The following is a 72,089-nucleotide window of genomic DNA, read 5'->3' as shown; positions in this document are numbered from 1 at the left end:
ATCCTCTGCTATAATAATACACGATAAGGGACTTCCTGATGCTTACACGGCATGACTGATTGTTGTGAGTAACATCACAGGATATCCCAGTAGCAGATGCGGTGGAGTATGAATGAACGTTAACTGACCTGTAAAATAACAGAAAACCAAACCAGGCGGTTCAGGTGGCATCACAGAACAATGTGAAGTGGCAAATATCTTTGATTAGAAGATAAATATGGTGCACAGGTTCACAAACGTTTCAGCTCAAGAGCCAAAAGATACATTTGGTGTCTCCCTGGGACCCATATGTACAAAATGCATTATGAATTACTACTTTTTTCACCAAAATAGCCAAACTAACAGACCCCAAATGGGTCAGTTTGGGAACCACATACTGTATTATGGTATGTACTGTATGGGGAAACTCACAAGATTTGGTGGAATACAGCTGTGACATTGTGAGGCATCTCCATGTTGTTTGGCATAAAGCGTCTGACAGCCGGCAGAACAACATACTGGAACCAGTCATCCATGCTGGAGATGTTGAAATTGCTGAAAGAGGGTGCTTGGCCCACAATGGTTTCATTTCCCAAGGAGAAGTTGTTGGAGAAATGACCAGCAAGTTCTATCAAGGTCAAGTTCACTATGGCCTCCGTGAGGTAATGTTTGACAGAGCTGTTGTTCTTATGAGAGACAAAAAATAAAATAATGTCAACCTTTTTTTCCCATTTCACTTGGATAGCCAATCATGTACAGATTGCTAAGTGTAAACACCTTTTTACTGCTTAAAGTACCTGATTGATGGTGGAAACAAAGGTCTTGATAAAGCTTCCCAGTGGCTTAAACAAAGACAGGAAGTCTTTGAAATCCTGCAACCATATAGATATGAAACCAACAGTCATGGTCACAGCAAATATTACAATTAATTATCAACATTGAAAAGACACAAACAGACACTCACACTCTCCTGTTGATGTGTTTGTGTAGCATTATTTCCCATCATGTTGGAGGCAGTTGCATTTGATGGTAAGGTAAGGTTGTTCAGAAGAGGTCTAAGCAGGCTGAGAACAATGTGGCTGATGGTGCCATTGTTCATGTCTCCCATACCAGGGTGAAAGATCAACTCAACCTTCTGTTCTGGACTGAGCAAAGGCAGGGCTGCCAACTGTGAGAGAACATTACCATCGAGTTATACTTAGTTGCACACGGGTGTCGCCTCACACCGAAAATAACAGATCTACAAGCTCCTAGATCAGCTATTTTCAATGTGTGACACAACCAGGTATACATAGTGCGTAAGCCTTCGAAATTATAGCAATCGATAAGATATTAATCATTGTGACCTTTCTTTCACACATTGTACTTTTGTAGTCCTTATAGTTTGCACACTTACACCACTGAAATTCTTGTTCAGTGAATAGAGTTCTCTTATCTGGGCAAAGATGGAGAAACCTCTGAAGTTCTGCATTAGCCAATCCTTACTGTCAGTTCCAGGACCGGCACAACCTTTTAAAAGATCAACATCACTAACATTACTCACAAATCAATTTCACCATCTGTTGTCGAACGATATCAAGTATTATATCCAATATCCAAGCAAATACAAAATAATATGTACCTGTGGTATCATTTCTTGCAAGAAAGCCACGGATGAAATGCATGTAGATCAGTCTTTGCTGAGAGGGTTTCATTTCCTTCATGTGAGCACTCAATTCATTAACCCTGCAAATGTTCCAAAATAAAATGAGTGGAATTCCAAATAAACATAGAGTTAGACTGCGTTCTGTGATATCATACAATGTTATGGTGCTGCTGTGTTTCACCCACATGATCTGGTAGGTCTCGCAGTTAAATTTGTCTGTGCTCAGACAGGAGAGGAACCGATGGGATACAGATGCCAGGTGTGGTCTAAGCATGACATGAAACCAAACTCTGGTGAAGTTGGCGTCATGGAACCTCTCCCCTGTTGTGTTGAAGTCGAGTCCTTGAATTAACCCCAAGACGAGCTGCAAATCCTTGTCAGCTCTCTGCACGGGCGAGGGGACAAATGTCTTCAAAGAGCAGCTCAAGGAGATACATTACCGCAGTTAATATATCAAATTGTTTAATACATTCAAAGTTGGCTGATTGGTCTGCTCTCTTTTTTTTTTGCACTTTTTAGATACACGTTTATCAAGAGAGTATGAAGTAGTACGGCTATACTGTACCATAAAGGAGTATAAATCAAAGGCAGGGTGCATGACCGCCATTAGCCTCTCCTTCTGTTCCATGTTGCTCTCAGACAACCCTGAGCAAGTCAGGAACTTGGCAAAGGTGGCATTTGTGAACTAGAAGTAAAACACACAATTACATATTTGATTAAAAATATTTATTCCAAACAGAAAATGACACGCAACTTATATATCTCTGCTGTCCGGCAGAAACCAGCTAACTCCAAAAATTTTCAGGAAATGAAAAAAAAATAAAATAAACAAAAAGTGGAGTTAGGAGGTTTTGTTCATCATTGATAAGAACAGCTGAGTGGACCTCCAAGCTCACAATGAGGTTGGATGTCAAAACTCCACCCCCCTTTGGTGGAGTTAGCTGCTTTAGCAGAAAGTTTGAGGATCCAATGGAATTAGCTGGTTTTGTCAGAAGCGCTTTTTAATACTTTTCCTTGGTTCAATATTTTTTTTAATCAACACACAGACGTAAAGGGTGTTCAATAGCACTGATTTATGTGGAAAAAAAGTAAAAGCGTCAAAATGGAGTTAGCTAGTTCCTGCCGGACAGCAACGACCTGATTTATACTTGTGCGATATGCCATGCACCGAAAATAGCAGATCTACAAGCTTGTAGCCTAGATCTGTGAGCTTATAGATCTGCTATTTTCGGTTGCGCAACAGTGGCACCCAACAAAGTACACATAACCCCCGATACCGATGACTTACGGGATCATACATTCCTCCATCAGGGTTTCCATTATCAGTGCTATGAAAGTGAAATACATCAATCCATTAATACAAGAAAATGTTAAAATGAAATAGAATAATAGTAGCAACATATGAGAAATATTTGACAGGCATGTGGCATGTCATTTGTGACATAATGTACCTGTTTCCTCCAATGTTTCCTCCAATACATTTTTCTGAGACCTTGGAAGGGAAAACGCTCATATAAGGTTATATGGTACATTGGCAGAAACCTTCTATCTCTATACTCATCATTTTTCTTGCATAAATTAATGCTCTACTTCGTCAAACTACAGTGTCACACAAAAGTAGCATCGCAACACATTTTGAGCCTGTAGATCAGCTGTTGTTGCTACTTTTGAATTTGAATCCTGAAAAGTAAAAATGTTGGATATATGAGGTTTCCAGCCGACAGCAATTTTTTTAACCCATTCTATCCGGGAACGCATCTCTGTCATTTTAGATGTCTTTGGCTATTCAAAAATAGCAGATGTACAAGCTCATAGCGCGGCACAGAGTGCCGCGCTATGAGCTTGCAGATTTGCTATTTTAGAAAATAATCGTGAAAATGTGTGCAAATCTTTGAATATATATTTTTTAAAGCGAACATTTGTAAAATATTTTGTTCCAGGGACCTCCAGAAGCTATCATTTGAGTTAAAAATGTTGTTTAAAAAAATATATGTATTCAAAGATTTGCACAAATGTTCAAGATTTTTCAAAAATAGCAGATCTACAAGCTCGTAGCGCTATGAGTTTGTAGATCTGCTGTTTTTGAATGGCCAAAGTATAAAATAATGGTTATAGCTTAAATCTAAAATGACACAGATGCGTTCCCGGATTGAATGGGTTAATGCAGGAGTGTAGTTTAGTGCAGTGGTTTCAAACCTTTTCAGGCCGTGACCCCCCAAAAGAATCATATTTGAACTTGGGACCCCCCACCCTGATAAGCACTTGGAATTGTAGGAGTTGAGGCATTACACTTTCGGTTCCACAGATAAATATTGTGAAAATAGCAGATCTACAAGCTCACAACGCCTTGCAAAGCGAGGCGTTGTGAGCTTGTAGATCTGCTATTTTCAAAATGTTTGCCTCTTTCTTTTATTATTTGACAATTTGGCCAATCTTTGACCAGTTTTTATAGTATAGTTTGTTGGTTACTTTTTCTTTTCTTTCTTTTTGAGGTATGAAAAAGGTCTTAAAGGACCTTAAATTGTCACTTCACTCTGATTTGGGGACTCCCTCACAATCATGTGGGAGTCACGACCCGCAGGTAACCACTGGTATGCTTCAGGGTGTGGCTCATGTCTAATCTTTCTGTTTTTTTTTTGTTTGTTTTTCAATGAATGGTGTCTGGGTGTGTACTGGTCTGGAAACTCATTGTCACATTCTTCTTTGTGTCTTGAGATGTTTTTCTTTGATTCTGAGGCTAGCCGTCTAGAACATCTAGAACATGTTTCTTAGACATTTATGTAACAGTTTTGTAACATGATTACATGATGGACTTCCAGGTTATTTTCAGTATCACCATAGAGCTCAAAAGAGACAATCATTAAGCACTGAACATTAAGAATTCAATTTGTTCAAGAGAATTTAATTTATTATGCATTATGCAACTATGTTAAGTAGGCTACTATATAGAGATTGAGATCAATAGCGATTGTTGAGACATATATAAGGCATCAGATGATGAAGTGCACAATAAAAGATCATACCTCTGCAGCCTTAAAGATGATTGAACCTAGAGAAGATACAACATGAAATAATCAGTAACTATACATTTACTTAAGTACTGTACTTACAGTGTAGTACAATTTTGAGGTATTTCTTTTGACTTGAGTATTTCCAATTTTCTGCACTTTTACTTCTCTATTACTACTCAAAGGGCCGGCGGGCGGGCCGGGCGGACCAGGGCATGACTCAGACATAACCATAAACAAACCCGATACTCCCATATACGTATAGGCAGGACCAGGGCAACGTCACTCTGACTCAGACATAACCATAAACAAACCCGACACACCCATATATAGGCATGTCACTATATGACTCAGACATAACCATAAACAAACCTGATATGCCCATACATAGGCATGTCACTATGACTGAGACATAACCATAAACAAACCCGATATGCCCATATATAGGCATATATGGAGATCCCGTTGTCCAGAGCCACATAATTATTCGATCGCTATGCCCATATATGGTTATATGCATATATGGGGCTGACCAACTTTAAACTCGAGTACTTTTATATTGTGGTATTACTAAGTAAAGAAATTAAGTACTTCTTCCTAACCTGACTCTGCCAGATGGGGGCGTTATTACTTCTTCCACCACTGCATGAAATAATCATTTCTAACAGTTGAAATAATTTCTAACAAATCTGAAACCTAATTCTCAAACAGTCCTTTGAAAAAAATCCTGGAGCAGATCTTTTTTGAAACAAAGCATATATCATTGCTGTGGGTAGAAACCACTAATCTCAATATTTAAATGTTAAAAATGTTTTCCCCTCACAAATGAATGCCGATCTACAAGCTCACGTTGTGAGCATGTAGATCTGCTATTTCCGCTCCAAAGTTAAAGTGAAAGCGGTTAAGTGAGTTTTATAAATATTGAGCCAATGAAAAGTATTAACGATAGCTTGTAACTAAATAATAACTACATTGGAACACAGGTTCTTTTTTCCATATCCTGAAAAAGTAACGGTTTTGGACATAAGGTTTCTGCCCGACAGCGACGATATGCAACAATGTACATATGCGCACATACTTCAAAAGACACAAAAAATATATATTACTAGATTTTCTGGCCGCTACGCTGCCTTCAAATCTAGTCCTATATTGCGCTGATAAGAACAATGGTCACTGAGTTATGGCCATTTGAAGTGTTAAACACTGTTGTAACACTGCTGTAGTGTCCCATATGTTTGCAATGTAGTTTTTTTTGGTGTGATTGTTCTCATGCTAGACCCCTAAACAGTGTTATGCCACGTGTGGTGCAGATTGGAGCATTGTTGCGCCTGTGGCCCCTGGTGTGACTATTCTCATGGCAGATGCCTGAACAGTGTTTGTGCCAAGTTTGGTGTGGAGCAACAGTGCACCTGTGGCCATAGGGTGCACCTGTGGCCATAGGGTGCCCCTGACGGTGCCACTGGTACTTTGGCGTGTGACTATTCTCATGCCAGACCCCTGAACAGTGTTTGTGCCAGGGTTGGTGCGGATCGAAGCAACAGCACAACTTGCACCGTATTGCTGTTGCTGCTTGAATTGACACTTGAATTGCCCCCTAAGCATCAATAAAGGTTGATCTTATGCTAGAATCAAAATTATTATATGAAATATATAATACCAAGATTTCTTGCATATTGAATTTGGTTAAATTATTCTAAATTAATATTGACCACTGCCTTTCTACACCACATACACTTTCAAGGCATCCTGGTCCTGTTAAGAACTTGACTATGAATTAATTTTCAATAGACTTGACTGCTGGTGTCCCTAAACATTCAGAATCATATCACTCGAGTTCTCAGATCTTTACACAGGCTTTCTGTCTATCAAATAATACATACATGAAGAAGCAGCACTCAATATTTATACACCACATAATATCTGGAACAAATTCCGCAAAAACTGCTACAGCTCTTTTAAATCAAATCTGAATAATTTTTGTATTAGTTTTTTTTAATTAATTCCTAGTGCTATTCTCTTATTTTTTCTGTTGCATTTTAATATATTCTTATTTTCTATTCTCTTAAAGCTGCAATCTGTAACTTTCATATCCTACCTGTTATTTGAACCCAAGTCTCCATGAGAGAGCAGAGATTTTCTACAGCTCTGCCAATAAGGCAGAGGCTCACTCAGTCAGGGGAGATATTGCACAATGAGCTTCAGGCAATACTCTTTGTCAACGACTAAGTGTCCAGGTTCTAAATTTCCCAAAGGAAGAGTAGGGAGACCACTTCACAGGATTATTATATTGAATTACATTATACTATATTGTATTAACATACTCTACAGATTGATTAACCTTTTAAGATACGTTCCGGATTGCAGCTTTAACTCTTTAATAACTATATTTAATTGTAATCAAGTGTCCTTTTATAATGTGTTTATTTTAGTGTCTTAATGCGCATTATGTTTTGTGACACACCCATAGTGTTGTTTGCCAATAATAGTGATGCCTTACATCCATCCAGCCATAAAACCTTTACTCACCTAATCTCAGGATAGCTGCAGCGAGAGTGAGAGCATTTACATGTCCCATTTTGTCCCCCGGAGCAGCTCAACTAGTAGTCTCTCTCTAAATGAAGACACAAGCATACACACATGCTTAGTGTTTGTGCACATTATCACATAAACCTGGGTTCAAGTAGGGCCCCTGACCCGTGTCATCAACATATTCTCACACTCAAGTAGTACTATAGTGACTTCATGGGACCTGGTACCCCCGAAAAGACCAATAGTGCAGTATGCTGAAATCCGTTGCAGTCACCCGGCCGTTTGACGGCTTGAGAGTGAGAATGCGTTGGTGTAGTGGGCCTCTACTGAATCATTCCCATCTTTCTCTTTTTAAATAAACAAATTAAAAGAAAGAACCCACTCAATTGCACTACTGTTGCTGGATATTATTCATATTTAATTTGTCATATTTCATATCGTCATATCATATTCAAGTGATATTACCAGTTGTCCTTCCAAATGTGCTTCTATATATAATGTACGATATGTCTTCTGTTGAAAATAAATAACTATCTTAATGTCACCCAAAAACGTATTAAAATGTACAGCATAACCCCACATAGTGGAGATTAAATTAATCATAGAGGCCATCATTTGCCAAAGGGCACAACAATTTGTTTTTGTAAACTGGATAAGCTTTAGAAAGATGGTCTTACCTGTCTCTATGCCACGCTGCGTTCTCACCGAAGTGAGCTGATGCTGTGAAGATAAATTAGATCGGGTGTGGCATACTGCCATTCATTCATGTCATGGCTGTATGAAACTGTCACTCAAAATGTTAATAAAATAGGAGGGATTACTACAATCACGCCTCGACTGCACTGACATTGATTTACACAACAGGAATAACATGCCATACAATTAGCAGTTCTGATGCCCAATCAATCAATCATTTAGGATGTGTAAATAGGCAGTCACAAAAATACTTTAAGAGTATTTTGTGTTATTGTATTCATTTTTTCATTCATTCATTCCTTTTCACATTGCCCTGTTATAGCGCCACCAGCAGGTCTAATTTAGCAAAACACATTTTTGCAACAAAATGCCTAAAATCATGAATGCACGCACATTCCCACAAGGCCGAGGAAGAAATGCCACCCTTTTCACATTGGCCTATTATAGCGCCACCAGGAGGCCACAATAAACTACCTGACCTGGCGCGAGACCTGTGCTCCGAGGAGCACTTTTTCTAGTTATTTTATCTTCTTATTGTAATTTTATTGTTGTGCCACTGTTGAGGAGGCACTAAGAACAAGAATGTCACTGCCAGCAGTGATGCCACAGCTGCATTGCATGCATGTGACAATAAACATCTTTTACATTGAACATGTTATTTTTTTTCTTTTATAGTCTATTATTAGTTTTTTCTTTCTTTTATCTTTCTATAAAGATAAATAATTTGTGCTCCAAAATAAATCTAAATAATAGGTTAAATGTACATAGGATATGAAAAGTTACAGATTGCACCTTTAAGAGAATAGAAAATAAGAATATGTTAAAATACAACAGAAAAATAAGAGAATACATGTACAGTTCAGCACAAGGAATAAATCAAAAACATAAGTAAAAAGCAGCGGCAAACACAAAAGTCTTCACATTTGATTTAAAAAGAGCTGAGAGTTGTAGCAGACAGTTTTCTGGGGAAAATGGAAAGTGCTAGCCTGGTTCCAGACCATAGACCCCGCCCACTCTCTGAGTGGCCTCTTGGTCTGGTGTTGTGAACCTAGGATTTATTCGGTACAAAATGTATTGTCCAATGAGAGTCGGAGGTGGGGGTGGGGATCACTTAGGATTGGTTTAGGGAAATTATAATCCACTCCCCCTTGTAATCGCCTACACTGGAGCCCATGTCAGACTGAAGCTCCATGCAGCTTCGGTCTGATAATCAGGCTTGGAAAGTGCATCAAACAGCACCACTGTATTAAAATGACATTATACAAGAAAGAACATTGTTTATCCCATATAATCTCTAACGACCAAATGAAAATATGACACAATCACAACTAAAAGAAAATCCAGTTCAGTTTTTGTTTGGAAGGACTAATACATTGGAAGACCTAACTTGAATGAAATAAACAGCACTTATTATTGTATGGTCTTAACTTACTCACTGTACTGCAGTGGTTCTCAAAGTGGGGTCCCAAGGGGTTCCAGTGATCCCCGGACCCCTGAGGGTCCCCAGGGGTTCCCCAGCTAAATTTGTTAATACAGCATCACCACCGTTTTAACCACTTTATCCATATTTTATATGTTGGCTATTAAAAAATAGCAGATATACAAGCTCAAGCTGCGAGCTTGTACATCTGCTATTTTTTTAAGTATTACGATTTTTTTTACACAAATCTTCTCTTCTGGGGGTCCCTGACACAAAATATGTTCAGATGGGGGTATGCGGCCAAATACATATCAATTTGGGGATCCTTGACATGAAAACCTTTGAGAACCACTGCTATAGAGGGTGTAGAACATGGGAACACAAAGAATGTGAAACATTCCGATTCAGAACATTCAGTTCCTTTTGTTTTACTAAAGCGTGCAATGAAAGGGAGCGGTGTGGAATGTTGTTTATGATGCTGTATTACGATATAAGTTAGGGTGGGGAGATACCTTGTCACCGGTATGAAACAATAACAGGTGTGTTACTGTATGTGCTTGCCTTGCACATATAGAGCACAGAAGTCCTGACGTCACTCGTTCATCCCCTGGGTCGTAGAAGTAATTTCTCTATGGGAAATAATAAAAATAAATTCTTGATATGATAGAATGACATATGGGAGTGTGGAATGTTTCTTTCTTCTTTTCTTTGTGATTATGAAATTCAAATTGTGTAATGTGGTGCAATGGCTAAAAAAGATAAACCATACAATTTCTATATGATACATTGATTTTCTTTACTTAGTTCTGGCTAGGAGAAACAGGATATTCTTTTCTACATCTCTAATGCTCATCAGCTCTGACATTTTCCACCAAGTTTAACGTGACATGACGTCGTAGAAATAAATGTGCATGGGTGCAATCAACGCTGCCAGTAACAGGTAAAGGATATGTTACTGATGATGACGATGTTGAAACAAGCACTTTATGTCGGCACTTTATATCCTAGCACTTTTTTCTGAATGTAGCCTTTTATTTTTATCTCTTGCACTAGATGCGCCCAGACTTCTGTTTTATGCTAGGGTGTTTCATGTCTGTTGTTGTCCTGTACTGTCTGTATGTTTTAAACCACTACTCTTGCTGTAAACCTAATTGCCCTTTTGGGACATTAATAAAGACCTTGAACCTTGAACATTGGGTCATCTTAGAATCATCTCATATTAGAATTGTGGTCCTAAAATAAACAAACTGTCTCTGCGATATTGTCAGGGAGGTGGCTCTGCATCGTTTATGATAGTCAGTCACTCATATTTGATATCTGTCTGTTTCTGGCAAAAAAAAATTACTAATTCGGCGGAAGTAACATTCACGTTTTCTCACCATCAGTTGATGCTTCGTATCCATATGAGTCAAACCATCATTTGTTTATTTTTGGAACACAGTTCTTATTTGACGCGATATTAAACACGTCTATGGAAATTCAGAATGGGGGGGAAAAAACGCGACCCAGGTAGGATGTGTAAATTACGTCAGACTTCGGTGCTCTATGCACATCTCAGCCTATAGAGCTTACTATTATTATTTGTCAATTAATGTTTATTTGTTGTCTACATTGCCTTGCTGCTGCTGGTCTATGGCTAGACACTCACCTGTCACTCATCTGAGATTGCTGGTTGCCCCTCCTTGTCTCAGTAAGTGTCACGCACATCTCTTTTTGTGATAGTACTGTCTCAAAAATGGATGCCCGAGTGACACCACAAAAGAATGGCATTTCAACATATAGGAAACAACGTAGATTCATTGCCAGACACCATGGAGAGGACTTAGAAACAGACAACACAAAGTCTAATAGGAGACTTTTAAAGACAAAGACTTAAACAAACCAGGAGCAGGCATAAACAAAAACAGTGGGCAGGCCGAGGTAAAAAAAGATCAAGCAGAGCTTCATGCAGGCACAGGTTTGGCAAGAACTTTGTTGTCAAGAAAACAGAGCAAAACACAGAACAAGGCTTGCCAGCTTGGCATGAACACAGACAATATGGCAAAGGCTTGAGTGACACTGATGATACAGTAAGGATACTGAATGCCTGGACTGTGCAGGTGATTGTTTGCAGGTGGGCACTTAGCAGCTCCAAAAAGACACACCTACACACAGCAGAACTGTTGTGCACAACAGGCTTGACTTGGGAAATATGAAAAACGGGGTGAATGCGCACACGCACGCGCCCACACACACACACACACACACACACACACACACACACACACACACACACACACACACACACACACACACACACACACACACACACACACACACACACACACACACACACACACACACACACACACACACACACACACGAGACTGCATGCACTACTTAATTATCTTCTTAATTAATTATTTGTTATTGTTGTTACTGATGCTACAATCTTGAGGAACAGAAACCAAATAATTTTACTCTTGTGAACTTGAAAAGCCACTAGAATTCTGCTGTAGTTTACAAAGGCAGTAGAAGGTCATTTTGTATGGATAGTTTGTGTACTAGGGACGTGCTGGCCACTGGGAAATGTGGGACAATTCCAGAAAGGCCTCTCCATTCCAGGCCAACTAGGCCGGCCGTTTAAAAAAAAACGGCTGAAATTAAGTGAAAAACAGCCGAAATTAAGTTAAAAAATTGGTGCGCGGCCATTGGCCGCGCAATTTACGGGCCTCTATCTGAGATGCCCAGGCTGAATTAGGGGCCCAGCACGTCCTGTGTGTGTGTGTGTGTGCGTGCGTGCCTGCATGCATTGTTATACTCTTTATTTGAATCCACAAATGATTGGACAATGAGGAAACATTCAAATAATACATGAACACTTGGGTGCACACATGGCAAGTTGTCCTCACAGCCTGGCTACCAGAATATTGTAGTAGTTTGGCCTTTGTCTTAGAAAGGACAATAATGTAAGGTTTATGCAGATGTCCAAGACTTAAAATACCAAAAGTAGAAAACACTCATGTATCAGAATGTCCCATTTCGCAAGTTTTCAAATGTATAAAAAAAAATATTGAAAATAGCAGATCTACAAGCTCACAATGCGTCGCATTGCGACGCATTGTGAGCTTGTGACCTTGTAGATCGCTATTTTCATGGCCTACATGTATGTAGGGCTGAAGTGGGTAATGTATGTTTTGTAATAGTAATCAAAATAACTAGTAACTAAAGTTTTCAAATAATTGTAGTGGAGTAAAAAGTGTAATATTTGCCACTGAGATGTAATGGAGTAGAAGTAAAAGGACTGAAACTTAAGTACAGTACTTGAGTAAATGTATTTAGTTACTTAACACCACTGACAGCCTGTGATATGTGCCTCTAAGCTGGGATTATCCTGAGGCAGGTGTTCCATATAGCTAAATGCCGATCAAACACCCTACAGTAGGCCTATCTCAAGGATCAGCATTTATCTTTGATCATGATTTACAAAAACAATATCAGTGGTGTTATTAAGGGGCCAAGGCCAAAGGGCCGTGGACCCTTATTGCATCTCTACACTTTCATTATTCTTCCGCCGTTTTTTCTGTCACGGCCTAACCGTGCATTCACTTTTCACGAAGCAATATGGTAGAGGGTCATGGAAAATGGTGAAGACACGAAACTCACAACCATTGGCCAAAGGGTGGCGCTATAGCAATCAATTGAAAAATGCCAACTTTGAACAGGTACAACTCATGCCCTGTTTGACCTACAGACATGAAACTTCGATACACACATGCGCCTCCTCATGCCTAACAACTTTCGTGGTCTGACTTTTGACTTTTGACCTCTGAACTTTAGATCTCCCACCATTTTGAATTATATGAAAAGCAGTTCAAATCAAACTCCTCCTGGGATTTTTGAGCAATCTGCACGAAACTTTCTACGCATGTACTTTGGATCTATGTCGACAAAAACATGGTGGGGATTCTTTTTTTAATGGTTTGTGAACGAGTGATCTTAGTGTTAGTGAAACAGGGGCTTGGTTCATGACAGAAGGCAAGAGTTTATGATCTTCAACAGACATCACAAGGCTGGACAAAGCTATAGCTCAATTGGTAGTGTGGCAACCTGTGAGTCCGAAGGTTAAAAGTTCGATTCCTGCCTATGGGTTGAGGTGTCCATGAGTGAGGTTCTTAACCCCTGCGTGCTATATATGACCACCTCAGCTGTGTCGAGCTGAGAAGTAGATTCCCCTGTTGGAGGTCTTTATTATTATTATAATTATCATAAACAGCATCCCGACCTCGAATATTGACCTCTGAAAACAACCTTACAACCTTGCAACCTTACAGTACGTACATGGTTGTGACCATGGTGACAACATGTATAAGCCTAATTAGAATATCCATCTGTGTTGTTTAGAAAGATAAATTGCAAACTTTTGTCATGATAACAGAATTTGTAGCACAAGTTTGGAATCTGCATTATAAGCAACACAATACAGAGATACATACAATATCCACAGTCCCTCAGCACTCTGCTCAGCTGTTCAGAATGCTCATTTGTTAATTACATGGGCTGCTTTGTCTCAAGTTCAATCTATTCTGTTTCTATGTCTTATTGTGCTATTATTGCCTATTGCTTTTTGCCTTTCATTCCTTGGCCCTGTTTATCACTACTTGCAGCTATATATTTTTTGTTTTTGTTTTTAGACACTAATACGTTCTAATTGTAGGCTGCATAATGTAAACGGTGCGGTTCTCTCATAAGCCCTCCTAGGGTTTTTACCTCACCGGCACAACAATATTCTGTTATCTTTCCTAGGAAAGAAGTAGTATATATATGTATATAATTCCTGTTGTGCATATCAATCAATCAAATCAAATCATCAAACACAGCCTTGCTTGGTTTTTATGAGATATTTTATTCAGAAGCATGGCCTTTTCATTTCAGTGCCGTTTACGCAAAACAATTATTTAAAATGGAACACACAATCATCATTCCACCTGCCATAGGCTGAGAAACTAAAACATCAGCTGACAATTCTATATCGTTTCTGTCGGACAGAAACCTCTTTAAATTTGTTATGTTTTTTTTTTGTTAATTAATGCCTGCAGACTTTGTCATACTACAGCATCACACAAAAATAGTGTGAAACTGGGTTTCATTTAACAAATATTTAACAAATGAAAAGTATTAACAAGAGCTTGTGACTAAATAATAACTACATTGGATCCATTGGAACACAGGTTATTTTCCCCCCATATCCTGAAAAGTAACGGATTTGGACATACAAGGTTTCCATCCGACAGTGATGATATGACAGCAGTGTTTCTCCATGTACCCCTAGAGGTACACAGAGGAACTACAGGTTACATGAAAGAAATTGGAAAAATTGAAGAATTTATTTTGCTGTTATCATTTATGATAAAACGTGCGTGAACCTACTGATCTGTGATGTGTAAAACCAAATTAAATCAACGTGACTAGCGCAACTGTTACTGAATAGAAAGCAATACTTATTTGCACATTATTTGAAGATATTTACATCAAGTGGACTTACATGGGTGGGAAAGAGTTAGTTGTTCAAACACATTCCAATATGTATATGAAATATAGAAAAAAAGTGGGGGGGGGGGAAAGGTCTAGAGTAAAACTCCAAAACAAGGTGCTCTTCTATAAAATTGGGTAATAATTAAATAAGATGTAAAAAAAAAAAGAGCCAGGGAGGGGCTAAAGAGCCACATGTGGCTCCAGAGCTGCTGACCCCCCAAAAAGTAAGGTGGGTTATCATTAGGGTTGTCACGATTACAAATTTAAGTTGACGATTAATTGTCACACTAATAATTGCGATTAACGATTTAATTCTATTTTTGGCATTGAAATATGGGAACATATGAATAAAAAATAAATTTCTGTTTGCCTTTTAGGCTTCGTAATCAAAAATTGCACAGGGAAGAAAATGTCAAATAACTGATATAGGCTATACAAAGAAATTACTAACATGTATTAATTTTTTACAAAAACACAAGGTAAAAATAGCGAAAAAAGATGATCTACAAGCTTACAACGCGTCACAAAGTGACACATTGTAAGCTTGTAGATCAGCTATTTCAGTTTTTTTATGTATGAACATTTTTCAACATGGAAATGATTATGACGATTATGCAAAATCATTGTAATTATCTCAAATAATTGCGATTAGACGATTATGTAATAATTGTGACAGGCCTACTTATCATTGATTCATGGCATCATTATGCTATTCCTTTTGCTGTTTTCTGAGCAAAAATATTATATTATATATATATATCATGTAAAGGGAGAACAAGAAATCAAGGAAAGGGGTACTGAAGGGAAAAAAACGAAAATGTCTGAGAACCACTGTTGTATGAAGTATGGCCAAACTTATATGGGTAACTGGCTGGCTCATAACATTTCTTCGTGCCAATTAATCCACGGAAGCAAATGGAGATAATAGAAATACTGTCTGCAATTGGTTTGGTTTATTGGATGAATAGATTTACATACATTCATAAAAAAAATGTAACAACTATTTTCTCCTCAATTTAGTCTGTTGGGTGGAAACCTCATATGTCCAAAACTGTTACTTTTCAGGATTCAAATTCAAAAATAGCAAAAGTAACAGATCGACAAGCTCAAAACGTGTCGCTTCGTGCCGCGTTTCCAGCTTGTCAATCTGCTGCATTTGATGCCTTTGTGTGACGCAGTAGTATGATCAACTATGGCGTTAATTTACACAGAAACTAAAAAAGTTTAAATATGGAGATAAGAGGTTTCTGCCCGACAGCAACGCTATACTCCTGTTGCTGCTAACTCCTACTGTTGGGGAGCCGGGAGCCAAACTTAAAATACATTGTGAATTAATGACTTAAGCCCTATTTCAAAATTTAGTAAAGTTCCAAAAATGTCTGGAAAAAAATTAGGTAATGTACTTTTTGAAGGAACAGTAAAAAAAAATAAAGAGAAGAAAAAATACTATATATACAACAATGTATATTTGGGAAACATTAGTGTAGACAATATCTCCTCCGATACACGTCAGTCACCAGCACTGCTTTTCACCAGACAGTGGGCTTTACTGACCATGGTGGTTCACGCTATGTTCCAAAGTTCCCCTCCCCACTGAACAGGCACCTCTAATGCAGTGATAAGGACACTCTCTCTTGCTGGCTTCCCAACCACCAAAAGGTTCGCTTCAACGAACAATTATGTTTGTTGGAGCGCCCGGTCCGGCTTGGCGTGAACCTTTACGGCAGTGGTGCCGTCAAATCACTTTCAAAAGTCAATTCACAATATTTACACAATCTGTTTCTTTAAATTTTATAAGTAGAATTAATATCCATATGTTGCTTGTATAACCACCTCCCTACCAACATACAGCTGGTTAATTCTCACAATGTTTACAGTGGAGATGTTTTTCCCTTGGTGTGCGTACGCTGGTGTTTCTTGAGATTACATGACACACTGAATCCCTTGTTACACTTATTACAGTGGAAAGGTTTTTCTCTGGTGTGTACATACACGCATGTGTCTCTTCAGGTGACTTGACACACTGAACCCCTTGTTACACTTATTACAGTGGAAAGGTTTTTCTCCGGTGTGTACACGCATGTGTTTCTTCAGATCACCTGACTGACTGAAACTCTTGTTACACTTATTACAGTGGAAAGGTTTTTCTCCGGTGTGGGTATGCAGGTGTTTCTTCAGATCACCTGACTGACTGAAACTCTTGTCACATTTATTACAGTGGAAAGGTTTTTCTCCGGTGTGGGTATACAGGTGTCTCTTCAGAGCACCTGACAGACTGAAAGTCTTGTCACATTTATTACAGTGGAAAGGTTTTTCTCCGGTGTGGGTATACAGGTGTCTCTTCAGATCACCTGACTGACTGAACACCTTGTTACACATATTACAGTGGAAAGGTTTTTCTCTGGTGTGTACACGCAGGTGTCTCTTCAGGTGACCTGACTGACTGAAACTCTTGTTACACTTATTACAGTGGAAAGGTTTTTCTCCAGTGTGGAGAAGCTGGTGTGTCTTCAGGTTACTTGACACACTGAACCCCTTATTACACTTATTACAGTGGAAAGGTTTTTCTCCGGTGTGTACACGCATGTGTGTCTTCAGGTAACTTGGCGCACTGAACCCCTTATTACACTTATTACAGTGGAAAGGTTTTTCTCCGGTGTGGGTATGCAGGTGTGTCTTCAGAGCACCTGACTGACTGAAACTCTTGTCACATTTATCACAGTGGAAAGGTTTTTCTCCGGTGTGGAGCCGCTGGTGTTTCTTCAGATCACCTGACTGACTGAAACTCTTGTTACACTTATTACAGTGGAAAGGTTTTTCTCCGGTGTGGGTATGCAGGTGTTTCTTCAGATCACCTGACTGACTGAAACTCTTGTCACATTTATTACAGTGGAAAGGTTTTTCTCCGGTGTGGGTATACAGGTGTCTCTTCAGATCACCTGACTGACTGAACACCTTGTTACACGTATTACAGTGGAAAGGTTTTTCTCTGGTGTGTACACGCAGGTGTCTCTTCAGGTGACCTGACTGACTGAAACTCTTGTTACACTTATTACAGTGGAAAGGTTTTTCTCCAGTGTGGAGAAGCTGGTGTGTCTTCAGGTGACCTGACTGATTGTCACAACTATTGTCACAGTGTTTACATTTTTGAGTTTTCTTTCTTGTGCAAGTTGGCTGATGTGTTTTTACTTGCCCGGCCCCTGGTTGAGTTAAGGTCTCGGTAAACTGTTGTCGACTGTAAGATGCTGGTTTGTCTTAGAGAGAGAGAGAGAGAGAGAGAGAGAGAGAGAGAGAGAGAGAGAGAGAGAGAGAGAGAGAGAGAGAGGGGGGGGGGGGGGGGTGGGGGGGGCAAGATTAAAGAGGTGGATACAATCAGTCATAACTCATGACATTGACATCAAGTCATGACATTGATCAACAGTTTCAGATAGGGATGCAGGCAGCACTGCATGTAACTCCTCATTCTCACTGTTTATTTTATGTTCTGGTCCACCTCAACCCTCGAAAGATCACACCCAGTTTTTGTTGCATGAAGATTAAGCAAATAACAGATTTCTGTGTTGTGTGAATCCACCTGTTTGGATTAATCAAGTGTTGCATTTTGACCAAAGCATTTGCCATAAACTACAAACAATGTGTTTAATTTCCCTGTACGAGTCCTCATCCATGGACTTTGTTCATGTGCATCTTCAGATGAGCCTTTTGAGTGAACCTTATTTTACAAACTGTAGGCTAGATGTAAATATTTCTAATTTGTTTTCTTTACCTGTATCAGTCTTCATGTGTCGTTTCAGATAACTCCCTCTGTGACCTTTTATGGATGGAGTTTGTTTTGATGATTTCAGCTTGTTGCTCAAAGACAATCGTCGTCCTTCCACATTTAGTGTCTTGCGTGACTTCAGTTTGTTTAAAGCTGACTGACCTTCCCTGGTCTCCTCCCAGTCACTGTCTTCAATGTCAGATTCAGAACAGGGTGAAGTCCTCTCATCGCTGTCTTCAGAGTTAGATTCAGAGCAGTGTGAAGAGAAGAGCTGGTCATCTCTAGTTGGCTGTGAAGTTCCACAGTCCTCGACATCAGCTTGTGATTTCATGTGTTCAGTTGAGGTGCTGGCTACAGGCTCTGTATCTTTGTTTTCATCAACATCCTCTTCACTTTGAACTGTCAACGTTGACCCATCAGCCTCCTCTGGTCTTTGCAGTAGCTCCTCCTCCCGTTCCACTTTAGTCTGTGGAGGCTCTGGTCCATCTTTGACCTCACTGAGGCTCTCCTGCTGTTCTTCTTTAATCTGCAGAGGTTCTAGTTTTACCTGGACCACACGGGACCAGCTCCACACTTCTTTAATCTGGAGAGGTTTCAAATGGACGAGACTGGAACTAATCTCCGGAGGTTCTAGTTTCACCTGTATCAGACTGGCACTCCTCTCGTCCTGTTCCTCTTTAATCTCCGGAGGTTCTAGTTTCACCTGTACCAGACTGGGGCTACTCTCCTGCTGTTTAGGGGAAACCTCGTCTTTAAACACAGGGAGATCTAGAAGGAGAAGAGACAATCATTGACTGATGGAACTCACCTGATTGTAACTGAAAGATTGAAAGCTGATCGTTTGCGGCTGGACATGATTGTTGGGGTTCAGGGGCACTACTTCAGATGGTTCTAAGTGACATTTGTGTCTGGAACACTGTCTGGTATATTGCTGTCTGCCTTATTCATTCTGTGATCTATAAGAATAAATAAAAGGTTATTATCTTGTGACAGATGATGCTCTGTGAGCTCTTTTTCTCATACCTTTGTATTTGATTTCATTTACTATCCGTTATGATAAAAAAAAAACATGCTTCTCACAGAAATGACAAGGATAAAAACACAACAGAGTTAGCGAATTTCATTGTGGTCTTTGGTTTTGGACAAATAAAACATTACAATAGAGCAGAGAAATAGGCCAAACATAACTTTGGTGCAAACTTGGTTGCTTTTCGTGGTTGTAAGTAGAAAGTTAGGCGCTATCAACATTTTCTTTTGTAACAATCCAAAGAATGTAGGCTAAACAGGAGTTTGTTTCCAGTGACGTTTCGGTCAATGCGATAAATAAAAGGAGAGAAGGTGGGGAGCCAGTAGCCTGGTAAACCCTCCCTCCGGAAATCTCATTTCTATTTGATTCCTGGAGTGAGTCTGGCCTGATCCGCCTTTCTGCAATATTGGCTGTGCTGGAGTTGGGCGGGAGTAATACCGTTGACTGACAACCCCTTCAGCCAATGATAATTTTTCCCCTTCAGCCAATCAGCAGTTCACCAGTCTTAATGTGACGCAACGGTACTTTTGAGACAGCCATACCCAAAATGGGTTGCCTTAATCGGATACAATGGTGTCACTGCCCGCCCCTACCGGTTCTCTAAATTTTTATTTTTAAATAGGCTTTGTCATGATTAATTGACCACATATATGAAGTTAAACAACTAAATTCTATCCAAACGATATCTTATAAGTAAATTCCGTGCCTCAAAATAGAAGTTAGAGAGCTTTTTGAAGTAAAAAAATAGCGGAGAATTGGCCGCACAAGAAAAAGATGGCTGCCGTTCGTGTTTTGGGCTCACTCGAACTCGCCACCTGATTGGCCAACGTAAGCTGTCAATCACAGAACAATGAGCGACGACGCTGATAGGCTCGGCCGTTTGGCATACACAGCCAATATTGCAGAAAGGCGGATCAGGCCAGACTCACTCCTGAAATCAAATGGAAATGAGATTTCCGGAGGGAGGGTTTACCAGACTAGGGAGCCAGCTGCGTGGCATGAGAAGAAAGATATTTAACAAAATAGTGATCTGAATAATCTGATCATGCTTTCTTAATGACCTTGACACTGTTAGCTACTATTATGTTGATGGCATTTTATCTGTCATCTCTGTTAGAGTTGTACGTCTTGTAGTCCATCCTTGTTTTGTGCTTCAGTTCCATATATGAGGAGGACGCTCAGGTTTACTGGTTTATTGTAGCTGTGAATGAAATTGCTGTCGGGCAGAAACCTCTTATCTCCATATTTTAACATGCTTTTTTCCGTAAATTAATGCCCTACTTGATGTGTGTGTGTGTGTGTGTGTGTGTGTGTGTGTGTGTGTGTGTGTGTGTGTGTGTGTGTGTGTGTGTGTGTGTGTGTGTGTGTGTGTGTGTGTGTGTGTGTTAAGCTGGCTCCAGACCAATCCAAATCGGCCCGACTTTGGGCCGATTTGGCTTCGGGAAGCGTCGGCCAGTCGGTTAGGGGTCCGTCGGCCAGTCGGTTAGGGGTCCGTCGGGACCTTTTCGGCCGACCCAGAGCCGACCGAACATGTTCAGCTTTTTAGCCGACTGGCAGAGCAGTGGCAGTGACAACAAAGGGCTGTCGGTGTTGCCAGATTATGTGAGAGAAACAAGCGACCATGTCTATGAAAACCTACATTCACTGTTTCTCGTTGTTGCTCCCAGAGAGAGAGAGAGAGATTGATTGATTTGACCTAGTTTTGCGCAGTTTTGGTGCGCAACACAACCCTCGTTTAAGTGAATTGCTTTCACCTGCTGCTGCTGTGTGGAGCGCAGTGGTGGAAAAAGTACTCAAATGTTTTACTTAAGTAAAAGTATCAATACTGCAATGTAGAAGTACTCCGTTACAAGTAAAAGTCCCGAATTAAAAATGTACTTGAGTGAAAGTACAAAAGTATTGGTATCAAAATGTACTTAAAGTACCAAAAGTAAAAGTACTCAAATGTTTGAAAATAGCAGATCTACAAGCTCACAACGCGTCGCTTGTAGATCGGCTATTTTCAAATAGCCTAGGTATAAAATAGAGCTAAAGTGGTTACTGTATGTTTTATAATGTAATAATTTATATCTGCAAAGTAACTAATAACTAAAGTTTTCAAATAATTGTAGTGGAGTAAAAGTAGAATATTTTCCTCAGAGATGTATGGAGTAGAAGTAAAAGTACTGAAAATTAGAAATACTCCAGTAAAGTAAAAAATCCTCAAAAGTGTACTTAAGTACAGTACTTGAGTAAATGTACTTAGTTACTTTACACCACTGGCGGAGTGTGCGCTACAGGGCATATCTCCAAGCCAGGGTGACCTACCCAGGCTCATGAAATTCATATGCAGGCATAGTAGCCAATTAGAATGAAATCCGCAAAAACGGACTCATATACTGATACAGAACCATATATTGGCTATTATATTATGGCTGTCGGGTGGAAATCTTGTATGTTCCTTTTTTATTATTATTTAAAAACAATTTAAAATCGTGAAAATAGCCAATCTACAAGCTGTAATTATTAATAATTAAGAAATACTATATTTTAAAGAGTGAAAAATCAACTAAAGTCATTATTAGTGCAAGTTCATTCACATTTCATTTGAATGAAAATAACTTGTGGGTAAAATACATTCTGTGAATCTAATGTGATTAATGTGACCCCTACTTCAGTCAGTGAAGTCCAGGGCTGAATGTGACATATTGAGACCTATATAACTAAATATTGGTCATTTGCCAACACATTATTTTGTGAAATAAATGGGTTATATTTCACAGATAGTTATACTATTCTTATAATATATTAAAATACAATGATCCTTAACCTTCAAGTTAAATGCATTATTTCCGTGGACTTAAAAATCATTTTTGGACTTAAAAATCATTATTATTTTTTTGGATGGCCTTCCTGCCCTGGCAGGAAGACCGGGCAGGGCCTTTGTGCCCTCCAAAAAATTACAACACCAAAGGCCAAGTGGCCTTGCCCCTAAAATGACGAAATTCCAGGCTTGAATGCAATAGATGTACTCTGAGTCTGTTACAAGTAAAAGTCCGGAATTCAACATTTACTTGAGTAAAAGTACTAAAGTATTGGTATAAAAATGTACTTAAAGTACCAAAAGTAAAAGTACAAAAATGTTTGAAAATAGCAGATCTACAAGCTCAGAACGCGTGCATCGCAACACGTTGTGAGCTTGTAGATCTGCTATTTTCAAATAGCTTATAGGTATAAAATAGGGCTAAAGTGGTTAATGTATGTTTCATAATGATTTATATCTGCAAAGTAACTAGTAACTAAACATTTCAAATAATTGTTGTGGAGTACAAGTATAGACAATTGGAAATACTCCAGTAAAGTAAAAGTACCTCAAAATTGTACTTAAGTACAGTACTTGAGTAAATGTACTAGTTACTTTACACCACTGCACGTCAGTGAAGAAAAAACGCTGGGAACATCCCTAAGTGGCTTTGCAGGGAAACAAGCCCAAAGTCGCTTATAATAAGCAGACCTGGCAACGCTGGCAGGCTAAAAGTCAAATTAGCACATGAATGGCCAGTCGGCTGACAGACTTAAATGGCAACTTTTGCCAACCGAATACCAGTCTGTTGCAGTCTGGAGTAGTCTGCAATAGTCTGGACGAGTCTGTTTGGTGCGGAGTTGCCTTTACTCACAGCCTGCCTCAGAGTAGCCAACAGTCCTCCAGGTAGCAGCAGATCTCAGGTCTTGAATCATGGATGCTGAGTTGTAGGAATGCATGTGGCACTGAGCCATGCTGTGACTGAACAGATGGCCTTCACTGGGCATCTGTACACACACACACACACACACACACACACACACACACACACACACACACACACACACACACACACACACACACACACACACACACACACACACACACACACACACACACACACACACACAATCTCAATCTCAATCTTAATCTTAATCTCAAAAGAAGTGAATGAGGTTTTGGCCCGACTTTACGCTTGACTTTATTACCTTAGTAAACATTTTCATAAACACTTTATGTTTTCAATCGCTAGTATAAAGTATTTTTTAAATCATCATGACATGTGTTTAGTAAATTATGGTTCCATTCATTTTAAAATGAATCGCTGCGGTTAGAGCCAATAGCAGTCGTTTCCGGTTTAATTTCAGGACCGTAAGTTCAAAGATGGCGGATTTGAATTTGCCGAAAAAGTGGCTTCAAAACAGTCTGTAGAAACCAATGGGGCTGGCTTTGTCCATTCTTTTTACGGTCTATGGAGTGCGCACAGTTTTGCTGCAATCGGGCCAACGGTGCCAGAGATTAGCTGTTCACAGACGGACAGAATCAGAATCATCTTTTATTGTCACTTCACAGTTTTACAGAGGTAACGAGTGGGTGAAATTAGTTTTCGTGCATAGTTACATTACATTACATTACAGTCATTTAGCAGACGCTTTTATCCAAAGCGACTTACAATAAGTGCATTCAACATAGGTAGGGAACGAAACTACTAATCACCAGAAGTCTTAAGTGCATTTCCTGCAAAAACAAGCAACCAAGAGCATACCTAGCGCTAGGGTAAAAGTGCAATATATCAGCTACCTACAGATGAGACAAAATAGCAAAATAAAATGAGCACGAGCTAAAACAAATAAGTGTATCGACTAAACAAGATCCAATAAAACAATACAACAACAATAAAAAGTTAACAACAAGTAGGCCAGGCAAAGAGGAAGGGTAGTGTTTCCTGAAGAGGTGGGTTTTCAGCCTGCGGCGAAAGATGGGCAGTGACTCTGCTGTCCTGACATCAGTGGGAAGTTCATTCCACCTCTGTGGGGCCAGAACAGAAAAAAGTCGTGACCGTGTCGATCGACCAGAAGGACCCTTGAGTGACGAGGCAATCAGTCGCCCCGAGGTGGCAGACCGAAGTGGTCGGGCAGGGGTGTAAGCATCGACCATAGCCCGGAGGTAAGAAGGAGCTGTTCCTTTCACTTCCCTATAGGCTAGCACCAGGGTTTTAAACTCGCATCGTTATTTCCATAGAAAAATAAAAGAAGGAAGAATAATAGAGGCCGGGGGGGGGGGGGGGGTCAAGGGGGAAAGGAGATCAAAGTTATCTACATATTTACACATGGTACCTGAGATAAGGTATAAAGGTGCGTGAGCATAGCAGCAGACGTGTACTGTGCATGATATACTTATGGACATTAATTAAGGTGCTAAAAAAAGAAAACATGTACATGTACACACACGGGCGGACGGACGGACGGACGGACGGACGGACGGAAGGACGGACGGACGGACGGACGGACGGACGGACGGACGGACGGACGGACGGACGGACGGACGGACGGACGGACGGACGGACGGACGGACGGACGGACGGACGGACGGACGGGAAGGACGGAACGGACGGACAGACGGACAGGGTGCAAAACATCAGATCCGCTTTAGCCTGATTATCAGACTGAAGCTGCGTGGAGCTTCATTCTGAAATTGGCTGCACTGTAGTCAATTACTTGGGGGAGGGGATTAGCATTTCCCTAAACCAATCACAAGAGATCCAAGGATCCGCCTACATGTGACCTCGCAGGCTAGTGTCACACAAAGACTGATTGGCTTGTCGTTAGACCCACCCCCACCTCCGACTCTGATTTGACAGGTATTTCTTCCACCGTGAAAAGCCATAGGCTGACATTATGACACCAGACCAAGAGGAGCCCCACTCAGAGAGTGGGCGGGGTCTATGGTCTGGAACCAGGCTAGATCCGCTTACCTCTGTTGCACAGGAATACTCCAGGCCAGTGGGGGGCAATGCAACATCATCTCCTTCTCCTCCTCCTCTGGTGCTAATGTGACCTTCTGTGAACCATATTTAAAAAGCAAACAAACAAACCTTGAAGAGCCTGTAAACAGGAACTGCCCTGTTTTGAGTGTGTCACGTATGTGTCACGTCACTTATGTGACTCGTGGTGAGCTTGTATATCTGCTACTTACTGCATGCAACACCAGCACGCAACCAAGTATGAATGAGGCTTTAGCAGTAGCACACCTAGTGACTGCACCTTTCAACAGACCAGACTAAGATAAACATCTACACGTATGTAAGCATTCAAAACAAAGTGTTATTATTTTAAATTAGTGTTTTAGAGATATTTGTCAGGGCCTCGGGACACCCAGCTTGAGACCAAGCTAAACCTGGCCAAATCGGGACGTCTGTTCACTGTCAGTGTTGCCATATTTATTTTGCGGGAGAAATAAGCAACCAAGCCCAAAAGAAGCGACTATAATAGGCCACATGTGTGAGCACTTTAAACCTAGATCTACAAGCTCACAACGTGTTTGATTGATTGAATACTTTATTAACAGTTTGCAAAAAAAGGCCCAGTGGCACAGATTTATACAAATGAATACTAAAAGGATAACCCAATAAGCCCAGGGGCCAGGGCTTGTTTCCATTGAGGTCCTGTGTATTCAATTCATCGAGACAATAGGAACACTGTTGTTCACTGTACCTGTGAACATGTCCTGGTCAGTCTCTCTGGTCTCCATCTTCACAGTCTGGAGTTTCCTCTCAACCTCGTCCTCTGCATCTGATGACTGATAAGAAGACACCCACATTATTTTTCGTCTCTGTCAGCGGTGCAGTAACAAAGTGCATTTACTTTAGTCCTGTACTGATTGAAGTACATTTTTGTGAGTAACGGTATCTGTACTTTACCTGAGTATCTGTATTTTTTGTATACGTACAATGACTTTCACTATATTTAAACATAGGTAGAAATGGTTATAATAGCCGTCACTTTACCTTACCTTTACCCTGAACCAATGCACTTTGTTTTTAAAAACAATAATGTACAGAGCCATTCCATACTGGAATGTGCTCCCCCCCACTTTTGAATTGAAATACATTTGGTTTAAATAAGATCCATAAGGGTCCATTTGGTTTCATTTTACACTCTCAATAGTTAAAGCTCTATAAGGGTCCATTTGGTTTCATTTTACACTTTCAAGAGTTAAATATCTATAAGGGTCCATTTGGTTTCATTTTACACTCTCAAGAGTTAAAGATCTATTAGGGTCCATTTGGTTACCAACTCTTCCATCATTTAGCTGGGGACCACCTGGAACCTCCTCAAGGACCACGGTTGGTCCCCGGACCATTGTTTGAGAACCACTGGTTTAGACTAATGGGAGATCCCATATAAACAAACACTATTTTAAAGACAAATAGTGTGCTTTTGTCAACATTTTAATACAGCAATGCATTGACTTAAAGAGACATGAATACTTAAGTACTTTTTTATAACAACTTTTAAGTACACATTTGACGCATCACTTTTTCAACTTGTAATATTTGAGGAGTATCTATACTTTGACTCTACAGGTTGAGTACTTTGTCCACCACTGTGCTGTCCATTGGTGTAAAGTAACTAAGTACATGTACTCAAGTACTGTACTTATATACAATTTTGAGATATTTGTAACTTTCTTCAGTGTTTACAATTTTCAATACTTTTACTTCTACCCCACTACATCTCAGGAGGAAAATATTGTTATTTTACTCCACTACAATGATATGAAAACTTTAGTTACTAGTTACTTTGTAGATTTTGATTATTGGTACAAAACACACTAACCACTTCAGCCCTATAAATACAGCCATTAGAAAATTGCAGATCTACAAGCTCACAATGCACATCGTGAGCTTGTAGATCGGCTATGTTCAAAAGAGTCTTCCATCACTGTGCTCTGTACAGTTTCGAGGGCCGAAAACAGCTGATTTAATAAGCCGGACCCCAGTTTGAGAACCACTGCTATATAAACAAAGAACCTCTGTCATACAACGAGCTGTTCAACCACTGTACTGTTCTTTATAATAAATAATTAGGATAATATGTGGGGGGAAAAGGGTATTACCTCTGCCATTATTTGTTGCTCTGAAATCATCGCAGTCACAGAAACGCTTGCGTCCCTTCAAAGTGGAATAGCAGAATGACACTAGGCCCTGGATGGGCAGACAACGGTGCATTATGACCTAATCTCGTGGGAATGCGTGGGAGGTTGGTTGTCCACCTTACATGGGCGTTGCTGATGCCAGTGTCCTTCCATTTTTCATTTCTTTCCTCCCCTGACCAAACCCACACAAGATACATTGTTACATTAATAGTTTCCATGGCAATTGATGTCACATGGGCAGACCACAGCTAAAACATGGACCTCATTTCTACGGAGGCCTCTATCTACGGGTCAGAGACAAGGTCAGAGGGAGAACGATGAGTCTGAAGTCTGTCACCAGGAACTGATGGCATTGTGACGAGCAAACCTTGGCTGTGTGAGCCAAGCCAAGGCGAAGCTGTAGGAGGGGAAATAGACACACCACCTACTGTACGTAGACGCACAGCGGAGCTAGCAACACTGCAGAGATCAACACCCCGATGCTGGAGAGGAGGGTGTGAGGGCAGAGATCCAGCTAGTCCACACTCAAACCATTAATGGGCCATTAGATTTGACTAGTCTGTAGGCTATGGTTGAAACACACACAAACAAACACACACGCACGCACGCACGTGCGCAAGCACACACACATACACACACAGACACAAATATTGGACCTACACAATCACAATCAGTCGCACTCACAAGCTCACAGGTTGTAAGCTTGTGTGTGTGTGTGTGTGTGTGTGTGTGTGTGTGTGTGTGTGTGTGTGTGTGTGTGTGTGTGTGTGTGTGTGCGTGCGTGCGTGCGTGCGTGCGTGCGTGCGTGCGTACGTGCGTGCGTGCGTGCGTGCGTGCGTGCGTGCGTGCGTGCGTGCGTGCGTGCGTGCGTGCGTGCGTGCGTGCGTGCATGCGCACGCTCATGCGCACACTCACCAGTGTGCAACTATGAAGTATAAACCAGGCATAACACCAACCCTATAATGACTCAAACTAACCTCTCAGTTTACCCACAATGACGATCTGCTATTTTCAAAAAATCTTGAAAGAATGAGAAAAGATTGGAATATTTTTGAAACATTGTAACAACACAATTGTATGGGGGGTTCCTCCTGGCTGGGCCGTGCAGAGACCACTGGAATGGCAGGTGCTCAAAGATCATAAATGGACAGAAGCGCACATCAGAAATGTAATACAGAATGGAAAATAACTTGGCCCATGTCATGCCTGCTATTACCCTGGGCTATCTCCTGCCTCCTGCATCTCTACCACAAACAGCCTAACATGAGGGCAAACTAAAGGCAGGAGCCAGTTTACTTAATTATCACATTGATTAGAAAAAGGGGAAAACAATTATCCTGACTCTGTACAAACCAAGCAAAACAAAAGCTCATGAAATGAACATATCTCAGTTTTGTAGCTAATCTGCACAAAGTGTAAGGTAACTCCGCACCAAACAGACTCGTCCAGACTATTGCAGACTACTCCAGACTGCAACAGACTGGTATTCGGTTGGCAAAAGTTGGCATTTAAGTCTGTCAGCCGACTGGCCATTCATGTGCTAATTTGACTTTTGGCCTGCCAGCGTTGCCAGGTCTGCTTATTATAAGCGACTTTGGGCTTGTTTCCCTGCAAAGCCACTTAGGGATGTTACCAGCGTTTTTTCTTCACTGACGTGCAGTGGTGTAAGTAACTAGTACATTTACTCAAGTACTGTACTTAAGTACAATTTTGAGGTACTTTTACTTTACTGGAGTATTTCCAATTGTCTATACTTGTACTCCACAACAATTATTTGAAATGTTTAGTTACTAGTTACTTTGCAGATATAAATCATTATGAAACATACATTAACCACTTTAGCCCTACCTATAAGCTATTTGAAAATAGCAGATCTACAAGCTCACAACGTGTTGCGATGCACGCGTTCTGAGCTTGTAGATCTGCTATTTTCAAACATTTTTGTAGTTTTACTTTTGGTACTTTAAGTACATTTTTATACCAATACTTTAGTACTTTTACTCAAGTAAATGTTGAATTCTGGACTTTTACTTGTAACAGACTCAGAGTACATCTATTGCATTCAAGCCTGGAATTTCGTCATTTTAGGGGCAAGGCCACTTGGCCTTTGGTGTTGTAATGTTTTGGAGGGCACAAAGGCCCTGCCCGGTCTTCCTGCCAGGGCAGGAAGGCCATCCAAAAAAATAATGATTTTTAAGTTCAAAAATGATTTTTAAGTCCACGGAAATAATGCATTTAACTTGAAGGTTAAGGATCATTGTATTTTAATATATTATAAGAATAGTATAACTATCTGTGAAATATAACCCATTTATTTCACAAAATAATGTGTTGGCAAATGACCAATATTTAGTTATATAGGTCTCAATATGTCACATTCAGCCCTGGACTTCACTGACTGAAGTAGGGGTCACATTAATCACATTAGATTCACAGAATGTATTTTACCCACAAGTTATTTTCATTCAAATGAAATGTGAATGAACTTGCACTAATAATGACTTTAGTTGATTTTTCACTCTTTAAAATATAGTATTTCTTAATTATTAATAATTACAGCTTGTAGATTGGCTATTTTCACGATTTTAAATTGTTTTTAAATAATAATAAAAAAGGAACATACAAGATTTCCACCCGACAGCCATAATATATAGCCAATATATGGTTCTGTATCAGTATATGAGTCCGTTTTTGCAGATTTCATTCTAATTGGCTACTATGCCTGCATATGAATTTCATGAGCCTGGGTAGGTCACCCTGGCTTGGCGGAGATATGCCCTGTAGCGCACACTCCGCCAGTGGTGTAAAGTAACTAAGTACATTTACTCAAGTACTGTACTTAAGTACACTTTTGAGGATTTTTTACTTTACTGGAGTATTTCTAATTTTCAGTACTTTTACTTCTACTCCATACATCTCTGAGGAAAATATTCTACTTTTACTCCACTACAATTATTTGAAAACTTTAGTTATTAGTTACTTTGCAGATATAAATTATTACATTATAAAACATACAGTAACCACTTTAGCTCTATTTTATACCTAGGCTATTTGAAAATAGCCGATCTACAAGCGACGCGTTGTGAGCTTGTAGATCTGCTATTTTCAAACATTTGAGTACTTTTACTTTTGGTACTTTAAGTACATTTTGATACCAATACTTTTGTACTTTTACTCAAGTACATTTTTAATTCGGGACTTTTACTTGTAACGGAGTACTTCTACATTGCAGTATTGATACTTTTACTTAAGTAAAACATTTGAGTACTTTTTCCACCACTGCGCTCCACACAGCAGCAGCAGGTGAAAGCAATTCACTTAAACGAGGGTTGTGTTGCGCACCAAAACTGCACAAAAGTAGGTCAAATCAATCAATCTCTCTCTCTCTCTGGGAGCAACAACGAGAAACAGTGAATGTAGGTTTTCATAGACATGGTCGCTTGTTTCTCTCACATAATCTGGCAACACCGACAGCCCTTTGTTGTCACTGCCACTGCTCTGCCAGTCGGCTAAAAAGCTGAACATGTTCGGTCGGCTCTGGGTCGGCCGAAAAGGTCCCGACGGACCCCCCGACGGACCCCTAACCGACTGGACGACGCTTCCCGACGCCAAGTCGGGCCAAAATCGGGCCGACTAGGATTGGTCTGGAGTTAGCTTAAAAGCAACAATGTATTCATGGGATAGTGAACATACCATGCTTGCTGTTGTTTGCAATGCAGCTGCAAGATTAAGGAGGTGGGAGGGCACTTGACATCACTGAATAGGTGAAAATTTAAACTGACTGATGGCAGCCAGCTCATTTTAACACATCGGGTGCCAAACACGGTAAAAAACGTTATCAGTCTTTTTGTTTTTTTTGTTTTTTTCCACAAGGGAGGGGGGGGGGGGGGCTAGCGCCGCTCTGGAATCACCCACGGTGACTCTGAGAAGGAAGGGATAGATGCATCACCGTGCCAAAAAACATGGCTCCCTGTCCGCTCCCGTTATCTCCTTGATGAAAACCTCTGCAGCTCCGAAACTTTTTACATTGGGGAAAACGAGTCATTTTCGATGGCCGATCACTCCGTAATGGCGACTCGCGTGAGAGATGTTATTGTTCCAGGTGTTAGCCAGGACCATCGATCGTCGTGCACGCATCTATTGTTTACGTGTGGGTGCTCGCCGTGGAGTCCACAGCTATAAACAGCACAGCGTTACAAACGGTGCGATCTCTGGCACTCAAAGTAATCTATTTTAACAAAATGCTGGCACCCGATGTGTTAATATCATTATAATATGTACATATTAATTTGGGGGTCCTGGACAAGAAAAAGTTTGAGAATCACTTATTCAGAGTACAGATCTGGATCAGTATGCTAATAGAAGTTATGTTGCTATAACATGTATGCCTATCATCTGTTATTGCACTTTCCCTGTGACTATCGACATCGTTGCTCTTTCATGTTAAGATGTAGCCTAATTAAGGGGCCAAGGGCAAGGCCAAGGCCGTACTCTACACTTTATTCTTCTTCTACTTTTGGCTCCGCCCTCTAGGCTGCTGCATTCACTAGAATGGGGAATCTCACTTCCAGATGAAACAGTGCGACTTGTAGTAGTTTATAATGGCATTATGGTTATATATCACATTTCACAAGACATAGTACTTGTAGATAATAGAGATCAATTGGCTGAAAATGCTCTAATAAGTCTTAACTTTATATTCACAACGAAAATGTAGTGCTTGAAATGATACGTGAGCTGGTAAATCTCTGACAACTATAATAACCAGCTCAGTCTAGCTAGCAGTATACAGGACAAGGCCTGTATACTGCAACACAGCCATTACCATCATGTGCAACAGATTGTCAATGGGTGATATAAAACATGGAGTATAAATGAAGTAGTCGTACCATAGAGCAGGGTTTCTCAAACTTGGCACCCTAGGGTGCCGTGATGCAAGTCCAGGGGTGCCGCAGGATACTTTGAGAACATTTGGAATTTATCAATATCACTTCAGTTTAACCACTGAGACCCTCTATACTTATTACAATGTACTTGGTGCATTAATTTTCAATCTACACCAAAAATCTCTTCGCCAAAAATAGCCGATCTACAAGCTCACAACGTGTCGCAACGCGACACGTTGTGAGCTTGTAGATCGGCTATTTTTGGCGAACGTTCCCCCCAGAATAGGGATACTGGGGTTCAAGTGGTTAAACGTCAAGTTATTTTCAATCTGTCCTAATGGAAACAGAATGATATTCTCTCAGGTTTTCCTCGTGACATGCTGTATTTTAGGGGAAAATGTTTGCATATTTACGTACCTTAATAAGACATAAATGTAAGGTGCTGCAAAGTAACAATGTAATTCATGGGTGCCGTGGTTGAAAACGTTATTTAGAGGGGTGCCCTGAGCCAAAAATGTTTGAGAACCACTGCCATAGAGCCAGGTTGTACTTGGTTGGTATTGATGTTGGTAACATCTGTTATCTGGCTTTGACAGTAAAGCCGACAGGAACCCGGGGAAGGTAATCTCCACTGCAGCTTCAGTCCAGTCCAGTCCAGTCCAGTTTTGTCCTGTCACAGTTTGTATTCCACCAATTCCACTAATATGGTGTTCATGTGTGTTGCAGTTTGTTATGGTAAAAAGAAGAACTCAATTGATTTACTAAAGTAAAAGTATCAATACTGCAATGTAAAAATATTCTGTTACAAGTAAAAGTCCGGAATTCAACATTTACTTGAGTGAAAGTACAAAAGTATTGGCATCAAAATGTACTTGAAGTATCAAAAGTAAAAGTACTCATTATGCAGAATGTCCCATTTCAAGTTTTCAAATGTATACAAATCTTTTGAAAATAGCAGATCTACAAGCTCACAATGCATTGTGAGCTTGTAGATCGGCTATTTTCAAATGGCATGGGTATACAGAGCTGAAGTGGTTAATGAAGGTTTTGTAATAATAATCAAAATCTACAAAGTAACTAGTAACTTAAGGTTTTCAAATAAATGTTGTGGAGTAAAAGTAAAAGTATTGGACATTGGAAATACTTTGTACTTCAGTACAAATACAAAATTGTACGTAAGTAAATGGACTTAGTTACTTTCCACCACTGAAAGAAACACACACAGCACACTGCTAAGTGGCAGTATGGATCCCCAGCCAGATGTACGACGTGCGAACAGTATGTTTGTATTACTTGCATTTTAGGCCTACGGTCAGGGGCGGACTGGCCATTTTGCATACCGGTGGGCCGCTGGGCCACCTCCCCCCCCCCCCCCCCCCAAAAAAAGATGTTTTTTTTTTTTTATATTTTTGCTCCTGTGTTATGATTATTCCGGTCATTTCAGGGTCGCGTGGCATTAGTTACGTTAATGTTTGGGCTGGGATGCTTTACAGCAGTGGCATAATTTACATAGGGTTAAAACAGTGAAACGCCCCCCCCCCCCCACCCCCCCGTTGACAAAACGGTGCGGGGGGCGGTGGGCTGTTCGGACCAAAATGCCAGGGCTGAATTGTGGTCCCAGTCCGGCCCTGTGTACTACATAGGAGAGACATAAACAAACTACTATTACAGAGGGAATGCCATTGGCTTTACAGTTTGAACTGACTTTCTTCTAGCGGCCTGAATGAGAATTTTGACATCAGGGCTTTTAATCCATGGATCATTTTACTATGATCTAAAAATCCACTATTTCTAAAATAATTTCAATTGAAAAACATCCGCAACTTATCATAATTATCGTCGCTGTCGGATGAAATCCTCATACATAGCCCAAACTGCCATGCAGTATGTCCAAAACTGTTACTTTTTAGGATTCAAATTCACAAATAGCAGATCTACAAGCTCAAAATGCATTACAAGCTTGTAGATCTGCGATCTTGTGACACTGTAGTATGACATTAATTTACGGAAACAAACATAAAAAGTGTGTGCCTGATAAACTGATTTTTAGCTAGTTGTGTTCATTTGTTGTATGTCTATTATTTGCATAATGACGCACCAATGTGTGACCACCTTTACCCAAGTGATTATGTTTCTCACGTTAATGTTTCGATGTAACATGTTATGCATTCTGTGCAACTGAATTTTGTACGTTCAATTTAGAAAATCTTTATCTTTCATCTTTATGACACAACCAATTATAATTTGACAATGGCATGTATAAACACTAAACAGACATGTTCGTGTAATCACCTTTACCCGCATGAAGACCAGATTTGGTCGCATCTCTATGGACTCCATCCTGGATACATTTCTGGACCTCTTTGCCAAACTGCCATTACAGACGGTATGTAGGCAATTGGAATCATGGATGAATTTGGTTTGATCCATCAGGAACCGATCTTGTATATTATTAAATCAAATCAGCCAAATTCTTTTGAGAAAAGATCTATATGCTCCAAAATCAATACACCATTCCGAGTTAAACCAACCCTCAAGGAAGAAATTATTAATCAAAATGATTTAATTAATATTGGGGTGGTACAAACATGGAATGAAAAGGAAGAAAGGGGGTAAGCAAATTATTATTTGGGGTTTTAATGGGTGTGGGTCATTAATGAGGCAAAAATCATGAAACAAAAAATGTCCTACTGCATAATTTCCTTAAATAAGTTTTATTTCTTTAAGAATAACTGAGGAAACATGTTAGCAATTTCTGTACAATTGTTTCATTGTTTTCTCTTGTATTTGCTGAAAACCTTGAATGATAAACTGGGTTGAGAAATACGATGTGGCCACATAGTGCACTTTAAACCCAAAAGAATATTGATTAGTCCACAGGCATCCTTCAGTTTGCTTCTCTAATAAGCAAGAAGTTCCTTAAGCCTCCTTTATTTCTCCAGTTTCATTTGTCATTGGCTCCTCTTCTCAATCCCAGTTCTTCATTGTCAAAAATAGAGGCACATTAGAAATACTGCCATTTTCCAAGGACTGTGTCTTTGATTGCATCGACAAACTGTGTAGGAACCCAGTAGACCCAATACTGGGAGGCTTCTGTTGGACCCAGCTGAAAAGCCTGCAAAAAAAGAAAAACAGGAAAGCATATCAAATAGTAATAAATTAATTTAATTATATGCAAGGCTAGTTCAACCACACTCAGGATATTCTGTAGCCGGCCGACTTCCCTCTTATTTGTGATCTTATCTATTCTGTTCTGGTGACTTAACTCCAACCCTTTACACGCTGAGGAAGGCTCCACGCCAAAGCGCGTCCGTGTATGCCTGTGACTTTAATAAAAAAGTACCAGAAGGACTTCGGAGTGCAGGCTATTCTTTTCATACTGTTCTGGCGACTCACCTATGACATGCCCAAAATAGGGACTCCAGATTGAAAGTGGTCAATAATATATATATTTATTGAGGGTATAAAAAGGGAACAATTACCGACACCATTGGAAAAACTAATCAGAAAATAGGACCAGATAAGTGCATTCCAGAGTCCAACCTTTTGTCTGTTATAAAAAAGTAAAATATATGAAATGCCTGCATATGACTGTCTGACTGCAAACATTTCTGTGTGTGAGTTTGTCAGAAAAGCAAGGAAATGGGATACTGGACTTGTACATTGCTGGCTGTTTGCAATCACTGCATGAGGGAGTGATTGTGGTGCATGTGTTTTAACAATGGGGAGTCAGTCAGTAACAGACACTGACGATTATATGGCTTCTCCCCCAAAGACAGGAAAAAATAATTGAGTTACAGTATTTTATGTAAGACCAGTGGCTGACCATCCCTCCAAATAACACAGCCAATTATGTCTTGTATCACTCTGTTTAGCTCAGCTGTAACTGATTGTAGTCTCTGAGGTTCATTACTGCATGGGATTGTAAAGAACAATGAACTGTGCAGGGAATCGATGCTTGCTCTCTTGCAAAAAAAAAAGTGCACCAGATGATAAACAAGTATGACAAGATTTTGAAAACCTCACACTGTAGCAGAGACGGCGACCAGGGACTCAATTTAAGCAAGATAACACAGAGTATACAAATCCTAACAAAAAGGTACTTTTCTTGACTTAGTTAATAGTCAATACAACTATACATTTCTTGTGCACTTTGATTTGTGCGCTGAATTTGAATACCCACAACATTTCCAGGTCCCCAGTACTATTTCATGGCTATACCCAAAGCCTAGTATTATCTTAAATTTATATGCAAATAATTAGTTAGATTAGCTGAGTCATGAAGCAACAGCAAAACTATTGAGGCTTGTATCATATCTCTCCAGAATGACTCAATATACTATATCATGAAATCACGACAGAAGGCCATGACACTTCATATACTAGACTCAATATCTGACATAATTCTATTTGGTGGTCAAAGGTCAAGAAGGCCAATTATTGATTATCATACACATTACACCACATTGATAAACACCCTATATCTGAAGAAGCCTTTCAGGCAAAACATGTATCCATGTGATTCCTCACAGTGCTTTTGCACTTTCCTATTCGTTATATTTTTCCCCTGAACACCTTTGACTTTATTTTCCACGCTATGGTTTGTTTAACACGTTGTTGTACACAACGTCTGAACTTCTTACTGTAGGATTTGAAATCTGGGTTCAAGCGAGGTGAGGAGCCACACAGCTCAAAAATGCTTGACCTTGTTTACTGAATGATTGGCCAATTTTTTATATTCTCTCTTGGGTGTTGCTGTATTTCTCAAATTATCATTTACACATAGTAAACTGTAAGAAAAGTTACCAACCATCATGTGATAGCCGTCGTGGTCTTCAATGGGTTCAGTCACTACGTTTTTTATGGAGGCCATCGGCACCTTCTCCGTTCTCTCTGTGGAGAAGAAAACGGATTGATGACTACCACGTTTACATCAGTATCTTTGTTCTGCGATAAGGTTAAGAAAATGAGGCTGACCATCATCTCACCCTTAGTTCCAATCCACAACTGATCTTGTTCCAGTTTGAATGTGAGTCTAACTTTTCCACCGGATTTGTTAAACATTCCGGATAAAGGCACTGCTGGTAAGCGTTCCTGTTTAACAAATGAGAGAGCTCTTGCTAGTCATTAGAGGACAGACAAAAGGGTTATTCATAGCGTCTACTACATTAAATTTGACAGACTGTAAATCTACTTGTGGTATCAGATCTCAGAGATCTGTGTTACAATGACAACATTATAAGACTTAAAAACATACAATTATGGGGAAAATATGCTCTCACCTTTGTTCCTTTAACTGCTGCCATTATGTCTTCTGGTTTACCTTTGTCCAACACCTTCCTGTGTTGCTGAAATAAAAATGCAAGTTCAACACAATTACTCCAAAAATCCAGTAACTATTTTATGGTTTATCACAAGACAACACTAAACCTTACTTTTTGTTTGCATAAAGGCTCTTTTTTGTCTTCTTCAGCTTTCACCTCCTGCTGCATGACTTCTTTGGGTGTATTCACAGCTAATACATCGTTTATTGTAGATCCTACCACCATTATTTTTGCACCATTGGTAATTTTAATTTCACGTAGTGTCTTCTCTTCGTGAAGTAATCCCTTGTACATCACTTTCTGCATTGATGGTGGAAGACCTAACGGGAAAAACAGGTGGCAATGGGTATTTTTTCTAAAAGAAATTATACTATTTTAATTTGAACATAGTGTTATAGCCGCTCATACCGGTGAGTGAATGGATCTTCTCTTTCAGTTGGGCTCCTGTGCTATCGATGGGAATTTTGAGATCATATTTAATCTTGTTCCAAATGATCTTCAGATCCACCATCTCCTGATCATCTGTGTCATCTCCATTGCTAATACTAGAGTCCTGAGTTGTGGCGTTTTCCCCATCTGTTTGAGATACAGTTTCAGGGTCCCCTTTGTCAGCATTTTCCTGTAGTGGTTCATCTTCATTTGGCTTTTCCTCAGCATCCATTATAACTTCTTCACTTCCTGAAACAGCACAGAAACTTTTATCATTATAACTGCCAACCACACCCTAATGGTGCACCAGATAGAATGTGATACGCTGCCATTATGTCGCCTGCCTGTGACTCTTTATCTACAATACTACACAGAGCACACATTTATATTATGTTACTAATCGTATGGTATTCTTTTGTGTTACGTAAAACCACTCAACTGTACTTCACAGGGAATAATGATAATCTAAGTTCTAACCTGAAAAATGTTATGACATTTTAGTTGAGGTACTCATTACTGTGTTGTGGGATTTACCAGTCTATTAAGCTGGTAATGAATAGGCCCTTTTAAATTCAAAAAATTGCTAAACAAATAGTCTGGTCCCAAAACGAACTCATGTGTAAAAAGACTTCAATTGTTTGAACTGGAACAATTCTACAGGACCGAGAGACTGTCAAACAGAATGTAATAATGGGTTCTGTTGATTTCACTTCAAGGCTGGTGGCAATGCCTGACAACTCATGGCAGCTTGGCCATGAGTTGAGGACATGACCCTAAAAGCAGTCGAACGCTGCAAAACGGATTGTGACACTGATAGTTGCTTAGACTCCTAACATATAGCATTAGGAGGAGGACACAGACAGTATTATAATTCTCAGGTCTAGTCATGGGACCAGTCTGTGCACTATTTTAAGTCACAGCCATTTCCCAGACTCTAAACAAAGTAATTGATCTACATTTTGAATATGTACATATTTGAATTGGGATTCAGTTAAGATAAAAAACTTGATTGCAGAATGTAGATTATTAAAATTATAAAGATATCCTTGCTATTCGTGTACCAGACTCAATTTAGAATGAATTTCCTCCAGTCTGTGGTCTGGACCGGATGGTTTAGATGACAGCCTCATATATTGGGCGCAATGCCTAGCAAATTAATATTCTTGAATGGTCTTGTGTGTGGCACACTTATGATCACTGCCGCACAGTTGCATTAAACATGCCAATGCCACCAATTTCCAAACACGATTGTGGGATAATTTAACTGATCTCCCAAAAGGTGACAAGTGCAAATGTGCAATAGTTGGATTTGATTAATGCTACAAGCAGGTCAGGTGGTTGTCAATAGGCAGCATAAGCTATATTTATCTATAGCAGTCCACTCAAGTGAATATCTAGTCCACCAACAACCAGTTACTTGCCAAAATGTAATGTATAGCGTACTTTCCTTTGGGCAAGGTCTGTTCAAGAACCAAATCCAAGTAACATACTTATGTATGTCAGTTAAGGTTATAGTTAACATAACATTGACGTTTACTTGTGCTGCCTATAAGTAATATTGGATGTGGCTTTCTTGTGTAAATGACGCTACATTACAAGGAACCGCTGACATAATGATGAAAAATCGAAAGCGCAAGTATAACGGCAAGTAACAATGACTTTGGAAACTGCCACATCACAACTAACATGCGACTGGATGGATAATTAAGCAGTGGTTCTAAATCAGTGGTCCGGGGACCACCGGTGGTCCTGAGGGGGGTTCCAGGTGGTCCCCAGCTAAATGATGGAAGAGTTAAGCAAATGGACCCTTTATAAATCTTTAACTCTTGATTGTACAATGAAACGAAATGGATCCATTTGGTTAAATTTTACGCTCTCAAGAGTTAAATTATTGTTAAACATCCGCATTACTTAATTAAATAAATGTTATTTTGATCAACGTTTGCCTGTCATCTCTCCTATTGGTACCACTTCAATGCATCATGGAATTGTGGACAAAATCGTATCCAACGACAACAAAATATTCTAGGTCTTGGGTCTGAGAGTCTAAATCTCATCAAATGGTGGTCCGTGGCTCAAATGCCGAATAAACAATTGACCTGGATAAGAAAAGGGTTGAAAACCACAGAGTTACAGGACGGCCTGACAAGCCAAAGAAATAGTTGTTTTGTTCTTTTATCTTAATGTTCTGCTAACCTAGCCATGTTGCTAACGTTGCCCCCGTATAGCAGATAGCAGCACGGGAGAATGTGTTCAGAGTGTAGAATTATTACGGGCATTAAACCCACACACAATTATTGGACAAAATATATCACCGTGTCTATTTTCGTCATTGTCATTTAACGAAAAATGTGTGTCACGCAATGTTACGATAGTTAAGGAGGAAATAAAACTATTTTCTCAATATACCCACCATCCTGGGTCGCCATGATGATTGTGTACAATCTGTTGTAGGCTGCAGCTCAGTGTTGCCACATTTTGTGAGAGAAATAAGCAGCCAGCTCTAGGAAAACAAGCCCAAAAGGAGCAACTTTAGGTCACATGAGCGCTAAGCGCTATAAACCTAAATTTGGAAAATAGCCGATCTACAAGCCCACAACGCGTCATGGTGCAACGCGTTGTGAGCTTGTAGCCATGCTTGTAGCTATTTAAAAAAAAACTCTTGCAATAAAATGTGGAATATTTGGAACGTTTTTGAAACGTTCTAACAACACAAAACATTTTCATGAAAATATTTGAGAACCACTGGTTTAAATAATCATTTAAAGAAATTGGAAGCAAGCCTAAATAAGCAAGTACACTTTAGAAACAATCCCAAAAGACTGCAACTCGCAAACTACCAATTTTTACAAGCAACTACAGAAAAAGAAGCCCAAAGTAGCTTATAATAAGCCGACCGGGCAACACTGCTGCAGCTCAGTCTCGCGTTGGGTTTCATTTCCCTTCCATTATCTCCAATGGCATCTGGTTCTGTCCACGCGAGATTAGGCTGCAGGCAGCCAAGGAGTACATTGAAAAAGGAGAGGTCACACATAACAGGTTATAGGAGGCACTGGCAAACTGAAGACGGAAGGAAGTTTGATGGAATGCAGAGAGCTGGACATTGACAAGCATATGAATAAACTATAAATACAAATACATAAATAATAAGTATTGAATAAGTATTGAATATATTATATATATATAATTTATATATATATATAATATATTTCCATATATATATATATATATATATATATATATATATATATATATATATATATATGTGTGTGTGTGTGTGTGTGTGTGTGTGTGTGTGTGTGTGTGTGTGTGTGTGTGTGTGTGTGTGTGTATTCTATTACTAGAATGTATTACTCTATAATGTGCACATACACACTATGACTATATATCTATATAATTTATTTGAGGTATGTATCTAAACAGCCGATGCCCCAGTCAGAAACGTCTTCTGTCTCCAGTTTGCCTCTCAGTTAGGCGTCAGTGATGCTATGGACCGATGCTATTTAACGCAACGAATCTGACCTCTCCTTCAATATTCTCCTTGACTGGGAGCAGGCAGCAGCACGAGCATTCATGCTCGTGCTGCTGTTCCATGGAAGCTTGCGCTCATGTGCAGCTCAACTAACTGCACATATATATATATGCTATCTATCACATAGATATATACTGGGTGGATTATTATTATTTTTTACAAAAGTATCAATACTGCAATAATGTAGAAATAAAACAAATACTTGCGTAAAAGTACAAAAGTATTGGAATAAAAATGTAGTTTTTAAATGTAGGCTATAACATTTATTGTGATGTAAAAATATTTTGAAAATAGCCGATCTATTAGCTCACAATGCATCGCATCGCGACGCATTGTGAGCTTGTAGATAGGGCTGAAGACAAGTGGTAATAAGTAACTAGTAAGTAGTAACTAAAGACTAAAGTTTTCAAATAATTGTAGTGGAATAAAAGTACAATATTTGCCTCAGAGAGTAAAGTAAAGTACCTCAAAATTGTACTTAAGTACAGTACTTGAGTACATGTACTTAGTTACTTAGTCACTGGATATATGTTTGTTTGAGCTATCTGTACTTTGCTGGAGTATTTGTATTTTTTGGATAGTTGTGACTTTTACTCTACATTACACTACATTTCAAAGACAAATTATATTGTTCACACTATATTTCTAGGAGGGGAAAACATACAACATTATGAATTAATCAATTATAATTAAGCCCTTCAAATATGGTGAAAATAGCTGATCTACTACCTCAACAGCTAAATTAGTTGATATAGCATCAATATCAGTTCAACCACTTTAACCTGATATGTATCAGCAATTTTAAAATAGCTGATCTACAAGCTGATAACACATCAAGATGGCAAGGCATTGAAGGCAAGGCAATTTTATTTGTATAGCACATAAGATAGTTCAATGTGCTTTCAAAAAAACATCAGTGATGGAGGTGTTTTGAGCTTGTAGATCTGCAATGTTTTTGCAGATCTAAATGTTCACAATCACAACGCATTGTGATGTGATGCATTGTGAGCTTGTAGATCGGCACATTTCACAATTTTTGCACCACACCATTGTGCAACAAAGTAAAAAATAGGGCTCAAGTTAATCAATTTGTTGAAATATAAAATGTTAAATATAAAATATATTTAAAAAACAACTTCTCGATTATTTGATAAATCCAAAAAGTAATCGATAGAATAGTAAGCATTAATTTAAACACCCCAAATATTGTACAAAGATATGATGCCTTTCCTGGTGAGGCTGTGCAAATATTAGGCCTATTTATATATATGTCACATATTCTTTATATTGCTAATAAAGAATTCAATTTGTTAGCATTCATTCATCGTTGTGAGCTTGCAGATCTGCTATTTTCAAAAAATATTGAAAAACATTTGAAAACATCAATCTTGTATATGGGGGTCCCTGGCACGCGGCCAAATACATATAAATGTAGTTAATTTAGTTAAAATGTTTGAGAATATATATCCCTAGCCCTGATACATGACTGTCATATATTATATGACAGTCATGGATGAACTTCAACATAATGTTTGCATTTTCTCCCTTTTTAGCCTGTACATCTACATAAACGTACACATTTCAAATATAAAGGGCTTATCCCATGGCAAAGATGTTACAATTATGTACGGGCTCTCAGAAATACCCTTAGTTTCAATATTGTTCAATAAAAAGCATTTTAATCCGATTGGTGGCCATTTTGTTCATATGCTTTCAACCACGCAACGGCGCAACCCTATTGGTTAGGAGGTGTATTCGCTCTGATACATTATAACTCTATACAAAAAATGGCCAATGATCGGATTAAAATACTTTTTATTGAACAATACCGAGCATACGGATACTTTTCAGGGCCCGAACATAATTGTAACATCCGTGGCAATAGGGTAAGCACTTTATATTTGAAATTTGAACGTTTATGTAGATGTACGAACCAAAAAGGGAGAAAGTGCAAACACTATGTTGAAGTCCATCCATGACGGTCATGCCGTCTTGTGATCCGTGGCTAATTTATCCCTTGCATCTGCTTGCATCACCTCTGGCAGGCAGCAACGCCCACACTGTCCCACAATTGTACAAGAAGAAGAAGACGAAGTTGGAGAAGCAGTAGCAAAGAGGATGAACCATCGTTTTTAATCAAAGTCACAAGTTGTCATGCTAGAAATCAGCCAGACGGGAGCTGATGAAGCCACAAATACACTGGATGTGAACATCTCATGCGCTCTATAGAGCCTTTTCGCGTATTCTCTTCAACAGTTTGTTGTATAGCAACCTAGTCAACTCAGCACGTTGAACTTTATACGCGCTCGACTGCGTCCAAACCTGGATCTATTGGATCTATTGTTGTTGTTGTTGTTATGTTTACAGCAGCGTGCTGAATGAAAATATCACACCCATGGGTGTCTCTCTGCCTCGTTTTGTAGCTCAAATGCCTCTTCTTCCACACAACGTATTGGCGGCAGCAGCATCACCCAAATAATAGGGTGTTTTTTGTTAAGATATCTATAAAAGCCATGGCTGACAGGAGAACTTTCAACGTTGTGATTTTAGGCGTGGGGTTTTTGTTCATTTTTACAGCCTTCACGACTTGCGGAAACATTGAAGTAAGTCACAAAACGTTGTTATCTATAATATCTCTGTAATGACTGTGTAACCCAACTCTGTTGAGGTTGTTTGGGAAGCTTCTTGGTTTCATTTTTGAAGATATCTTTTTAATACAATTATTTTGAATGACTGGCCTGTAGAAATTAGTTTTCTGACAGAGATGTGGCACAATTTATTATTGTATTAATGTTTTACTTAATTAGAAATTATGTTAATAATACGTGATAGATGATTTATTTTCAATATGACAAAAATGATAGCATTTTTTTCGGAGGCTACAACAAGCAGTCCATGCATTGTGTGAGACGGGACCCTGAGTCAGGCGCGTCTCGTGTTTCTCATTTTCGTCATCATTCAAATAAATTATCCTGTCAGACGACCCTACTACTCGTGATCATCCCTGCCATAGATATACACGTCACCCGAGATTTTGTTTTTCAGCTCTAATGTGCATGTGGTGGAAGAAGTACTCACATTTTGTACTTCAGTAGCAATACCACAGTGTAGACTCTGTTATCAGTGAAAGTACCAGTATTCCAAATGTGCTTGAGTAAAAGCACAAAAGTATTGTAAAATATACTTAAATGCACAATGTCCCATTTCACAACTTTCCAAATATGGGTCATAAAATCCTTTGAAAATAGCAGACCTAAGCTTGAGATCTGCTATTTTCAAATGGCTGAAATGTAGGGCTGAAGTGGTTAATGTATGTTTTGTAATAATAATCTAAATCTACAAAGTAACTAGTAAATAAAGTTTTCAGATAATTGTAGTGGAGTAAAAGTACAATATTTGCCTCCGAGATGTAGTGAAAAGTAAAAGTACTGAAAAGCTGTACTTAAGTACAGTACTTGAGTATTATGTACTTAGTTACTTTCCACCACTGTGATCATCCCATATTACACATCACCCGACATTTAGTTTTTCAGTTCGAATATGATTCCTGCATTTATATTTCTTTCTATTTTAGCAAACTGTGATCAAATGTCTGGAGCATGATATACTTTCAGTTCTAATGATTCCTGCTCATTTCTTTCTAGCAAACCGTGATCAAAAGTCTGGGGAATGATACTTTCACTGGAAGTGGCTACCACAGGTAGGCTATGTCAGTTTGATTCAAATAGGCCAGTGGTTCTCAAAGTGGGGTCCGGGGACCCCCAGGGGTCTTTGAGGGGGTTCCAGGGGGTCCCCAGCAAAAAGATTGTTACGTAGTTAAGAACCAAATGGACCCTCACAGGTCTGTAACTCAGAGAGAGTGCACAATTTTGTATACATTCTCTGAATTATGGGGGCCCATGGCCTAATGCATAAGGGGTGCAACAGTTAACTAGACGCGTCGCAATTCTGGGAAATTGCAAAGTGTGGTTGCGCCGACGGCGGTCGCGGGTCGCGGCCGCCGGGACTCGAGGAATACGCCTGGAGGAATACCGTCGGAGGCCGCGCGATTCGAATTCGGCGCCGATCGGATCCCGCGTTCGTGACGCGTGCCGTTTTCATTTGAGGAAATAGGCCCCTCCCACTAAAGAAACAGGCCCCTCCCACAAATGTAGCGGGCCAATGACATCGTCATGTCACTCCTGAGATCACTTGCTTTTCTTTTTGAGAGAACTGATCCCTCCAAAAATCATGTTTTTGTGTCAAACGGTTACATTTTGCGCATTTGTGGCACCCCCTATAGGTCAAATTGGAAATGCTTTTGGGGATTAGTTGAGTAAACCACCCTCGATATGTGATTCAAATTTGGGATTGACTGGACGTTTCGTTCGCGTTTTGTGGCATTTTTTGTAAAACAGGCCCCTCCCGCTAACTTTGGAATCAATTACGGCCGAACGGTATTGACTATCAAAACTCCGCTTGGGTGTGTTTATCGCATGGGTCCATAGATCGTGTGTACCGATTTTGGTGAGATGTGGACAAAATCTGTAGGCGGAGGAGCTAAAAGTGTGTTTTGAAGAAAATTCTAAATGGCGGAAAATCCATCCTGACGCAAATGGGCGTGGCCTATATAGGGAGTTGCGTCATGACCCAAGGAATCCAGGGGAAAATATGTTTTTATTCTACGACCTACGGTTCAAGAGTTATAGGCCAAAACGTAAAGTGGGCTGTTATAGCGCCACCATGTGGCCGACTGGTGTGAAATGTTGTATAATAATTTGGCAATAAACTATGAACCTCCCCTCAAAGTCTTTTAACTCTAGCCCTTACAGTTTCTGAGAAAAAAATACTTGAATGGGCGTTTTTTCATTTTCCCATTAAAGTGGATGGGGAAATTTTATGCACTAATAAATCAATATCAATTAAACTATCTCTTAGCAAGGTACAAGCAGTCGATTCCCGGTGAAGCCGGTCAATTTGACATATGGCACAAAATTGGGAAAAATAAACTGTGGGAGAAATAGCGAATAAGAAAAAAGTTTATCTAGAATAAAGTCGGTAGAGTACTATAGTCTGGTTGCCCATTCGGGCAACCACACTAATTAAACACATTGATTTAATTGATTATAAAAATCGATTAATAACTGATCCCTATTTTGGGGATGTCATAGGCAAAAACTTTCAAAACGTTTTAAGAATAGTAAAAATAGTAGATCTGCAACCTCACAACGTGATGCGACGTGTTGTGAGCTTGTAGATCTGCTATTGTCACTATTTCTGCACAAAATCGTTGCGTGATGAAGTATAAAATACACTTTAAGTGGTCGATTCATAGATATAACCCCCCCCCCCAAAAAATAAAATACGTGCTTCCCTATTATTTGATTAATTGAAAAATTAATCGATAGAATAATCGCTCAGAAAATAACTGACAGTTAGAGCCCTATACCAAACTGGTGGTCCTTGAAATTAAGAAGTTTGAGAACCACTGAAATAGGCTATATAGCCTGCACGTAAATCCTTGTTAATTTAAAGCTGCAATCCATAAGGTGGTGGCCATAGCTTAGTGGGTAGAGAGAGACAGGCCGTCTGGTAATCAGAAAGTCACCGGTTTGCCTCTCTGACCTCCAGCTATTGCAGATGTACTATATTTATAAATGTATTAACATACTCTACCATACAGATTGGTTAAAATATTTGTATCTCTTACTACTGCGGATTTTATATATGTTTAAATATATGTTCAAGGTTTTCTCCTCTCCTCAACAGCCTTGGAATCATCTATGGAGTTTTTTCCTTCTCAAATTTACTTGCTCCTACGGTTGTTGCAGTACTTGGACCACGGCTTTCTATGTTCTTAAGTGGTATGCTTTACAGGTAAATATACTTCCCATGTGATATTTTCCCGCACATTTATAATAATGGAACATTATCACTATTATCCATCTTGTCTTGTAGTGGTTACATAGCTGTGTTCATCATCCCATCAACATGGTCCTTCTACTTCACCTCCGTACTAATTGGAATAGGAGCTGCCAGTAAGTTCAATTTACACTAATGTGCTCAACGTACTCACTCAAACACTAACATTTAAATCAGGACCCCCATAACTCTTGAGAGAGTACCAATGGAACCACATGGACCCGTATTTGTACACTCTTTATGTTACAGACCTGTAAGGGTCCATTTGGAACCCCATCAAGGAACCCTGAGGGTCCCTGGACCCCACTTTGAGAACCACTGATTTAAACACACCTACACCCAAACAACCACAAATAAGCTCTAGGCTTTATTGTGTTTTATTTACATATATTGTACAAGGTATGACGCTTACTGGTGGGGCTGCATTTATTATTTATTTATATAGTGTATATCACATATTTTTTTACATTGACCATAACATTTTTATGTTTTAGGAGTCACCTACCTCAAAACATTTATAATGTGTACATACATACAGGCAACCTTTTCAAGCATTCCGTTTAGAGGTAGCGCCTCTTCAACCTGTTCAATCCAGATTATGCTGAACTTGAATGGGATAACACAGGATAGCTCCTACTGTTTTTTGCTGTTAAAGTAGCTACTATTGTTTTATTTTTGCAGTTGAAGTCACAGCATTAGAAGCAGTTTTCATGGTGCTATAGTCACAGCATTGGAAGCAGTTTTCATGGTGATATACAGTACATTCGTGTATAGGCTGTTAATGAATGAGAAGATGCACACAAACTCCATTATTATCAATAGGATTATGAATGGCTATTACTATTTCCTCCAGGCTGGGAGGCAAAGATTAGGTTTGTGTGTGTTTGTCTGTGTGCAACTAATCTCGGAAACTGCTGGAGCAATCAGCATAAAACATTTCGTGCAGGCTGCCAGTAGGCCAAGGAACCCCAATTCTTAAAATCGGCCTCATCGTGGCGCTATACCAGGCCGCTTTACATTTTGTTTATTTATTTACTTTTTACCCCCTTTTCTCCCCGATTTAATCGGTATGCCAATTAATTCCTGCCCACACACAGCCTGTGTGTTGACACTGCTGTTGTAACCTACTGGCTCACTTGCCAGTGAGGAGTCCCCACCGGGGAGGACGTAGACTAGAGCGTCTGTCCTACTCCTCCCGCCCAACACTCCCTGCTTACAGGTGCCGCCGCAGCCCCTATGGAGTATGTGCAGTGACAAATATCACCCTCCCTGCTCGGCTTCCCTTCCCCCGAACATGGGTCAATTGTGTTTGTATAGACACTCCAACAAAGCCGGATTTGAACCAGTCTATAGTCTAGGGGTTCGAATTCAGCTTTGCCTATAGAGTCTACAGGACTCTTGAACTGTAGGTCATACAGTCAACATTTATTTTCCCCTGGATTTATCGGATCATGACAGAACAACCTATACAAGCCAATGGCCATTTCCGCCTAATAAGATGTTATGCCATTTTGCATTTTCTTCAAAACACACTTTTGCTACTACTACTACTTGGCTCTTCCTGGGTGTCCTTGAGCAAGATACTGAGCACATAACTGCTCCCGATGAGGAAGGTAAAGGATAAAGGCGCTAAAGAAATGCAGACCATAATTTATTTACCATTCTCTTCACCGATTTTGCATGCTGTGGGTAGCTGAGTCTGTTTGAGCTGGGCTTACTTTCTCAATCCATTAACCATGTTCCCAGTTTTATCTCTCAGGAGATAAAGTCTGGAAAAGAACTATTGCCGAAAGCATCTTTACAAGTACAGGAATTACAGGAATACATGTTGCCCAGCCTACCGGAACTTCCTGCAGCTCTGTACTTCCGGTACAGAACCAGGACACAAAATTGAAAGTTACAGTAGGACACTTTCAAATGGTGCTCAGTAGACACTACTCAGAGGTGAAATAATCCAGCATGTACTGTAAGCTCAGTGCTTGTGGCAATGTGGCATATTTCCCCAGACAACTAGTTTGCTATCACAGAAAAGATCAAATAGTATTTGCTTACACAGCATAGGCATGTTCAAATCCTATGGGGTTAGATAATGTATTCAGGGTCTGCTGGTTATACTTTGATGAATGTTCACAGCATAACCTGTATTAGTTGAAGGTTATCATACTCTAATCCTCTGCAATGACATCAGAGGTATCGTTATAGTCATTTATTTTATCATCATCATCATCATTTTAAAAAAAGCATTGTGTAACCTTGTTTGATAAGTGCTCTGTAAAGTTATTGTCTCTATACCAGGCCGAAGGCATGGCCGAGACTGTGTTTTGCACCCTGTCCATCCGTCCGTCTGTCTGTGGACAGCTAATCTCCAACACTGTGGGCCCGATCGACATAAAACTGTGCACACACACTCCCTGGATCTTTCACATCGGCCTGTTATAGCGCTACCAGGAGGCCGATCTTTGCAAAAGTGGTCCGTTTTGAACAAAATGCCTCAAATCATGAACGCAGCGTCCGATTGCCGTGAAACTTTGAACGCACATTCCCACTAGGCCGAGTAAGAAATGCCACCCTTTTCACATTGTCCTGTTATAGCGCCACCAGGAGGCCGATTTTTGCTAAACCGATTTTTGGATATTAGCCCTACTCATACAGATTTCGTCCAAACATCACGCACATAGGTACACATCATCTTTATGGTCATGTGATCAAGATGGATCTGTCCGATCTTTCATACTCCATTCTGATTGGCGAATTCCGAACATTGCTGTTCCACAATAACCTAGCTGACCTGGTGGAGACCTGTGCTCCGAGGAGCACTTTTTCTTGTTATCATTATTATTATTGGCTCTCCTTCATGTTTTGTGGAAGGCATAATGAAGCAGGGTTTTGTGTTTGTTACGGTACAGGGTCAGTATGGCTTACCTAAATCATCACCAGGAACCGTATGAACTTAAAGAGGCCATTTTTAATGTGAGACATGGACTTAATTGATTAATTTGGTCTTAATTTTGATTTCATTTCACTCATTACAGTTCTTTGGACAGCTCAGGGACACTTCCTGGTAGAGAACTCAGAAGCATCCACTATCAACAGGAACACAGGAATGTTCTGGGCTCTCTTACAGTGCAGGTACAGTAAGTGTTAGGAGTGCTAGTGTTTTTATCTATTTATTTATTTATTTATGCAGCATAACAATCACAAAATAGTGTTTCTATTTTAACGTTTCACACAATTTCTAATGACCATTTAACATATTGTTGCTGTAAGGCAGAAACCTTGTATCTCCATATTTCAACTTTTTATGTTGTTTCATAAATTAACACCCTACTTCATCATACAAGAGTGAAGAGTGTCGCACAAAAGTAGTGAAAATGGCCGATCTACAAGCTTACAATGCGTTATGAGCTTGTAGATTGGCTTTCCCCCCACTATTTTACAATGTATTTTAGCCTGGCTCCAGCCCCTAAATCGCTAGCCACGCTTCAGAGGTCTGGTGCTTATTCTTAACTCTATGGTGACGCTGTCGAAGGTGGGGTTTTCTCGGTTGAAATTCTATCCGGCCCAATGGGGACGGGGATGATCCAGTATGAACCAGTCGCCAAAGAGTCCCACTTTGGCCACGCCCCATCTCAGAAAACAGCTGCACTGAGACAGCTTTCAGACGGAATAATGGACTGAAATGAAATGAAAATTCAGGCTGAGTGTCAGGCTTTGATTGATTGATTGAATACATTATTAACAGTTTGCAAAAAAGGTACATGGGTACATGGATAACACAAAAAAGCCCAAAGGGCTTATTTCCATTGTGGTCCTGTGTATTCAATTAGTCGAGAAATGTCTTTAAAAATAATCATGAAAAAGGAACTGTTTTGGACATGCAAGGTTTCCACCCGACAGCTACGATATAATACACCCACCAATGAAACAGAGCATATTTATGAGAATGATGATCTGCATAATTCTGGCTTATTTAAATAAGCCACAATTAATTATACATTTTTCATTTGCAGCATGGTGTTTGGGAATCTGTACATCTATTTTGATTGGAAAGGAAGCGTGGAAATATCAGGTAGGATTCAATTAAAGTAATGAAAACATTTTACTGGCAAATATTGTCATTATTTCAATACAAAGGTGTATTTTACTCAGTAAAATACTAATTTAAAAGTACAAAGTACAAATATCTCATTTAAAAATGGAACCTTATGGGACTAGAAATGGACCCTAACGAGCAGTGTTGGACAAAGTACTCAGTGCTTGAGTCAAAGTGTAGATACTTCTGGTCAAATATTATTACTCAACTAGAGTCAATCTAGAAACTCACAACAGTTGTGAGCTTGTAGATCTGCAGATCTGTTATTTATCTTAAGTGGTTAATTGTACTTTTTCCCTTCCAAGAAATGTAGTGGAGAAAAAGTACAATAATTTACTTTGTAGTGTAGTGGAACCCATTGCTAAAAACACCTTCTAAATCTTGACCTAAGTTTTCTGAAAAACTTCAAATATTTATTAAAAAATTACAACAAATGTATGTTGCGATATACTGTACATAGCAACAGGAACCCCAGAAGGGGTTCCCGTCCTGAAAGGTATAGTTACAAATAGGGGTTCCCGCCCAAAATGGGTTAAAAGTCATAAGTACTCTCTCTCTGAATTACAAATGGACACGTTAACACTGGGGATATTACTGTGTACTGACTGTACTCATGCTAAGTAGTTTTAAGATGTTAATCACCATTTAGTCGAATGCTTCTCTTTCAGACAGGAGCAGAAAAAACATATTTTTATCTCTGCTGGTCACATCGGTACTTGGTACACTGAGCTTCCTGGTACTGAGGAGGCCAGATCACCAGGACGACATGCTCTCTGAGGACGAGGGACAGTCTTTACTCTCAGTTCACATGATGTGAGTGGATATTTGTATTCGGTAACCAGCCACAGACCCCCATTTCATACACTATTTTATCTCTGGTACCCCAATCTATGCTGTACAATCCTCAGTGTTAATTTAACTCTGAGTGGTTCCATTTGTACAATTGGAGTTACACATCTGTAAGGTCCATTTGTTTCCTACTGTGTTATTTTTTTTTTAATTGTGAAAATATGTGCAAATCTTTGAATATATATATTCTTTTAAAGCGAACATTTTTAACTCAAATCTTTGCATCTGGGGGTCCCTGGAACAAAATATTTTGAGATGGGGGTTCGCCCGACCAAATCAGCTTCAGGTCTTAATGGGTTAACTATCAGTCATTTAGCTGGGGATCGCTGAGGGTCCCCGGACCACACTTTGAGAACAACTGCTGTTAATGCTGCAACACACATTCTGCACAGTAGACTGAGCATGGTAACTCAGAAGGTATAGTAGATGCCACTGAACACAAATGCAAAAGGCTCCACATACTACAGTACCTACTATACAAGTCCTTTGAACTATTCCTCATTTGTGTTTTGTAAAGCACTTTGTCAACAAAGTTACCATTTATGATTATTATTATTACGATACACCAGCAAGTAGAGTTTAGTGAATACTGCAAAGGATATAACTATTTTTTGTGTGTTGTATAGGTATAAGGAGAGAGCAAACACTGCTGTAAAAGATGCCAAGTCAGAATTCAGTAAGTTGGATGGAACACTACACTAATCATTGTATACAAAGAATCTTGACGCACCTTTTATCTGGATATTGAACATTTTTAAGTCAGCTGTATGTATTTGAATATACTTACAGATGAGTGATGTTGCCCCATCTTGCCAGACTCTTGATACATTAAACATCTTGATCTGCACTACAATTATACTGTATAGTTATTATAATGTGTTTATTAGCCAATCAAAACAGTGTCTGATATTTCTGTTTATCCTCAGGGACAATCCTACAACTTCTGAAGTCTAAAACTATACTGCTCCTGAGCTGCTGCATGGCCTACAGTGGTAAGAAAGAAGAGTGCTTATTATAAGTTGGTTAAATATTTTAACACCCTCCCAAAAAAGCTTGCAGCAAACAGCATGTCCCCTCCATTCTGTAGGTCTGGAGTTGTCTTTTTACAGTGGCGTGTATGGAACTTGCATTGGGGCAACTACCGATTTTGGAGAGGACGCAAAAGGCCTGATTGGGATCTCTGGTATTGTGGTAGGAGTTGGAGAAATAGTCGGTAAGTTGATAGACCTAAGTTAAAGGGATATTTCACTTTCCAAAAAAGAAATGGGTCATTTTATGGTCTACTCAGGCTTTTGTGAGCCCCCCAGACCGTTTTTAAGTTGCTTGATTCAGTATTTAGATATTTGATATTCATTTTATCAGACACGCCCCCTTCCTATACAAATCTTGAAAAACATTTAAGAAATAACTGCATTGCGAACCAATGTAAAAAGACCATAGGGCGATCCTTCATATTGAGGTGGTGACTTGATTTATTTTCCAAAGCAGTCTGTTAGCGGCCATTCTCGCAACTAGCTTACATTTACAGTAGAAGTCACCACAGGTAGGTGGAGATCTCCGATCATATGGCAACGCAAGACTTAAAATCCTGTGTCTGACAGCATGTTTTGATTTTGTATGTATCCTCATCAGGCGGAGGGCTTTTTGGACTCATGTGCAAGAACAATCGCTTCCGACGGACCTCTGTGGTCTTTCTAGGAATGGTTGTGCATTTCATTGCCTTCTATTTAATCTTCCTCAACATACCTGATGATGCCCCAGTTGTGTTCAAAACTAGCACACAGCACCGGCCATATCTTACACCGAGGTACGGTAGTTTAATTCTCAAATAGTCTTGTCAATGTATGCATATTCGAACAACAGTAAGGGCTCGTACACACTGCAGGAGATTTGGTCCGAGATTGCTGTCGCCGACATTTTTTGGCGCTCGCCGACAAAACCTCCCGATCTGACGCAGATCGGCCTTTGATCTGCGAGATAATGCTCGCTCTGTGTGAAAGGTTCCGCGAGACGATGTGGCCGCGATTATCCGCTCTGCGACGGCTTTCCGACCGTTTTCAGATAACTACCATGTTAGATATTCAGCTCTGTCCCAGACAGGAGATCGGACAGTATCATACATTATGAAAGGGTCTGCGAGGAGATCCACGCTACAGCCAATGAGAGCACATTACAGCCACCGTGGCCAGGGGAGCGTCGCTGGATCTGACCACAACAAACAGTCCCTACCGCAATATTACCGTCCAGTCCTGTATTAAGTTAACATTATAAAACAAAATGAGAGAGTGAGCGAGCCTGGTGGGCTGTTTATTTTAGAGGAATTGTACAGAGAGAGAGAGAGAGAGACAGACAGACAGAGAGTGAGAGCAAGAGCGAGCTCTGTGTGTGTGTGTGTGTGTGTGTGTGTGTGTGCAGCATGTGCACGGTGTTATGAACAGCGTTGCCAGATGTTGCGAGAGAAATAAGCAACCAGGTCTATGAAAACAAGCCCAAGAAAAGGCCACTTGAGCACTTTAAACCTATTTACAAATACATTGGATATTTGAAAATAGCCGATCTACAAGCTCACAACGCGTCGCAGCTATTTTCAAATAAAAATCTTGAGAAAATTTATGGAATATTTTCCAAATCCACACAAATCTTGTATGGGGGTCTATGATGGCACAACATATTTACAGAAGGGGGGTCTGCGGACAAATACATATTATGTGTTGTTTAAACCACTGGTTTAAACAACATTAGGAAACAAGGCCAAATAAGCAACTACACAAATAAGCCCAAAAAATGCACCCCGCAACAACCAATATTTACAAGCAACTCTACAGAAAAACAAGCCCAAAGTCGCTTATAATAAGCGGACATGGCAACGCTGTCACTGACGGCTTCTGCGCACTTGACATGCGAGAGAGAGAGAGAGAGAGAGAGAGAGAGAGGGAGAGAGAGAGAGAGAGAAAGAGCGAGAGAGGGGGGAGAGGGAGAGAGGCATATCACGGGATACGTCGATTAAAATGAATTGGAATAAACTCAAATGTATGTATTGGGTCTGACTCTGGAGATAGCATCCTAGTGAACTATCCTACAGTGTGTCAGCCCTTGTCGGGGATCAATCCTGTTGTGAAGACCACAACGATATTATGACAGCCGATTTCAAGAAATAAACTCCTGCAGTGTGTAATGCTTAACGATCAGATGACCCCCCGACCACTTTAAGGTCTTCCAGTCTGTACCTGCCTTAAGGCCATTGCCATTTTTGCTTAGCCTGTGATCTTTTCTTTCATAGTGTGTCCATTGCTATGCTGTGTAGCTTCTTGCTTGGACTTGGTGACAGCTGTTTCAACACACAACTGTACAGCATACTGGGCCGAGCATATGCTGAGCAAAGCGGACCTGCTTTTGCCATCTTCAAATTCATCCAGGTAACCCTGAGTTAGTATTAAGCGAATAAGCGTACTATTTTTGTGAATGGAGATGAGCAAAGTTGAATTGAGTTGTAGGTTTGTCAAATCAACGTGTTGTGAGCTTGTAGACTAGCTATTTTCTGCGAGCGACACCATTATATGATGAAGTATAAATTAGGCTAGAGCAAATTCACCTCTCCATCTTTAACTTTTCTTCACTCTACTGTGCTCCAAGAGGAATACCGTAATTAAAAAAGATTTTCTAAAAACTAAAATGAAGAAAAACATAAGAACAAAGATTTTACTGTGTATTTGGGAAAGAACAACGGCAACATTTCCATAATCAACATGATTTTACTGTACATTATCTTGACAAAAATCACCAGCACTCACTTGAAGTCCTTTTAGGCTCTTTTATTTATTTAATCACCCAGTAGCAGCAGCAGCAACAGCAGACGTTTCGGCTGCAGCCTTCCTCAGCGCGATAATCCCGTTTATCATGCTGAGGAAGGCTCCGGACGAAATGTCCGCTGCTGCTGCTGCTGCTGGGTCATTAAATAAATAAAGAGAGCCTAAAAGGACTTTAAGAGAGTGCTGGTGATTTTTGTCAAGTTACTGGAGAACTACCTACTGTACAAAGACTCTAAGACTGCTCACGTTCTCTTTTTCAAGTTTACTGTACATTATGCCTACTAAAAGGAGAATATCGTCGGTGTGGTGGAAACCTTGTATGTCCAAAACCATTCCTTTTTTGTTATTTCTTTTTAATTAAAATAATTAAAATAGCCGATCTACAAGCTCACAAGTAAACGCCTTGCGCATTGCGAGGCGTTTGTAGATCTGCTATTTTCACTACTTTTGTGCAACACTCTTGTATGATGAAGTAGGCCATTCATTCAAAAAAAGCTAATATATCAGGTTTTACTCCTTTCACCGTTCATGTTCTGTGACACTTGGACAATCGCACGATTATCCCAAATGAATTTATAACTGCCTCTTATAATCTATTAAATCGAACTGATCGATTCGATAGATTGTTTTTAGAAAAACAAATAAATATTGGATCATTTAATAACAGGGCTCCCTCGTGAAAGGGATCTTGTATCTCAATGGGACTTCACCTGTATAAATAAAGGTAAAAATAAATAAATACATAAAATGACACCATTGTGTGACGGACGAAGTATAAAATAATGCTTAAGTGGTTAATTGACTTGTTGATCTTTCAAAAACAATTAAAACACACTTCTACATTATTTGATTAATCTAAATGTAATCGATAGAATAATTGCTAAGAAGTGAACCGAGAGCTGCAGTCAGTGGTGGAAAAAGTACTCAAATGTTTTACTTAAGTAAAAGTATCAATACTGCAATGTAGACATACTTTGTTACTGTACAAGTAAAAGTCTGGAATTCAAAATTTACTTGAGTAAAAGTACAAACGTATTGGTATCAAAATGTACTTAAAGTACCAAAAGTAAAAGTACTCATTATGCAAAATGTCCCATTTCGAAAATAGCAGATCTACAAGCTCACAATGCGCATTGTGTGCTTGTAGATCTGCTATTTTCAAATGGCCGAAATGTATATAGGGCTGAAGTGGTTACTGTATGTTTTGTAATAATAATCAAAATCTACAATGTAACTAGTAACTGAAGTTTTCAAATAATTGTAGTGGAGTCAAAGTAAATGTTTTGCCTCTGAGATGTAGTGGAGTAGACGTAAAAGTATTGGAAATTGGAAATACTCAAGTAAAGTACAAATACCTCTAAATTGTACTTAAGTACAGTACTTGAGTACATGTACTTAGTTACTTTCCAACACTGAGTCCTAACCGCCTTTCTTTCTTTCTTTCTTTCTTCTGCTCCCTCCTGTCAGTCCATCTTTGCAGCGGTGGCGTTCTTCTACAGTGGGTATCTGCTCCTGACATGGCAGCTCCTATTCATGGTCATCCTGGGCTTCACTGGAACACTGAGCTTCTTCCTGGTCGAGAGGATGCAAAACTCCTCTATCGATCTGCAAGATTATTAGCTTATTCGCCTTCCATTTCAGTGCTGGCAGTTCAGTGGAACGGACAGAATTGAGGAGAGTTTGTTCTGTGGTTTTATATCAGTGGTTCCTCAGACTACTTAATTTCAAGGAAAACCCATGACTCAAGGAACCCTGTGGGTCCCTGGAGAACCAGTGTTTTTGATTATTAACTGCAGTCAATACTTTACCTATGTTAACACTACACATGTTTAGGATTGACTACTATGTGCCTGCCTGCCTGCCTGGTCAAAATGTCAAGGTGGAGTTGCATTGTTATACATTTCAAGACCTGATTTGAAATTTGCACATCCTTTTTTGCTGTTCTAATACAACACGATACACTACTAATGATAATTAATGTTGTTTTCTACTCTGGTTTTGCTGTGCATTTTGTTAAGATTCTCATGTTATCTCTTATTGCTCTCAGCTCAGGGATTTTTATTTCAGACACTGTTGATGCAAATGTGTTTTGAATCCCTTTGAACTTTTGTGCTGTTCAATTGATTAATTGTGAGTTAAAAGAAAAGTATACATCAAGGATATTATATTAACCACTTCAGCCCTCTATAGTACACATAGTGAAAATAGCAGATCTTCAATACATTGTTTAATTTAAAAAATATATATATATATAGGTTAGGATATCTCAGTCGTTCTAGTCATAGAAAATGGAAAATGTTTGACAATCACTATACTTTTTTATATTTTGCATATTAATGTATTGTCAATTTGTCACTTAAAGGAGAATTCCGGACAAATTAAGTGTTATCTTTGATGTCTCGTTACTCACCTAACGACGTGAAAAGTGGCGTTCTTTTTTTCCATATATTCCCCTGTCGTCATTTTTTAAACCCCCTCCGTTGTCATAATGGGAGCGAGTGGGTAAGGGAAATTCGTCTATTATAACCGACGCAAAGTTGTTTTTCTCTCTTCTGCTAGTCATTGTGGAGTCTCATGATAGTCAAACGTGCGTTGAAATGTCCTGCGAGGCCACCGTTAATGGCGAACGATTTAACACTGGATGCTTGTTTCTTTCCAGAACCTGGCAACTCGTGTTGCCAGATTCTGGCCATTGACGGCAGCCTCGCAGATAGTTTCAACGCATGTTTGACTATCATGAGACTCTACTATGAATACTAGTAGAGAAAAAAACAACTTTGCGTCGGTTATAATAGACGAATTTCCCTTACCCACGCGCTCCCATTATGACAACGGAGGGGGTTTAAAAAATGACGGCAGGGGAATATATGGAAAAAAAGAACGCCACTTTTCACGTCGTTAGGTGAGTAACGAGACATCAAAGATAACACTTAATTTGTCCGGAATTCTCCTTTAAGCATCTATGTTTTTCTACAGCCTAAAACGTTTTATAAATAAATCTCTCAAATGTATATATTGGGTATTGCATTTATACAGTAAGTTATATTTGCTATATTATATCTCTACAACACACATATAGCTCAGATGATGGCGCTCTGCTTGACAGGATTTGCACATTCTGCAAGTAATTCATTTTAAAATACATAAATCAATAATCTTTCTTCCAATTAAATTAGGTTATTTAATAAATGCTATTTGAGCCCTGTATCAAGCACTGGATTTTCCTACATACTGTAGTATGTTTTGCACACATCAAATAAAGATAACTACCGGTATATATTAATGTAATGTAACTTTATAACAGCACCTATAACAGGCAAAATTCACTTTATTATACTGCAGAACAAGGTGTATCTACTCGATTTAGTCTGTATTTTCTAGATTTATTTCAAGAATTAGGAGGCCATTAATCAAAGAAGCCTTAGTGGAACAGAAAAGGTTATAGGTCCAGAGGTACCATATGACTTCACTGGTAATTGAGTATTGATTACATTATAATGAGTAAGCAGTTTTGTGTCATCTTGAGTCAATTGTGCCACTTAACTGACAACAAAGCTTTGAGGGTGTAGCTTAACATAAAACATTTACTCACACTGTATAAATCATCGGCATTTGCTTTATTAAGGATAACTAGAAATTAACCATTACCCTCAGATGTCTAACACAAATCTTAATGCCATCACCAAGCAGTTTCCTCAACCTCTGGTGTCACCACATGTATGGAGCCTGCTACTGACTCTGAGCTATGAGGAAACATTTGCAATATTTTATTTAGTACACAGTAATGTTTTAGATTGTCAATGATCACTTAGAAAATATGAAATTTACAAAAAAATAAGAATCTTGTTTACCATGTAAGTCTTTGACACTTGCCTCAATGATGTATTGGTTTTTGAACCATGAAAGATACACATTTTTCTATTTAGTGATAGAACTGCAGCTGCATTTTAGATTAAATAATAGCCGACTTTAGTTCACTTAGATTTTCTCATTTAGTTTGAAAGTAAGTACTCTCGTCCAGATATATTTGAGTAACTGGTCATATCTATATTATTATCACTGTGCTTGATTGTGTGATAATCTAGAGTGGTTACATTTTATTTTACTCCAAACGTATTCAAATAGTATGACACATTCTATATCTGAACTACCTTCAAGACCACCAGAAGCTCACAGAGAAGCTCAGTTCTAAGGAGCGTACATAATGCCAGTGCCGGGCAGGAATAAACAGAACATCCCCAGGCCGAAGCACACATTCCAGGTAGGGAGCTTTAACAAAGTCTGGGAACTTTTCCTTGTCTGGACTCTCCGCCTCCACCTGCATTGAGGACATTGTCGTTACATACATGTCAGGGTGGAAACCTTGTACGTCCAAAACCGTTACTTTTCATGAAATGGAACAAAAAAAAGCTGTGTTCCAAAGGATCCTATGTAGTTATTATTTAGTCACAAGCTCTTGTTAATACTTTTCATTGGTTCACACTTAACCAGTGAAAACAGTTGACAAAACAATTGCTGATCCACAAGCTCACAACAAAGTAGGATACTAATTTACAAACAATAATAAAAAAATACATCAAATGTTGAAATATGGAGATACAAGGTTTCTGCCTGACAACAACGATTTACAGGCCAGCCATGTATGCCTTTATAGACAGACTGTCCTACCTGACTAGTGTTGTGAAGGAGCAGTGATTGGTGAGGGTAGAGCATGTCTGTGTGCTCTGGAGAATATAGGCGAATGTACTTGCTTCCAACCACCTGACGCATGAAAGAAAATGGTCAGAATCACAATCCCCAGACAAATCTTTGACGGGTGATGTTTTCATGAAGTTAATGCAGCAAACGTATCACCTGTGCTAGGAAGTTCTGTTGAGGATCGTGGTGGAGGGGGGACACCGTACCACCTGGCCCAAACCATGCGTTTATAGTAATATCATCATCGTCGCCCTCACCAAGACAACAGTAATCAGGAATGCAGATGTCATCTTTCAGCTCTGGTACCTAAGGAGACATCACACAGATCAAACTGTCAATCGTGCCACTTTTAATTAGACAATATGTGCTTCTAATAAAATACGGTTAATGGATGGAAACAAACAGACGGTGAGACCGGAGTTATTTTTTCTGTAACCAACAAATCCTCTGGAAAGCTGCAAGCATTTTGGCTTCTCGTGGAAATGTTTTTGCAAGTGAAATTTGTCTTGCCATAGGGGGCTACAGCTTGTAAAACTAACCACCATTCTAAATCGCTCACCCCCTCGGCAACACAACTTTTAGAAGCTCCGTAGTTTTTTAATGTATTCTTCTTTCTCATTTTTTAAATACGTTATTTTTACCTTTTGGGAATGTTTAAGATAATATTATTCCACATTTAGCTCCTTGGAGTATTGTTTGTATGTTACTGTGTTTCTTGGTGAATAAGCAGCTCAAAACTAATTGCCCCTAGTGGGATTGATAAAGTTGTTTGAAGGTTGGTACCATGAATTAAATAACAGTCATTTTGTTCATTTCTATGGGCAAATTAGCCAAGACAAATTCACTACAATTGTGGCAGAAATAAGTGGTGTACAGATCTAGCTTGATTTATTAATATAAAATACAATTAAGAGATCATACAATTGATATTCTCAAGAATACAAGAGTATCAACATTTTGTTTTTAATTCATTATAACTGATGTGATTATTCCATTTTTCAAGTTAATCAGTAAGTTGGTATTTCTCCTAGCTTTGTAAGAGATACAACAAAATGTATGGTTGTTATTACATAACTAGGGGATTACTAGGTATCAGCAGTGGTGTATCTTTTTTTACATATTTCCTTCATTTAGATTATTTAAGTAATTTCTGTTAATATTTCATGCTGTAAAAATCTGAATGATAAAAATATGATGATCCCACTTTATTTAAAATAAAAAAATCATAATTAATTGTGCATGGATTTTGCTGCACAGGCATGCCCTATTTTAGAACTGCCCTGCATTTGAGCATGAATGAAAGAAATAATCCAACAAATTAGACATATAAAACACTGGCATTCTCCTTTGTTGATCTTGTTGGACTCAAATCGTTTCCAACATGGATGTACAAACAACAATGGCATTAAAGTTTTACATGTGAAATTGGTTTAATTCTAAGCCTTGTATGTACAGTATGTATTAGTGCAAGACATGCAAAGATTTCAACCTGTTGGCACACCGTACCTGGTCAAATAGCTGATGTTGAGCAAGATATCCTGAAACTTTCACTCCATCCTTGGTAAGTTTGATCCGCAAAAAAACAAAACAGAAAACACATGAAAAAAGAAATGATACACAATACCAACTGAGTGAGAATGACCTTATAAGGATATACTTACTTTTATTAAAATATAGCGATCAATGAACTCATTAACAGTAAGGAGTGTCTGAGACCATTCTTCATCAGTATATCTTGATCCCACTTCAACAGGCACGGTCCGACAGCCAGCTACAGATCTTATGTATTCTAGGCTTTTCAGCAGGGGAAACAGAATATGCCAGTTAATATATTACATAATACAAACTTTATTATGTATACTTATATAGTATCATACCCAGGTAGCTACAGTACACAACCTAAGATTCTGCCAAAGTTACGTGCGGATGCTGTTCGTGGACTTCAGCTCAGCCTTCAATACAATTGTCCCTGCAAGACTAGACACGAAGCTCAGAGACCTAGGCCTGCACCCGACCATGTGCAGGTGGGTACTGAACTTTCTGTCGAACCGTGGTCAGGTGGTGCGGATGGGTAACATAACATCAGACCCAATGACCCTCAATACCGGTGCACCCCAGGGCTGTGTGCTCAGCCCCCTCCTTTACTCCTTGTACACCCATGACTGTATGTCCACGCACGGCTGCAATACCATCATTAAAGTACGCCGACGACACTACAGTCATGGGGCTGATCACTGACGCCAATGAGACGGCCTATAGAGATGAGGTCAATACACTGGCGCTGTGGTGTCGGGAGAACAACCTAGCTCTCCACGCGGGAAAGACCAAGGAGCTAATTGTTGACTTCAGGAGGCCAAGGAGGGAGCACACGCCAATCCTCATCGATGGAGTTGCAGTGGAGAGAGTCAGTGGGTTTAAATTCCTCGGCATACACATTGACGACGACCTTAAAGGTATCATGACATTCATTTTCACTTTTTTTATTTTCAATGTTTTATTTGGGGTTTTATGACCTCAATTACACCCAAAAAAACTGAACTTAAAACATTCAGTGGATTTTCTGTGGTCTGGGGTTTTCTGAATAATTAGGCTGAAAAGTAATCTGAGCTTGGCCCTTCGACAGTGAGGTCACTGTCGAATAATCCCGCCCACTCTCCTCCTCGCCCCTCCCCTCCCCTATCCTTTCCTTTGGGGGGGGCGGAGCAGAGGCGATGATTGACAGGCAAAATCCCTCACCAGCGACACCCGCAGGCAAAGATTTCTTTTTTCATTGCAGTGGAAAAGGCTTTAGAAATGTGAGAGAAAAACACCTGCCATTGATCACTGGAATGGAATTTTCACTTAAAACTTTTTGTACACTTTTGAAGGACCAGGACAAAGACTTTGAATGTGGTGTAAAAGTGAATGTCATTAAACCTTTAAGTGGAACACTCACACCACTCATGTGGTGAAAAAGGCACAACAACGCCTGTACTGCTTACGGCGCCTGAAGAAGTTCAGGGTCAGCCCCCGTATCCTGAGGTCCTTCTACAACTGCACCATCGAGAGCATCCTGACGGGTGGTTTCATCGTATGGTACGGGAGCTGCACTGTCCTTCAACAGAAGGCACTACAGAGAGTAGTGCGGTCAGCCCAGCGCATAGTCGGAGGTGAGCTTCCCTCCCTCCAGGGAATATACGAGAGGCGATGCGTGGCCAAGGCTGAACGGATTGTCGGGGACGTCCACCATCCCAGCCACAGCCTGTTCAGGCCAGCACTGCGGCCGCGGCCAGGCAAGCGGTATCTCAGCCTTGCTAGCCACACACAAAGACTATGGAGTACTTTCTTCTTGGCCACCATAAGACTTTTGAACACACACTGAACACTACATGGCCCGGACTATATGGCCATATGTCTGTGGCTAATGTATTAGATCCATGACAATGCAGTTTGCACATGAGCTTTTTGCACTTAGGTAGTTTAGATCTTATACATGTTTTTATTAAGCAGCTTAGTTTCTAACATAACATTGAGTCTGAATGTGGAACTACTGAGACTGTAGCTGCTGTGTTGGTTTTTTAGCGCACAATGAATTTCACGTGCCTTTTACTTGTAAATGGTATTGTTGACAATAAAGTTGAACCTTGAACCTTGAACCTTGAATGTAGTTTCTTTCTGTGATAACTTTCTTTCTTTTTTTCAATATAGCATTATGCCACAGGGGTTGTCATTGACATATTGATTGATTGATTGAATACTTTATTTAGACGTTTGCAGAGAAAAAGCACATGAAAGTACAGTTTAAATAGGTCAACTAAATAGGATTAAAAAGCCCATGAAAGCCTAACGGCTTGTTTCAAATGGGGTCCTTATGTACTCAATTCATAGTGACATTAAATGACAGACAGATATATTCTGTTTGTGTTGTCAGACAACCACATGACTATAAAATGTAATTTGATTGAGGGTCACAAAATGTTAAATGGCTAGCTAAGACAACTGTAATTACTGTAGCTGTTTGCATTTATTTTTGCAAGTCAGGGCACCATGACCGTAGTAGGCTATGTAATGTAATGACACCCTGAAATTGAAGGCAACAATGCTTGTGTAAAATAAATACCTCCAAAGGTGGTTCCTGAGCGCTGGCCAGTGGTCTATAATCCCTTCTAAAATAACTGGCTTTAAGGGGAGCAGGTAATTTGACCTGAATCCCTCCAGTGAAGGACAGCGTATCCGGGGAATAGTCATTGTTTGGTCGACTACAGGAACAGGTGGGCATTCAAGCTTCAATTTCTGTCAAGGAAATAAAGAGAAGATGTTTCTATTTAGACAGAAATGGCAAAAGATATATAGTTTGTGGTGCCATGGTTAAGGAATTAAGCTTCGTCGTACAACAAATAACTATATAATAATAACCAAGCTCATAACGCATCAGGAAGTGACATGCTGTGAGCTTGTAGATCTGCCATTTTGATCATTTTGAAACATTTTGGAAAATATTTGAAAATGTTCACGAATAATGACTTTCCCAAAATAGGAATGACAGGTTAGAAGTGGCTAAAAGACTACTGGGTAAAATGTGTCTTGTGTGTTTTTTGTTGTCCCCCCCCCTGCTGAGGTGATCAATCAAATCCAAAAATACTGGAAAAACAGCAACAGAACACTAACCACTGAAGTAAAATGACTGGAAGCTTCAAGCTGTGTGTCCAAAAAAATAAATAAGAAAATAAATACAGAAAAATCTAACTTTTGGATGAAGGTTCGGACAAAGCCGCCATTATAATCTCTGTGAAATCCAAAATGGAATTCTTAATTAATTCTAAAGTGTTCGATGTCACTTTAACTGGGAATTAAACATAAGATTAACCTAAATTAAAATTTACAGCCACTTTGTTTTTAAATAAGTATGATATGAAGAATAGGCATTGACCTTTGCATGAAAGTGTTCATTTTGATCATCTTCTTTAGTAGTTTTCCTAAATTTCCTTAATTCACTCTGTAGAATTTGGACCAGGACATGGAGGATATTGTCCATGATGGCTGCACCCATGATTAAGCCCATGTCACAAGTTCTAATGGCCTGTTCGATCATTTCTGCAGATGGCTCCTGGTGACACAAGGCTGAGACTTTGAACAAGCAGCCATAGGAATAAACACGCCTCCACTCTTTGTCCACATCGCGCCATGTTCCTGTATTGAGTTTCTCCCATGAATAGTCCATTATGATCTGAGCATTTAGCATATAATCCGCCCCTGAAGTGTCACTGTACAGGTGCTGCCTGGATCGTTTGAGCAACTCCACCACACTTGACTCCACTTTCTCACTGAATTCGAGTGGAAACTGTGTCTCAACCGGTGGCAAAACAGCAACGATATTTGACCAAAGCGCAGTCATTGATGAGGCCTTTATATGTCCTGTAGAAAATAAAGTAAATGTCAGTTTATACACATTTTATGTACATGCAGAGACAACTAACCTGTTTGAATTTAGTTGAATACATGCCCCCATAATTCCCTATAATATATTCAGAGGTGACATGATTTGGGTGGTAATTTATTTACTTGACCCAAACCATTTCCATTGATCTTTGCATTTGCTATTCCTCTTTCCTCTTGGGGGCATGCAGAGGTATGTGAGAGAAAGTGAAAAATGGAAAAAATTGTCTTTTACTTTTTAATGATAAAACATGAACAAACTTTGGGGAACAGATGCAGGTATAAAGGTTAGATTTTTTTTAACACATTTAGATCAAAACTGTACTTTTGATGGATTTTGCAAAATGTTGTAGTCAGGTACAAGGGGGTACTTGGATTCAGGAAAAGCGGGGTACTGAAGCCAAAAAAGTTTGAGAACCACTGTTGAGGAGAGCAAGCCTGCCCATCACCCATGGGCTGTCAACCATGGATGCAACCTGTACAACTATCTGGGGGCAGACTGGATTCCAGGCTGACTGGATTCCAGGCTAATCTGGGGGTCCACTGCAGAGTCTGCGGTTGGCAGCTGCAGGGGTGCACGGTTGGGATTCGGTATGTTATATCTTCTCCCAGTACCCAGGGAGAAGTGTCTCTCTCCATCCTGCTACCTCTGTTATTCTGCGGCTGGAAATACTGTTCTCAAGAGTATTGGATCGTTATTTATGCTGGTGTGGGCTATGACCAGATAATAGCCTCTGTTAGTGTCATGTAATAAAGTTGAGTAACAACAAAGTGTGGACATTCAATCACACAAGCAGTCATTACAGTACCATTACATTAAATACTTTATTGCAACTGATGCAATAAATACTTTTACAACATTACTTTACCGCCCTCATTACAAAACTGACTACACTGGAGCAGGTGTAACTCAATTATACTTCCAACCTGGCAGATAGTTAGAAGAGCAGGTGAAGGGATATTGAGCCAGACATATTAGAATGGAGATCTATGCACATTGCACAGTGGAACAAAGAAACGCACTTGGCTTATTATTATCTCACACAAATGTCGCACTGTTGTTTGCCACAAACATATCATTCTGGCTTTTTGTGTCATAAACGCTTGGGCAACTGCATTGCAGTGTTGTTTACTCTGGTGAGTCTAAGATCAGATATAGTTTAAGAAGATGAAAGGAGAATTATAGCCATGGATCAAGACTATCATAGATGTATTTTATCGAGTCTGACTTTTACTTTCATAGGCTAGGAGAATTTAGTTTCAAACCTTAGCGGACACAGCAGGAGCAATTCTGATCTGTTTTCAGCCTCTGTAAATACAGTGTTTATACACTGATTCAATTTAACATTGCGTATGTGTGGAACGATCTGTTCCGAAATAATGCTACCATGCTAACCTAAATGCTAGACTTGTGGTGGGCCAACATAAACACACCGTAACGCAACCAGGCTCTCGAACGAATGGTTCCCGGGTAGCCCCGTTTGAAACCTCACTCTCCACGATAGTTCCGAGATGACGTCCCGCTGTCTCGGGTACCGGCAGAGGTAGAGTCCGTCCAAATGCAGTAAAGATCACCCTTTTCGCAACATCGTATCCAAAAAGTAAAGGTAGTCCAAGACATCTACAGATATTAGCAATGTCTCCGGAAAGTACAATTTTACCGACGGGGTTGAAAACCCCGTTTAAAACGCGTATTTTGTCAACCTGTGCCATGTTTTGCCATTCAACCCGGAAGAAACCCCGACGGCAGGTGCCAGTACTGCTCCCGATTCGGCTATGGGAAATCATGGCACAGGCTGACTAAATAAGTGTTTTAAACAGGTTTTTCAATCCCGTCGGTTGAATTTTACTTTCCTGAGAAATTGTAAACATCTGTAGGTGTCTTGGACTACCTTTACTTTTTGGATACGATGTTGCGAAAATGCATTTGGACGGACTCTACCTCTGCCGGTACCCTAGACAGCGGGACCTCATCTCGGAGCTATCGTGTAGCCATGGTTCACATGACGCTCGTCTGTATGACTGTCATGTTTTAACATGACGGTCATACAAGCGTCATGTGAACCATGGCTAGGTTAACCCCAAACGGGGCTGCGTTCCCGGTTTTGTTTTAAGGCACTGCTCTTCAGTTCAGAGCAAATACAATAAACAACCGAATAAGAAATACGATTAAAAAGGATTTGTAAGATTTATTGTTGTTTTTACGTTTTCTACTATACATTTTAGGGTAGGTAGGTAGGCTTATCTTCGAAGTTGAATAAGTGGTCAATAGTTGAAGCATTCATTCATTCATGTATGTATTTATATCCCTTTTTAACATTATTAAATTATTATAGTGAAGGGAGTGAAAGAATACTCGAGTGTAATAAAAGGCCAATCTGTCTGCATTGACTGCATGCTCCAGTAGAGGGTAGTAACATCTAAACAATAATCCGAGGAATTCAGCGCCTGGCAGACATCTCAGTGTTCTATACGAGTAGGCTACTAGTACTAGTCTACCACCACACGTTTAATGTATTATATCTGAATGAAATTACATAAACATATTTTTTTGGTCTCATTAAGTTTGGTTTCTGGTGAGTGAGTCTCCCAAGACTGAAAAGAGCAAGACATCGCTAAGCCTGTTGGTCCAACAGTGCCAGTATCCTACTGTGCATCCATCCTGTACACTACTAATCAACTCTCATGCTCTCCTACGCAGACACAGCTGTTCACAAACTCTCAGAGGCCTTGCTTACAACCAATTCATTTCTCTATGTCAGATTGTGTTCAAACCCTCTTCAAACCCAGCTTATAAAATATTAGACAAAATAAGATACTATAGGCCTACAGCTCAATATTTTAAACTGTGGTAGGCTACAATGACAATGTAATGTAAATGCTTTACTGGATAGTAGAGTGGAGTGAGACAGTATTGAATGGGTAAAGAGCTCAGTGACATGCAACATAGTTATTGAACCAATTTTGAGCCATCAACCATGAAGAGTTATATAAAAGTTTGTCAACACACTGAGACCACATAGTTTACAAAAACATCCATTTCCCCTACAATAGCTTTATTTTTTAGGTATATGTTTCCATATTCAATAACAACATACAGCCTAGCCCAGGCATATTCAACGTGGTTCACGGCAAGGACCCTAAGTTGAGAGAGAGATGAAGCAGCTACCCCCCCCCCCTCCCCACACACACACACACACACTATTGAATAAAATTGTGTTGCAGTTTTTTTTGTTTATTTCAGACATTTAACCACTTAGAGGTCTTAGACCCTCAATACTTAGTAAACTTGAAGTTTGGCTCTGTACTTGGTTTGCTCCTTTTTCCCTCTACACCAAACCACCACTGAAAATAGCCGATGTACAAGCTCACAGCGAGGCGTTGTGAGCTTATAGATCTGCTATTTTTGACTAATGTTCCCCTCAGAATAGGGATGCTAGGGTTCAGGTTAATGTAAAAAGGGGGAAAAAATGGCAGCCCCCCAGAAGTAACTCTGAGGACCCCCTTGTTGAAAACCCCTGGCCTAACCTATATGAAATGTTTTAGCTAAAACTCACTGTATTGTTAAAAGACCTCTACAAGATACATTTTGAGTTTGAAATGGAGCACTTGTATAAGTAATGTTCCAGGCATAGCCTATGTCAATATGCACAATGTGCATCTCTATACATTGGCTTGTAGTCCTATAGGAGTAACTAGACCGGTGCACTGGTCTACTCGTGGACCACGCAAGTCTGAACGATGTAAATCGGGAAGGATACAAGTTGGGAATGCATGCTAAGCATTTATGCAATACCCGTTGTACTTATACTTGCTTAGCCTGTTCCATGTGGCAACCACTACCATACGACCGATCGACCAAATATGGAGATACTGGGATCCCTGATATTGTCAAATAATACAAGAACGGTCAGCCCCAAAACCTACTCAGCTCTGAGCAAATCCGGCGACCTCGGAACGGTCAGCACCACGTATTTCTGGCCACCAAAACCTACTCGGCCCCCAGAACACTCGGCACCAAAGCGTACTCGGCCCCAGTCAATTCCGCAACCTCGGAACAGTTGGCACCAGGTATTTCTGGCCAACCTCACCTACTTGGCCCCGGGAATACAACACATTCTCACTCCCAAGACGGCAAACGTTTGACATCTCGGCGGTACCGAGACTAGGGGGGTGGGACTTAAGATTCAAACTTAAGATTCAGACTCAAACTCGGCTCACTGGAACTCGGCTCATTTGGACGACCGAATTTCCACTCTACACTGCACACCTTCGGGTCATCTGCGACACACACACCAAGTTTGAGGTCAAACGGTCGGACATTGCCCTATTAGAGTAATACAGTAATTTTAGATAACATAACAGGCGCAGTGTCTTTCAAAATGGTGAATTGTCTATAGCCAACCAAGCAACTTAAAGTGTCAAAGGCCCCATTTAGACGATCTATGGCGCAAAATGCATCAGGGGTGTGTCCACACCAATGTTAATGTAATTATCTGGGCGCAAACTAAGGTCAGCGCACAGCGCTAAAGGGTGGTATCAAACCTCTGAATTAGTCATGGGTGCGTTTTGCGCATTAATTAAACCAATCAGAGCGTCGGCTCCCATTATCTTTAAGAAGCAGGTGTGCTTTCGTCATAGCACATAGATAGTTAAATGACAGATTTAGCAAGTTGGAGGAGACACAAACAATTTTCTGCTGAGGAAAACTGTGTCGGTCGGAAGATGGGGATATAGTGTTTTTCGTCACCCGAATGTCAGTGAATAATGTTACAAAATGTAGGCCTAGCTCTACTAAAGTATACACTGCATACATTGCAGTAAGTATGCACACAATTCTTTTTGAAGACAGGCAATCTCTGTAATGGCTAGAAGTAAAAATTAGACTGGTATGATCCTTTAAACAAATGTGGTCTCATCTCTCTGATATCATGCAGAGATGTTTGAGTTTTCATATTCAATTATCATTGCATATTGGATAAGCCTGAGGCAGACTTGAGAATCTATCTATGCAACACTATTGTCGACTGTCATCCCATGAAATTCAAATAATCTCAGAGCAAACGTGGAGATATTCTTATGTAAAGCAGATGGAAACAAGAGATCTCGTTTCTGGGAATCACAGGGGATTTTCAAATGTTTCATGCATTTCTATTATTTTCCACAATGTAAACACCAGAATTCCAGAATCTTGTTCCACTGTTCACTTGTGTAAAAGCAAAAAGTAAAAAAGCACTCTGCATCGTGTTTCCCACTAAACCTTTGATTATATTCCTTTTTGGCATTCCAGTCAGCAACAATGAATCACAGATTAATTCTAACAGGAGAAGACCAAGCAAAGATATAATTATGTCTCCGCCAGCAACAGCCGTGGCCAGAGGCATTATGTTTTCGGGTTGTCTGTCCGCCCGCCCGACTGCCCCTCCAAAATGAAGGATAACACAGAGGTTTCATTTCTGTAAAGGCACAAATCATGTCAATTTACATAAATCAACATGTAATCAACTAATTGCAGAGTTGGTAAAAATAATTGACAAAACACAGTGTTCAAGATATCGATATAGTCATTGGATATGATGCTCCAAGTATCTGTGCGCAAAGGAAACATTTGTAGATGAGAATGAAGGGGCTTAGC

The 72,089-nt window shown here is 39.7% G+C and overlaps 4 protein-coding genes across 4 annotated transcripts in view; 1 reads left to right on the top strand and 3 right to left on the bottom strand.

Moving 5' to 3' along the window:
* The window catches only part of LOC308099448 (uncharacterized protein), a gene marked incomplete at its 3' end in the record, with an annotated part of 13,511 nt that extends 5,633 nt beyond the window's left edge, over positions 1 to 7,878 (bottom strand). Inside the window, exons 1-13 of the mRNA XM_080448191.1 lie at positions 7,839 to 7,878; positions 7,159 to 7,243; positions 4,648 to 4,673; positions 3,076 to 3,116; positions 2,913 to 2,952; positions 2,190 to 2,309; positions 1,810 to 2,009; positions 1,601 to 1,704; positions 1,376 to 1,488; positions 944 to 1,147; positions 777 to 851; positions 412 to 665; positions 47 to 128 (exon numbers count right to left, since the gene is read on the bottom strand). Of these exons, the coding sequence (XP_080304317.1) occupies positions 47 to 128; positions 412 to 665; positions 777 to 851; positions 944 to 1,147; positions 1,376 to 1,488; positions 1,601 to 1,704; positions 1,810 to 2,009; positions 2,190 to 2,309; positions 2,913 to 2,952; positions 3,076 to 3,116; positions 4,648 to 4,673; positions 7,159 to 7,207 (1,308 nt within the window). The 5' untranslated portion in view covers positions 7,208 to 7,243; positions 7,839 to 7,878. The remainder of the gene's footprint in view (positions 1 to 46; positions 129 to 411; positions 666 to 776; positions 852 to 943; positions 1,148 to 1,375; positions 1,489 to 1,600; positions 1,705 to 1,809; positions 2,010 to 2,189; positions 2,310 to 2,912; positions 2,953 to 3,075; positions 3,117 to 4,647; positions 4,674 to 7,158; positions 7,244 to 7,838) is intronic.
* A 27,085-nt stretch (positions 7,879 to 34,963) lies between these two features.
* On the bottom strand, positions 34,964 to 40,643 carry ubfd1 (ubiquitin family domain containing 1). Its single transcript, XM_080446919.1, has 7 exons — positions 40,571 to 40,643; positions 38,137 to 38,406; positions 37,840 to 38,048; positions 37,687 to 37,752; positions 37,393 to 37,498; positions 37,215 to 37,297; positions 34,964 to 35,519 (listed from the first exon to the last, which is right to left on the bottom strand). The coding sequence occupies exons 1-7, from the start codon at positions 40,584 to 40,586 to the stop codon at positions 35,409 to 35,411; spliced, it is 861 nt and encodes a 286-aa protein (XP_080303045.1). The 5' UTR covers positions 40,587 to 40,643; the 3' UTR covers positions 34,964 to 35,408.
* Positions 40,644 to 43,802: 3,159 nt separating this feature from the next.
* On the top strand, positions 43,803 to 58,850 carry LOC308099279 (UNC93-like protein MFSD11). The gene is made up of 13 exons (XM_080447978.1): positions 43,803 to 44,292; positions 45,334 to 45,389; positions 47,438 to 47,545; positions 47,627 to 47,706; positions 50,623 to 50,719; positions 51,601 to 51,659; positions 52,352 to 52,496; positions 53,159 to 53,208; positions 53,459 to 53,524; positions 53,620 to 53,745; positions 54,165 to 54,339; positions 55,813 to 55,948; positions 57,809 to 58,850. Exons 1-13 carry the CDS (start codon positions 44,203 to 44,205, stop codon positions 57,959 to 57,961), a joined length of 1,341 nt encoding a protein of 446 aa, XP_080304104.1. The 5' UTR covers positions 43,803 to 44,202; the 3' UTR covers positions 57,962 to 58,850.
* An 838-nt stretch (positions 58,851 to 59,688) lies between these two features.
* kdm8 (lysine (K)-specific demethylase 8) lies at positions 59,689 to 67,856 on the bottom strand. The gene is made up of 8 exons (XM_080447979.1): positions 67,721 to 67,856; positions 65,949 to 66,433; positions 65,139 to 65,311; positions 62,701 to 62,833; positions 62,546 to 62,596; positions 61,196 to 61,345; positions 61,010 to 61,102; positions 59,689 to 60,659 (listed from the first exon to the last, which is right to left on the bottom strand). Exons 2-8 carry the CDS (start codon positions 66,411 to 66,413, stop codon positions 60,495 to 60,497), a joined length of 1,230 nt encoding a protein of 409 aa, XP_080304105.1. The 5' UTR covers positions 66,414 to 66,433; positions 67,721 to 67,856; the 3' UTR covers positions 59,689 to 60,494.
* Positions 67,857 to 72,089: the final 4,233 nt, after the last annotated feature.

Source organism: Gymnoscopelus braueri (genome assembly GCF_963280865.1).
Source record: "Gymnoscopelus braueri genome assembly, chromosome: 13".
In the NCBI taxonomy this organism is placed as follows: domain Eukaryota; kingdom Metazoa; phylum Chordata; class Actinopteri; order Myctophiformes; family Myctophidae; genus Gymnoscopelus; species Gymnoscopelus braueri.
Note: the sequence above shows the minus strand (reverse complement) of the source record. Positions and strands in the feature narration are given on the sequence as shown.

Bases quoted from the DNA above. Each gene is read 5' to 3' on its own strand.
- ubfd1 (XM_080446919.1), bottom strand. The intron at 38,049-38,136 runs GTATGAGCGGCT...TTTTCCCGTTAG, and splicing joins GAAGATCCATTCACTCACCG to GTCTTCCACCATCAATGCAG. The intron at 37,499-37,686 runs GTGAGAGCATAT...TTTGTTAAACAG, and splicing joins CAGCAGTTAAAGGAACAAAG to GAACGCTTACCAGCAGTGCC.
- kdm8 (XM_080447979.1), bottom strand. From the start codon at position 66,413: ATGACTGCGCTTTGGTCAAATATCGTTGCTGTTTTGCCACCGGTTGAG. The intron at 62,834-65,138 runs GTATTTATTTTA...CCTGCTGAAAAG, and splicing joins CTCAGGAACCACCTTTGGAG to CCTAGAATACATAAGATCTG. The intron at 60,660-61,009 runs GTAGGACAGTCT...TCCTCAATGCAG, and splicing joins TCCTTCACAACACTAGTCAG to GTGGAGGCGGAGAGTCCAGA.
- LOC308099279 (XM_080447978.1), top strand. From the start codon at position 44,203: ATGGCTGACAGGAGAACTTTCAACGTTGTGATTTTAGGCGTGGGGTTT. The intron at 44,293-45,333 runs GTAAGTCACAAA...ATTTCTTTCTAG, and splicing joins CGACTTGCGGAAACATTGAA to CAAACCGTGATCAAAAGTCT. The intron at 51,660-52,351 runs GTAGGATTCAAT...CTTCTCTTTCAG, and splicing joins AGGAAGCGTGGAAATATCAG to ACAGGAGCAGAAAAAACATA.